Source organism: Vipera berus, assembly GCF_964194415.1.
Source record: "Vipera berus genome assembly, chromosome: Z".
In the NCBI taxonomy this organism is placed as follows: Eukaryota; Metazoa; Chordata; class Lepidosauria; order Squamata; family Viperidae; genus Vipera; species Vipera berus.
The window spans coordinates 25,755,420-25,823,017 of record NC_138205.1 but is presented as its reverse complement, the minus strand read 5'-3'; the positions used below and the strand labels follow the sequence as shown (position 1 = coordinate 25,823,017).

Sequence of the window (67,598 nt, the reverse complement as noted above, 5' to 3'; positions counted from 1 at the left end):
AATTTTCAATAGTTCAGAATCTCTGAAATCAAACACATAAGAACATTGCTGTAGCAGCATGCCTATATTATATGCATAGTGATTTCAACTATTTTTTTTTATTCATTTGTGAACAGAACTCCATCTTCATATAAAAATGTATGTTTCATATTGTATAAGTATACTTACTTAGTATACTTACATTTGACTAAATATTTAGAATGTATTTATTCTCTATTTATCTCCTATCTACCTTTGAATAAAAGTAGGTGATTGCAGCCTTTTGTAGTATTATAGTATATAAAAATGTAGAATTGAAATATAGAAATAACTTTTATTAAAGGTCCTTGGTGTTCTCTGAGTTTGGTTGTTTTCTTGCAGATGTTTCATTATCCAAATTATGTACACTGGTAGTGCTAACGCTACTGATCATCTTATCTAGTTTGGTAATGAAACATCTGCAAGAAAACAACCAAGCTCAGAGAGCACCAAGAATCCCTCATTTCAATCCTGAGCTACAAATATTTCCCCTTATTGATAACTTTTATTTCTCTGTATATTCTGTAGGTGCTCTTCTCATAGGCCTAGTCAAGTCATGGCACAAACAAATATAATTAATAATAATAATAATAATAATAATAATAATAATAATAATAATAATAATAATAATAATAATAATAATAATAATAAACCTTTATTGTCAAAGTACAACATGTGTACATTGAGATTAGCTGAGTCTCCCCCCATGCTCTCTCCCCCCAACACACAGTGACAACAAACCCTCCATCCCACCACACTATGTGAACCAACTACACCACACACCGGCCTCCCAAGTCAATTCTGCATAAGATTATGTCCCATTTAAAAGCCTAACAGCCCACGGATAAAAGCTATTTTTCAGCCTGTTGGTACGGCTAGCTATATTCCTATATCTCCTACCGGATGGTAGGAGAGTAAAGAGATACCGTCCAGGGTGTGAGTCATATGTGTGAGGAAAAGCAAAAAAGTTTGAATAGGCTAGCTGTGCAAAAGTTTTTATGAACTAAAGTGTCATTATTTAAGATGAGCCATCAAGTTACACAATAAATAAACACATTGCTGTAAATGTTGGGAAAACCAGTGTACATTGAAACACATATATACAACAGAATCTGCATATTTTACCATTAATTTCAATTGGAAAGACAATCTTGAAAATAATTAGGTTTTAAGAAAAAATGTTTTATCATTTTTTAATTGCATTTCTCCAGGCATTCATTACATCTTTATTGCGCAAGGTATATATGATGGGATTTAAAAGTGGGGTTAAAATACTATATATTACTGGAATAAGTTTAGCTTGATTTGAAGAATGATTGTTATTTGACCTTGAGTAAGTGAAAAGGGCACTTCCATAATATAAAAGGACCACTGTGAGATGGGAGGAACAGGTGGAAAAGGCTTTTTCCCTGCCTTCTGAAGAGTGTATACTTAAGATAGTTGAAATGATATAACTATATGATAGAAGGATGCATACCAAAGGAGTCCAAGCTATGAAAAAGCCAATGGAGAGCAAAAGAACTTGGTTAAGAGAAGTGTCTCCACATGATAATCTCAGTAGTGGAGCAATATCACAATAAAAAGCATCCAGGTGGTTATTGCCACAAAATGGTAACTGGAAGGCAAAGGTGGTATGTACTATTGAGTTGAGTAAACCCCCAGCCCAGCAGGATGTAGCCAGTTGGAGACAAATTTCTTTGCTAATAATCAATGAGTAGCGTAGAGGATTGCAAATGGCAACATAGCGATCAAAAGCCATTACTGCAAGCAGCAGGCATTCAATGCCCACAAAAGAAAAAAAGAAATATGCCTGAAGTGCACAACCTATATAGGAAATGCTATTTTTCTCTGAGAGTAAATGGGCCAGCATCTGAGGGATAGTGGTGCTTGTATAGCAAATATCCAGAAAGGAGAGGTTCCCAAGGAAGAAATACATAGGAGTTTGTAGTTTCTGGTCAATTAATGTCATTAGGATAATGAAGGTATTCCACACCACCGTGAAGAGATAAATGATGAAGAACCCAGTGAAGAGCAAAAGATGGATCTTCTGCAGGTTTCTAAAGCCAAGTATGATAAACTCAGTCAGTTCAGTTTCATTTTGTACCACCATGTCTCAATGAAAATAAGACCTATTCCTATAGAGAATAAGAACATCCATTTTTGGTAAGGCTAAATATTATATACATGAAATTAAAAGCAGTATAAATGATGAAATATGACATAGATGTGCTTTCAGTGTAATCTTTTCAAGAGAAATGAGCATTATTTTGCATAAAACACACAAATAATTTGAGTTATGTATTTTTAATTTGTATTCCTTAAGTCATTAATTCAATCAAGTAAGTTTCTAAAACTGGATTATCCCCTGCATAAAATTTGAAGCAGTTTTCATTTCTTATATTGATTATCTACCTCTCTATCCTAAGTCTGTGAGGCATTTTCAACAATATGGTAATAAGAAATAGAGTACAGGATCTTTAAAACACTAAAAATAAAACAAATAAAATATTCAACTGTTCCAAATCCTCTAAAATCAACTACAAAAGTCCATAGATGTTGTATTGCATTCTCCAGTATAAGCATGGTGTTTTCCATAATTGTTTTGTTCCTTTGTGAACAGAAATAAATCTTTATACAGGAAAAAGTATGTTTCATATTGGAAAAGAAGCTAGTGTACTTACATTTGTTTTAAATATTTCAAAAGTACCTGTTACCTAACTATTTATCATCTACTTATCACCACCTATCTCTAAATAAAAGCAGACAATTGTAGCCTTTTGTAGTATTATATATGGAAACAACTTTTATTAAAATGCAATCTCTTTTAATAAGGATAAACACTTATTTTCTCTAAAGTGTTGAAACAAACTAAATCCCTTGAGGTTTTTCCAATATATTAGCTTTTCTCATTCCTTAGAGATACCTACCATTAAAGAACAATTAAGAGGAACTACTAGGTTAAACAAATTATGCCAAACAGAATTTCTGTTAATTCTTGGGTCTTATAGCAATGATATCAATGAAGGAGACACATTCAGTAGAGAACATTTGGGTCAGGTTTCAAATGTCAAGAAAGAATGCAACATTACTTCAAAGTAGTTTCCTTTATTGCTCTTCACCTATAGAGAGCAATCTTGCCAAATTAAAGCAACTATTTGTACCTCTAAAGATACACTCTGAGAACCCTTTGACCATTTTCCTCTCAAAGAAATTATTTCATATTCACCTTCTCTTCCACCTCTGTAATTCTGCCTCTCCCTGCTGGGAATCCAGACTACTTTCCATTACAATCTGACAGTTTTAAAAACTACTTAGAGATCAGAGCATTTTTTCCCCCTGAGATTTGTTTTTATTCACAAAAAAATAGCAGCAAAGAGATAGATAGGACACATGATGTTTGGGAGGAATCACAATTAGATTCAAACAATATAACTTTGGAAATTAAGACTTTGAAAGGATGCTTATCATGATGCTCTACTGTATATACTACTCTCACAATCAAACTCTACATACAGTATTTCTTAGAACCAGTCACTGAAGAAGTCAGAATTCTCCTGCACTCTTTATGTACTTCCACAGACATTTGAAAGACAGAACTATCAATTAGTTAAAATTAGTCTTATTTTGCAAGACTGCTCTTTTATTCTCAAGATATAGCCAAATCATGGCATAAACAATCTATTTAAATACATATTAGAAACTTTTTGAATAAACTAGCTGTGGAGGAATTGGCTGTATGCATTTTTATCACATGAAGTTTCATTCTTTGCAATGAAGAACCAGCAAGTTACAAATTGGGATAATTATAAAAATGATTTTTTACACTGCAGTAAATACTGCAAAGACTAGTGTCCTGCAATTTATATTACATTAGAATCTGTATATTCACCATAGTTTTAATTACTAGAATATTAATTCCAATTATGAAAATAATCTAGAAAACAATTAGCATTAAGAAATAAATGTTTCACCTTTTTAAATTGTGCTTCTCCAGGCATCCATTATATCTTCATTGTGTAAGGTATATGTGGTAGGATTTAAAAGTGGGATGAAAATACTATACAGTATATTACTACAATAAGCTTAGCTTGATTTGAGGAATGCCTGTTATTTGAACTCAAATAAGGTGAAAATACCACTTCCATAATATAAAAGGACCACAGTGAGATGGGAGGAAAAGGTTGAAAGAGTATGAAACAGACCTCTTAAGTCCCTTCCAACTCTATTATTCTATTTTTCCATGATACTAAGTCAATGTGGGAAGCCGAATTCATTTATGGATTACATGATTTACTTAACTAAAGTGATTTGCTTAACAAATATGGCAAAAAAGGTCATAAAATTGTGGGCTACTCATTTAATAGTCTCCAGACATTCTGGTCACAACTGTAATCATAAATTGATGACTACCTGTACAAATCTCCCACCATCACTTTTTATAGCCCAATAACTTAGGTAGATCCTTTCTGAGCCTCTTTTCTACCTACTACACAGATATGGGGTATGTTTGTCTTATCAGTCATTCCCTACTCAGCATCTCTTTGGTCTGTCATCCAAGGTCATTCTCACATACCATTATAGTAAGGGAATTAATATAGATATTAAAATGTAACTGTATCCTTTTTATACTATTTTCATCGATATTATTGGATTGATTATCTGCCTATGGTTACTATAATATACTCTAAATCTCAACAAATCTTATTAAATTCTTTGACAAGGTGACAAATTAGTGGACCAGAGGAATGCTGTGGATATAATTTACTTGGACTTTAGTAAGGCATTTGGTAAAGTAGACAACAACTTACTACTTGATAAGATAAAAAAAATGTGGGTTAGACAGCATCACCACCAGATGGATTCTTAGCTGGCTGACCGGTGGTACTCAGCATGTGATGCTTGATGGAACTGCATCTACATGGAGGGAAATGTATAGTAGAGTACCCTAAGGTTGTGTTTTAGGCCCAGTACTCTTCAACATCTTCATCAATGGTTTGAAAGAGGGGATAGATGGGGAACTCATCAGATTTGCAGATGACACCAAGCTGGCAGGAATAGCGAAGACTCCAAAAGATAGGCTTAAGTTAAAGAACGATCTTGACAGACTTGAACATTGGGCACTATCTAACAAAATGAAAGACAATGGTGAAAAAAGTAAGGTTTTATTTATTTTATTTTTATTTTTATTAGATTTATATACCGCCCCTCTCCAAGGACTCGGGGTGGTGAAACAAGAAAAAAGAAACAAACAAGAAAAAAAATGAACAGATACAGTATAGATGGTACCTTGCTCAATAGTAGTAAATGAGAGAGGTGCTGCAAGTGCCAAAAAAAAAAAAAGCCAACACAGTGCTAGGCTGCATTAATGGAGGGACAGAATCAAGATCATTTGATGTGTTAATACCACTTTATAATGCCTTGATAGGGCCATGCTTGGAATACTACATCCAGTTTTGGTCACTATGATGTAAAAAAAAAGTATGTTGAGACTCTAGAAAGAGTGCAGAGAAGATCAAGAATAATGATCATGAGACTGGAGGTTAAAACATACAAAGAATGGTTGCTGAAATTGGATATGTCTAGTTTAATGAAAAGAAGGATGAGGGGTTACATGATAATAGTGTTTCAATATCTCAGGGATTGCCACAAAGATGAGAGAGTCAAATTGTTCTTCAAAGCACCTGAGAGCAGGACAAAAAGCAATGGATGGAAACTAATCAAGGAGAGAAGCAATCTAGAACTAAGAAGAAATTTCCTGACAGTTACAACAATTAATCAGTGGAATAACCTGCCTCCAGAAGTTGTGAATGCTCCAACACTGGACATTTTTAAGAAGAGACTGGACAATGATTTGTCTGAAATCGTATAGGGTTTCCCGGCTAAGCAGGGGATTGGACTAGAAAACTCCAAGCCCCTTCTAACTCTGTTCTCTCTCTTCTCTTCTCTTCTCTTCTCTTCTCTTCTCTTCTCTTCTCTTCTCTTCTCTTCTCTTCTCTTCTCTTCTCTTCTCTTCTCTTCTCTTCTCTTCTCTTCTCCTCTCCTCTCCTCTTCTCTCCTCTCCTCTCCTCTCCTATCCCATCCCATCCCACCCAAGAATTCTGAGAGTTGAAGTCTATGAGTCATAAAAGAGCCAAGGTTGCCTACCCGTGCTGTAGTTAAAAGTAAGGTAAAAACAAGAATTCCCTTGAATCAAACTTAGTTTCAAGGAAGTGGTGGATTGTTGATTCATTTCTAGCCTAAAACTTTCAAAAGTTTTGATGATGTCCCAGCATAATACTAACTGAATCTGGAGCTGTTCTGTTTTTTTGAGGTCAATCAATATCATCTAGTGATAGGTTTTTACTATAGAAGCAAAACTATTCACTATACTAGCAGATGATGAAATATACTGTAGAATGACCGATGAAGCTTAGAAGAATAAATCCATTTCTAATGCCCAATTCTGAATCTACTGCAAGAGTTCACTTGCAGTGACAAGCACAAAAGAAAATTAATCCACTCTTTATAGTGTTCCTTAAAAACTGGCAATATTTTTAAAAATATTCTTATTTTTAAAATAATGTTAAATTGATATCAAAAATACTAAAAAGTAAAAATTTCTTCAATATTTACATTGTTTTAATACATAGAAGTACTATAGTAATTTAGAAGTCAGCCACTTGTGTACCAAATAAGTCAGTTACTTAGTCATATAGAGCTTTAAAAAGTGAACAATATATGCCTCAACAGATTTTGTACATTACTTACATAATTCTAGAACAATGTATAGAACAACCTTTTTAAATGAATACTTGCACAATTTATTAGCAAGAGCACAGAGTCAGAAAATGATAAGTTTCACAAATATATAATTAAGTGCATTTATACACCAAGCATGCATTTTCATATTCCCAAAGAGAAGGTTTAATTCACTTTCCCCATTACTTTAGCTAAGGCCTCTTTAACATCTTTGTTCCTCAGGCTGTAGATGACAGGGTTCAACATAGGAGAGACCACAGAATAGAAGACTGCAGCTTTCTTCTCTTGATCTGCAGAGAGCTCAGACTGAGGCTGCAAGTATGTGAAGCTGATAGTGCTGTAGAACAACACAACAATGATGAGATGTGTGGCACAAGTAGAGAAAGCCCGTTGTTGCCCTTCAGGTGAATGCATATTGAAGATCACCCTCGCAATGTGGAGGTAGGAGACCACTATAAAGCCAAGAGGCAGTATGAGGACAATTACACTCAGAGCAAAGATGAACACCTTCATCAAATAGGTGTCCATGCATGCTAGTTGAAGCACAGCTGGTGCTTCACAAAAGAAATGGTTGATTTTATTAGGTCCACAGAAGGGAAAATTTACTGTGCACACTGTTAGTGCTGCAGCATTAAAGAAACCTCCAAACCAGAAAATCCCAGCCATCTGTATGCACACTGGCATTCTCATGATGATGGGATATTGCAGTGGCCAGCATATGGCTACATAACGATCATATGCCATAAGAGCTAAGATAAAACATTCTGTTATCCCACAGGAGAGGGTTAAGTTCATTTGGGCCATGCATCTGTTGTAAGAGATCACCTTAGTTTCAGAAGCCATGTGGACTAGCATTTGAGGGGTAGTGATGAGTGTGAAGAATATATCCAACAAAGATAGGTTACCAATGAAAAAATACATTGCTGTATGGAGACGGGAGTTGATCCAGACCAAAAAGATGATCAGGCTGTTTCCAAGAACAGTAATAAGAGACATAGTGAAAAATATCACTAAAAGGAATGGCCGCAATATGGGATAATTGGTAAAGCCTAGAAGAATGAATCCATTCACTGCAGTCTCATTCTGAGTCCACATTTCACTCACCAAACTTCACCTATATGATAATCATAAGAAAAATGAGGTTTGTTCAATACTTGAGCTGATAAAGAAATATTATTTTTCATTCTTATTTTTGATTGTTCTGTGGATTCTGTAGTTTTGTTCTGTTGTTCTGGTATGTAAACAAAGACCTAAAACTAATTAGCAGCTTTAATACAAGAACCGAGTTCAATATTTATGAATCTTATTGCAGAATAAATCATCTCATATAGATTTTGTACATTTTAATGAAAATTTCACTATGTCAACAAGAATACTATTTACCTATCATGCTTGACAGAATCTAAACCTCATTCTTCACAGATTTGACTTCTCAATAAACAAAAGGGTTTCTTTTTTTCATTTTTGTAACAAGACAAATATATTTATGGCTTATTTTCTGTATAAATGCATGCATTTTTCCATGATTTTATATCATTAAAGGAATGTTTAATATGCATGCTTCCTTCTCATTCAATTTATGGTTAGTGACGGTTAATATATAATACATGTAAAGAAGTTCCACATATTCAATTTGGATTCTTAGCTGAATTACGGTAATTTAAAACTTTGCAATAAGACCTTTTCTTGATGATGATATATGATGCTTTAGATTATTAATTTAATTTCTCAAGATAAGGAAAAGCTAGTTGCAGTGTGGGTCATAGGGTTATTGCTGTTTCTAGTCATTACATTAGTTACAATTTCAAGAGAAATATGGCAATAAACATGCCTTCTACTAACTTATTCTGTTAACTTCATTTCTTTTCTCCATAATCTTGAAAGTATGAATGTTTACTAATATTTTTCCCCTTAGACTTCCAAAGAAAAAATAATAAAAATATTTAAACTAATTGTATTAGTTCAGCATTCTTTTAGAAAATTCCTTAGGCATTACTTCTCTGAGGCAAATAAATATGTTTGATGAGAAACAGATATGTATATACTTTTCAAAGACTATTTTTAGTGCTTATAAATGAAAATAAAATGATTAATTTTAAAAAAATCCTTCTGATCTTTAAGCTGAATCATCATAAAGCTGAAGAAAACTCTTGGAAGTATCAGCGGATTTTAGACTTGTAGCCTATTGTTCCATACACTTAACTCTACTCAAAACTCAGCCACTCTTGCAACATGATGCTTCATGGAAAAAACAAAACTCTGTACATTTTTAATGGAATTCTTTAATGCAATATTTGTGAACTGTCTTTAAAAAATAAAACTTTTTTGGCTACCATGTTAATATGGCACAATGCTTTACAATGACTTAATATCCATTTCGGCTTAGTAATGTAAACTATAAGATTTCTTTGAAAATGTTTTCCCATATTTAAATTTGGTAAAAATTCATCATTCAAAGCTCTCAACGTTCTTTAGGAAAGTAAAATTGCATGGCATAAATCAATCAACATTTATGATTTATCGATTTTTGTTGTTCTTACTTATTACATTAGTTTATTTATGTTTCTTTGTTAATTTGTGGCTATGATTGCCCCTTCATTCAACCACATGTAGTTCCAAGTCCCACTTACCTTTTGTTCTAATCATTTATAGTGATAACTGCAGCTGTACATCTTTTCTATCTATCTATCTATCTATCTATCTATCTATCTATCTATCTATCTATCTATCATCTATCTTTCTATCTATCTATCTATCTATATCTATCTATCTATCTATCTATCTATCTATCTATCTATCTATCTATCTATCTATCTATCTATCTATCTATCTATCTATCCATCTATCTAATCTATCTATCTATTAACAACAGCACTGAAATAATTTGACAACTCTGCATCTTAATCAGCTTCTGGAAATGAAATATGTTTCAGAGAAATAACTAGATTAAAATGAAAAAAACTAATAAGGAGAAACTCTTACTTTCTCTGAAGTATTCAAACAATTTCCCTTGAGATTTTCCAAGCCTATTAACTTTTTCATTACTGAGGGTTACCTAAAGAACAATTAATTTGAATCTCTAGGTTAAACAAACTACAAGATTTTGTGTAACTATGCAAAAAAAGGAATTTATTTCTAAACCTTTGAGTTGTGACAATAGTAGTGGTCAGTGAGAAAGCTACTTATAGTGAGGAACATCTGCTTTAGACATCACAGCAGTTTCTCCTGAGACTTGCTGTAGTCCAAATAAGTATTTGCTTCAGATTGTTTTATGGGAGAAAATTATGGATTCAGAATTTTACCATATGTCTTAAAGGTGGGGTTTGTTTTATCTTTTTATTTTGTTTTTTGTAAAGTACTGTATCCAGTGGTGGGATTCAGCCAATTCACACAATTTCAGCAGAACCAGTAGCTAATTTTTTATTGTCCAAGACCAGAATGGACTTCTGGAAGCAGCATCCACACAGAGAACTGGTTGTTCACATATTTGAATCCCACCACTGACTGTATCTATAAAAAATTCATTCATTGAAACTATTTTCAGTATCTCCTTTACTGCATTTTAAATATACTGTAAACCATACACTGTAAATTGATCACAATGTGCCATCAATTATTAATAAATTTGAAATAAATAATCTATTAATCCTAGCATAGAATAGACCTCTCCATCAGCATAAATTGAGGACTTCCTTGCAAAATTAATAATGAAGCAAGACACATTTTCAAAGATTGACATTTGAAAGTTTTATTTCTTGGTTATATGATCACATATCATTCCTTGTGATCTTGTTGAATTAATCATTATCAGCATATACAGTATAGTGGAATTTATATTTGAAAAAAGTAGCCTATAAAATACAAAGCAGTTTAAGACTATATTTAGTTGATTCTTAAAGTCATTTAAGAAATTCGTGGAAGATATGAAGGCAACTCATGATAACCAAAGAGTACCTCCAGCTTTAGATGTGGTTTGTGTATTTTTAATTTGGTGAGGGAAGGCTGAATGTGAATTCTTGACTACAAACACTGGGTATCACCTGATGATGCTTTGATAACCATTTAAACCTGAAGGTGTTCAAGGAAAGTCCATATTTCCATTTTTCCCAGAGTTCATTCTGAGATTCAACACAAGATTTCTAGTTACTTAAAGAATAGGGAGCCATGGAGATGACCTTGAAGAAAGAAGACAGAAGCTGTTGAAGAAGAAGCATGAATTAACTTCAGCTGGACAGAAGAGTATATAAAACAGAGTCGAACTATCTCTCTCCCTTATTCCTCCTGATATGAGATGGAGGGAATGGACAGCAGGCAATCTTGCAAGATACCATTTCTATTCTATCTTCATTATAAGAAGCAGTATATCAGCCCAGAAGGCTGTAGCCAGTTGGAGACAAATTTCTTTGCTAATAATCAATGCTGTGATGTCTAAATGGTTGCTAAAGCAGATATTCCTCACTATAAGTAGCTTTCTCACTGACCACTACTATTGTCAACACTCAAAGGTTTAGAAATAAATTCCTTTTTTGGCGTAGTTGCACAAAATCTTCTAGTTTGTTTAACCTAGAGATTCAAATTAATTGTTCTTTAGGTAACCCTCAGGAATGAAAAAGTTAATAGGCTTGGAAAATCTCAAGGGAAATTGTTTAAATACTTCAGAGAAAGTAAGAGTTTCTCCTTATTAGTTTTTTCATTTTAATCTAATAATTTCTCTGAAACATATTTCACTTCCAGAAGCTGATTAAGATGCAGAGTTGTCAAATTATTTCAGTTCTGTTGTTCATAGATAGATAGATAGATAGATAGATAGATAGATAGATAGATAGATAGATAGATGATAGATAGATAGATAGATAGATAGATAGATAGAAAAGATGCGCAGCTGCAGTTATCATTATAAATGATTAGAACAAAAGATAAGTGGGACTTGGAACTACATGTGTTTGAATGAAGGGGTAATCATAGCCACAAACTAACAAAATTCTTCAACAAGTTCATTCAGCATAATGTTCCAGAGCAGAAGAAGCATTAATAATAAAGATTTCAGACATAGAATAATTGGAGCTGATGGTTTCCCCCTTTTTTCCTGAAAACATGAGGCATAATGACATGCACTGCACATAAAATAACCCTCTTTACATTTTCAACAGTACATAATTCATTAATTCACTTAATAATAAGATCATTAAAACCAAAACTTTCTATAGCAAATATAATAATTAGTATCATCTAAGTAAGTTATGTCTATTACAAAGTATAAAATCTCACACTGACTGTGTTCTTTTGGGGTATGGTTTACAAAGTAATATATATTATTTATACAGACATTCATATTAACAAGATCTCTAGGGATTTTCTACCTATAATACACCTTGTTTCCCAAAGACCAACATATACTATACTTCATTGATTGGTGAAAAATAAAGTATATTTTTAAATGGTTATTTCATTTTTTTTTCATTATGTCTCACCACAAGTCCAGTAGGATGCAACAAAGGAAGCTGGCTTCAGAGTTTTATAATAAACACCTGAATCCTAACTACCAGCATAAAAGAAATATAAAGTTGACTCTTAGTGGTTGCCTGGAAAAGTCCATACAGTTTTCTTGGCAAGATTTCAGAAGTTGTTTGTCCTTTGTTCCTTCTAAGGGCTGAAAGAGAATGATTGACCAGAAGTCACTAAGCTGACTTTGTACTTAAGGTGGAACTAGAACTCATGGCCCTCCTGGTTTCTATCTTCATATTACATTAAACTGATTCTCTCACAGAAATATACCATAGTCCTATCTGTTTCATTGTACTATTTTAAAGCTTTTATAAGGACTGCAGTTATCAAATGCAATTTGTGTTTACAGCAGACTTTCAGCTTTAATTGCAAAGATCAGATGTGGAATTAGGAAGATGTGCAGTGATGGGAAGAAAGCATTTTTCCTCTCTTGCCCCGTCATTACAAATTTACTCTATGGGGAAGATCTGCAGAGCATTTATGAAATCTTTATCTCAGTAATATACTAAATCCTGTGTTACCTTATTCCTCTTTCTTTTCCTGAAAATATTTCTAGAATTTTTCATTTCTCTAGAAAAAGAAGACTACTATGAAGAAATTTCTTATGAAACATGTCCACCATAATTACCAGAGCACATTATAATAGTCTAAGTAGGAGGAGAACAGGGTGTGAGAAGGGCACGTTGGCCTAGGAATGCATGTAACTATCAATCAATCAATCAATCAATCAATCTTTATTATGGTCACAGACCAGAAAACTGGTGTACAATATCAATATCATACAATATCAAGTTGTGCAACTGCTACTTGTTTCTCAAGCCCAGGAGAACCCCATGTTATGCCACTGTAAAGTCTGGGGCAGTGCAACTCCATCCATGATCAAAGATGGTAATTTTCCAAGAACCAAAGACCAGAGCCTCTCTGTCTTGGCAAGGTTCAGTTTTAGCCTATTCATCCCCATCCAAACCTCAAAAGCCTTCAGACACCAAGAGAGGGTGGTCACAACATCATTTAGCTCACCATGGACTGATATATATAGCTGAGTATCATCAGCATATTGATGATACCTTACTCCATCATGATGGATGATCTCTCCAGTGGTTTCATGTATTCATTAAACGGATGGAAGAAATAGTTCGAATTGGTGGAAACTCTGCCTTATCAGATTAAAATAGATTAATATTTATCAGGTAAAATTTCAAAACAACACAACAGCAACTAGGCCAATGTATTCAAAGATCTATGATTTATCTATTTATTTTTAGAGTACTAATATCAGAGTACTCTGTACCATTAATTCATTAAAAATATGTACATACGTAAGAAATTCCATGCAATTTGAATCATATGATATCTCTAAAGCCCTTCCCAGTTTACAACACATTATCTAAAAAAAGGAGTGAACTCTTTATTCCTATATGCTTATATCTGAATGTTACAATATTTAAATCTTTCCCATTATACTTCTCCAAGCATTCCTTACGTCTTTGTTACGCAAAGTATATATAACAGGATTTAGTAATGGAGTCAAGATGCTGTACATTAGTGGGGTTAGCTTGGTATTAACAGAAGACTGGGAAGGGACAGGTCTCAAGTAGGTGAAAATACAACTGCCATAATAAAGTAGAACCACTGTAAGATGAGAGGAGCAGGTGGAAAAAGCTTTTTGTCTTCTTTCTGCAGACTGCATCTTAAGGACTGTGAAAATGATTGATGCATATGAGAGAAGGATGCAAACAAGAGGTGTCCATGCTATGAGTAATCCAATAGATAGCAAGAGCTTTTGGTTGAGGGAGACATCTCCACATGACAACTTTAGCAGTGGAGGAATATCACAGTAGAATGCATCTAAGCGATTGTCTCCACAAAAAGGTAACCGAAGGGCAAAATAAGTATGAATTGCAGAGTTAAGAAAACCTCCAACCCAGCAAGTTATAGCTAGTTGGAGGCAAACCCATCTTCTCATGAATAATGAGTAGTGCAAAGGATTGCAAATAGCGATATAGCGATCCAAAGCCATTACTGCCAGAAGAAGGCATTCTGTCCCTACAAAGGAGAAAAAAAAGTACAGTTGAAGAACACAGGCCGTGTAAGAAATGCTGCTTCTGTCTTTGAGAATAAGATCCAGCATCTGTGGAATTGTGGTGCTAGTGTAGCAGATGTCAAGGAAAGACAGGTTTCCCAAAAAAAAATACATGGGGGTTCTGAGCTTCTGATCAAAAATTGCTATAGTGATAATAGAGGTATTCCACAGCATTGTGAATAAATAGATAGTCAGGAATACACTGAAGAGCAAGTACTGTAGTTCCTGCAGGTTTTGAAAGCCAAGGATGATGAACTCTGAAAGCGTAGTTTGGTTTTGTATTTTCATGCCTCCTTCCAAATAAGGTACTCCTTGTTTTTGTGGTTGTGGGATAGCTTAAAGGGGAAAAAAATCAAAGTAAATTCTATGCAAATTGCAAACATTTGAACATAAGGTAAAAAATCCATCCTGTATCAGATCCAGCTATTAATGTCCGAATATATTCATGTAGATTTCAAACAAAACAAAAACATATTTTAAAAATTTATGTAACTTCTCAGACTAGTATATTAATTTGGATGGTTTGGAATTTTGTTGTTATGGAATTCATGTCTACTGTTGTTTAAAGAGAGTGACATATTACCTATGTTTTACATGCTGAATCCTGAATCTATGCATTTAATTTCAAGATGAGCTTGAACTTTTTAACTTCTCAATCATAGCCATGAAATTTCCTTGAAAGTGATATGGAGTGTTTTCCTTCCTTCCTTCCTTCCTTCCTTCCTTCCTTCCTTCCTTCCTTCCTTCCTTCCTTCCTTCCTTCCTTCCTTCCTTCCTTCCTTCCTTCCTTCTTTTTTCCCCTAACAAAAGCACTATATGGTGGCTCAAGCCGTTTATCATATGGAGAGTGGATCACCTCTAAGCCTCCTTTTGAAACATTAACTAGGCTTCATTTTGGGGAATTAAATATAACAACATTGGTAAATAATTCACATTTCTTTTAAACCTATGACTTGGATTCTTTCATAATGAAATAATGACATGCATATGGAATATATTTCAGGACAAAAAATAATTTGTGTCATAGTGCAAATGATATTTGTCATACAGATGAATAAAATGAAGTGAATGATGAAGTGTCATTTGTCATACAGATGAATAAAATGAAGTGAATGATGAAGTGAAAAAATAGGTTTTTTTAGAGGGGGTCCTTTGCACTTCCTTATGAATTTGGATTTTTTTAGGATTCTCTTAGATTAATGCTAATCTAATGTTAACACTAACATTATCAGAAACAACATATTACTAGATATTAATCTTTTAACCACTTGATTATAATACAAATATGTTTTATAAACAATTAAATATTAATGATATAAAAATGCATTGTTATTCAAAATACTTGGGACTGCAAACATAGTGTAATGGGAAATATTCCCAGATTTGTAATTATAGAATGCAGATTTTATGGAGTCTACATGGAATCACTAAAGATTGACTTAATACCTGTTAATAAGACAACCAATAATCCTGAGTTCTTGAGAAATCTCAATCACCTTATATGTACAATAAGCTCATATTATATTATGTTACAAATTCATATAAGTTTTAAATAATTCCTGGTTTACTTACATTGAATCAAAGAGAGTTTTGCCATGTGATCTAAACTATTTCTTCAATATGAGCTTCCTAAAATGATCTCTTTGTTACCTGCAAAAAAAAAAGTTTCATTCTTTTCCTCCCAACTGCTGCATGCTCTTCTGCATTTAGTTTTTCAAACCTGACAGAATGTACTTCTGAATTTCTATTCTAAGAGTTCCTAAACAGGAAGAATGGAGTTACTCCCAGATGTATTGTAAAGTTTTTAGCTAATCAAAACCATCATAATAATTGCATAGAAAGTTTCTATATGTTTAGTAAATTAAGACATGAATAATCTCACTTAGTAACTATATTTTTAGAAATATGCATTATTTGATGACATCTACCTATCATCCATCCATCTATCTATCTATCTATCTATCTATCTATCTATCTATCTATCTATCTATCTATCTATCTATCTATCTATCTATCTATCTATCTATCTATCTATCTATCTATCTATCTATCTATCTATCTAACAAATTTAAATAAATAAATTTTAAATTTTAAATAAATAAAAATAAATAAAATAAAAAACCATTAAATTAAATTAAATTAAGCTTTGCAGGAATTTACAATTTTAATGGAAGTCCATCATCAGGGAATTCATTCAAAGAGAAATGTCCAATATTATGTTACTTATTAATATGACTTGCTGTACTGTTTCCTGATCATGACAAAAAAAGAAATTCCCACCATTTTCTTGGCAACAGCTTTAGAAGCTTCTTGACAATACCTTCCTTCAAGGGTTTAAAGAGAGTGACTGATTCAAAAATCACCCAACTTGGCTTTCAAATCTAACACAGAACTAGAATTCAAAGTCTCCTGGTTTATATTCTAGGATCTTTAACTGCCAGACCAATAAGGATCTTTATCCATGCTATTTAGTGGCTTATCCTATCAAATTTCTTTGGGGGGGTGAAAATGGAAGATTAAGTGTGAACATATATTTTATTTATTCATTTTACTTATTCAATTTGAATAATCACCCATCTCAAATCAGTGACTCTTAGCAGCAAACAATTATATTACATGTTTTCCTTGCATAGTTTAATAATGAATGGGATGGTTGGATTTTCCATAGCAACAAAGAGAACTGAAAAGACATTATAATTCTATTCCCTAGTTCCTACAGAAAGGAAGATAAACACAGTATCCTCCCTTTTTTTTCTTATTGCTTGGAAAGATTAAGAATTTCGCTACACTGTTTAAGTCAGGAAATATTGACCTGGGTGGTTACTCTAGAGTTATTCTTCAATTCTAAAGAGTGGGAAGCTGTATTATCATTATCATTGTTATTGTTATTTTTTTGTTGTTATTGTCGTCATCGTCATCATCACCCTTATTGGCCAAAGGAGATTTAGGAGCTATTAAAAGGAGTGGAGAATGGAAAGTATCCATGAAGAAGATGATGCGATGGACCACAGTAATGCACAGGATTCTCAGGAAGGATGAATCACATTCCAAGGAAGGCGAGAAGATAAGAGAGAGTGCAGTCTAAAACTTGATCATGGGAAAAGAAAGATATTTAGGATAGTCACTCCCTAAAGTTGCCCAAGGTATATCCATTAGATTAGGGTAGTATGCACTTAGCCTGCCAAGATTCTGTCTGTCTGGTGTATGCAAATAAAGAACTGAACTTAGGCTGGATTGTGCTACATCATTCTTAGGTTTGGCCTGACAATACCATTTCAGGGACAACAAATTTGAGAAATGGAAATCATTTTAAATTTATTGTGTAGTATATTTAAGTGATGCAAAAACTTTTAAAGACCGAGTGCCCAAACTGCAACCCAAAACCCATTTATTTTTCGCCAGGTGCTGAGTGGGCATGGACAACTGCTTGGGCATGGTTGTGGTGGTCATGGCCGACTGGGTGTGTGTAGCTGAAGTGGGTGTGGCTACCTCTATGATGCTCATGGGGAGGGATGCCTGTGGGAGCTGGGCAGGGTTGGGGGAGATCCAGGGGGTTTCTGGGAGTTGAGGGAATGGGCTGAGGGCTCATCCTGTGGGGTGAGGTGAGGTGAGGCATGGTGGGTGTGCCAATTGCCAGGGGGCAAGGCAAGGCAAGGCAGGGGCCAGAGCAGCTGCTGCCTGACACCTTCAGCCCCCACACACAGAGGCCAGTGAGCCCATGGGGGCCGTTGGCATCTCTCAGCAGCCATAGCCTGCTGGCTGTCTTGCATCATGGCAGCCCCATTGGTGTGAGTGGAGACGGCCCTGGGACAGTGGGAAAGGAGCCCTCACCTGGTGCATGCCATGTGTACATGGTGGCTGCTGCTCCTCCTGCTGCTCTGAGCCCCTTGACCAGCCATACAGGGAAGCAGGAGGTGGCAGTGGTGATCCCTGCATTGCCAAGCCTGGCCAGCAGCAGATCTAGAAGTGAAGCACCACACATCCTTATGCTGGTGAAGGTAGTGGGGGGTGAAGGTGAGCTGTGGTGCATGCCCACCCCTCCCCACAACATCCCACACACATGTCCCAGAGGTGCATGCAGGATGATGTGAAGTAGCAGTGGCAAAGGGTGGGCACATGCCAGATTCTGCCTTCCCCCACCACTGCCACCTCCCCCCCAGCATGAGGATGGATGACACTTTGCTTCTAGATCTGCTGCCAGCCAGGCTTGGTGATGCAGGGATCACTGCCACCACCTCCCTTTTCCCTGTGTGGTGGGCCGGTCAAGGGGCTCAGAGCAGCAGTTGCTGCACCCATCAGAGCCACCATGTAGACAGGGCCTGCACCAGGTGTGGGCTCCTTTCTGGCCATCCCGGGGCCATCTCCGCCCACACCAATGGGACTGCACTGTGGAAGGGAGACGGCAGCTCTGATTCTGCCCTGCTGGCTGCCCCCCCAGCCCTCTGCCTGGTGATCCTTCTATGTAATCCTACATGACCACAGTGTGAATGAGAGGCTCGGGCCAATGGGGGGGTGGCTTTCCTCCACGGAGGCATCCCGGCCCTCCCGCCCACCTAGCCAGACCCCATTGCCTTTTCCCAGCTTGGACCTGATGACCCCCACCCTCCTGCACCCACCCTAGCCAACCCCCTGAACAGCCCAGTCTGACTAAGAGGAGGGAAGGCGAGGCAGAGAACTGGTTGTTAAATGATTTGAAACCCACCACTGGTTGCTTCCAAAGGCATCTCACTCACTCTCCTGACAATACCTGCTCCTTTTATAGGTTCCTCCTCTCCCCTCCAGCTCTTGCAGCTGTTCCCAGACTCTGCATGTATGGAGAGGAGGAGGGGAGGAGCCAGGCCCTGCATCCCTCTGTCTATGGCAATGGTGCACATGCCCACAGAGATAGCTCTGTGTGCTGCCTGTGACACACATGACATAGGTTTGCCATCATGGGCATATTTGATGGCAACACATTTAATCTGCTTTTTGAAAAGTCTATTTTCTATTTTCTTAAATGTAAACTAATAAGGAGTACAGTAACCTGAAACAGTGTGCTTGTAATTTATTCAAAAATTCAGAAGTAAACCCAAAGCTTTGGCTTTCACTGTTAATTTCTGTACTCAGCTATCTCATAAACTTTGCATAATACAATAAAATGCTGATGAAAGACCACTAGAATACAAATAATTTTTGTTTATATATAAATCTGATTAATCTTTTGGGTCATCTGTTTAAACTGTATATCTACATAATAATCATCTGATAGTTCACATGACAATCCTACTTTGTTTTTGAAAACATATTGTCAGGCTCCTCAAATTATTTTTGGGATGCTGCCATTCTGTTAGGAGGGGGGAGGCTTTTCTTCTGTTGGGAGGGGGGAGGGTTAGGGATGTGGGATGTGTTTCTTTTCCTTTGTTCTTTCAACCTTTGATGTATCTCTTTGGGTGTGAAATTGAGGAGGAATGTGCCTGGTGCCACCTGCCTTATCTCTGATCCACTGAGAAGAGGATGCAGTGCCTGGGAACAAAGTTTTATCACTCCTTTAACTGCCAGTTTCCATAACAACTTCACACCTGGAACAGTACCTATGATGCTTCATCAACTATCAACAAGACAATTGTACTGACCTTCTGCTGTTTGCCTAAGTGGCTTATAATAATGCTGTGCACTCTAGCACCGGGTTCGCCCCTTTTCAAGTGGCCACTAGAAAGAATAGAACCTTAACCATTCCACGTTGGGGACAGAATATACCTGTCTAGCAGTTTCCTGCAATCCCTTTAACCCTCCAAAAAGTTAGGCCCAAAATTTATGGGACCCTTCCCAATCAAATGAATTATAAACCAGTCACAATGGAGTTGGAGCTCTCCAAGGCATTAAGGCAAATCCACCCAATATTTCATTACACTCTGCTAAAACCTGAGATAATACATTCTGTTGGGAGGGGGGAGGATTTTCTTCTATTGGGAGGGGGGAGGTGGGCTCTGGGGTGTGTTTCTTTTGCTTTGTTCTTTCAACCTTTGATGTATCTCTTTGATGTGAAAGTGGGGAATAAAGAGGATGCAACACTTGGGAACAGAGTTTTATCACTCCTTCAACTGCCAGTTCCCATAACAACTTCACTGAAATGGATTTTGTATTGGCTGAAATGGATTTTGACTGGGCAGTTGGGTACCTGAGAGGGTTTTTGAAGAAAGGGGTTTAATGTAATGTTTCATGTGGGAATTATTTATATCTTGCCTAACCTTTCTACTTTCACTGTCTCTCAATAAAAGTTTCCATTGAAACAATGCCAGTTTCAAGAGTTCTGCTTTCTTGGGAGTATTAGTTGAGGCAGGACCTATACATTTGAAACAAAAGTTTAATATTATTTAACTCCATTTTTAATATACTTAGCCAAGTTGGTTTCCATGAGAACAACAGTGTTTGGAACACAACTTGGAATACTTAAAGATTTTTAAAATTTCACTTACAATTACATTTGCAATTGAGTTGCTATTAGAATTCAAATTGGAGTTCTAAATAAAATTTCAAATGCAACTGTTTGCATTAAAAATTGGATTTCTGTGGTGACAAACATTCTTCCTTTAAATAAAAATATTAAAGTAAGGCTGCATAGTTTTGCTTTTGATTTCAGAACCATCACATTGTAATGGTATTGCCAGAACAGAGCATGCATAAGTAAAATGCCCAGATAACTAAAACTCTTCATCTTGAATTTTCCAACTATATTTTTAAAACACTTTTCTCAAAAACATGAAATTTAGTTTATTTCTAATTGAGTTTCAAACCCAGTCTAAATAAGTGAGAGCACAAATTTTCCTTTAGATTAACAAAGAACAGAAATCATCAACCTGAAACAATATAATTTCCAAACCATTGTTGCAGATCTATTCCACTGCAATTTTAAAGTTATACAGGTCTAAAAGATATGTGAATCTATCAAGATCCCATTTCAATTTGATTTTTAAAAATGGCTAGAAATGAATTGAATCATAATCATTTGAAATTTAAAAGTGTTATTTCATTTAATATTTGATTTGATGAAATAAGAGGTAAAGGTTCCCCCGCACATGCGTGCTAGTTGTTCCGACTCTAGGGGCCGGTGCTCATCTCTGTTTCAAAGCTGAAGAGCCAGCGCTTGTCCGAGGACGTCTCCATGGTCATGTGGCCGGCATGACTAGATGGCAAAGGCACACGGAATGCTGTTACCTTCCCACTGTAGTGGTCCCTATTTTTCTACTTGCATTTTTACGTGCTTTCAAACTGCTAGGTTGGCAGAAGCTGGGACGAGTAACAGGCGCTCACTCTGTTATGCGGCACTCAGGATTCGACCCGCCAAACTGCCGACCTTCTGATTGACAAGCTCAGCATCATAAATTATAAAAGAGAAATATCAAAAGACTTGTAGCTTTATTTTCCCCCTTCCCAACCTTTGACAGAAGGGGATAAAAATGTGAACATAACAGACCCGTTAGAGGGTATTTTTCTGAAAGGAATCATAGCAACAATTTTTCAAGTTATTAAATATTTGAACTATTTCAACTATTCCCCAAAGCCACTTATAAAGCAAATCAAGAAGATGTGAAGAAAGAATAGCACAGAAACATTCACATTGTCTAGAAAAGATATCCTAGAGACTATGATAAATTAATGCTGAATGCATATTAATATTAGATGCATGTTAATCTTAGAAGTAAAAAAAACCCCTAAAAGTTTAAAAAATAGAAGTAAGCTTACTAAAAATTGAGAATTTTACCATTCTCTGATTACTTCCATTTTGGGGGTAGCAGGCTTGTTGGCATGGCTGATTTCTTCTTTAAGGCATGACACTTTATGTGATGCTTGAGGTTCTTGATTTCTCTTTATTTTTGTTTTAATTTACAAATTAAAAATATACTTTGCATTGTCCCAAATGTAGGAGGAGTACCAAAACATTTTGAACCTCTTAGAAGTGATTCAAAGGCATTTGATTTTATTTAATAGTTCCCCTGAATTTGAATCAACCCTTTGAAGCTTTGTAAAGTTATATTACATTGAACAAAATTATGCCATCACAAAATGCCTTTTCACACATGAGTTGAGATATATTTAGGGTTATATTTCTTTTAGTTAGTTGTCTCCCAAATTACACATTTCAGATTTATTAAAAAATGATCATTCTCAGATTTTATTGAAGAATAGAATTTGTTGAAATTTTAACTGCAATGAGGATTTAGTCTAGACAGTAAATTTTCCAAACATATAAAATTGATTGTAGAAATTTATTTATTTTGTGGTTGTCTTTGCATTTTATTTTATCCTAATAGACCCTAGATATGTTAAATATAGAAATAAAAAGCAAGAAACTCCCTCACTATTCCTTTTGGTGTCTCTACTCTGGTTTCTCCAGATTTGAAGATTGATACGCTTAAGCTCTTTTTTTTCAGATTGCATTCTACAGAAAGAATAAAATACAGTCATTCCTTCCCCTACCATTAGGACAGAAAAATTTGCCTTGAAAAAAGCATTTTTTAAAAAATGTACTTTTAGATCTTAAGCATCTCTTCCTAGACATCTCTAATGGGCTGGAGTGGTCTGAGACATTATGAAAGCTGGGTCCCCTTACAAACTTGATAGATGAAATGAGGGAAAATAGAATACAAAATCAAATAATGATTGCATTACAGACACATATCACAGGCTGAACAAAACTACCATTTTACTGAGTTGAAATCCTTTGTCCCAAAGGTGCTTTTCAAAAGGCAAATGGCTTGTCTTTCTTCAAGAAAGTCCAGTTTCCTTTGGAAAGGCATCTTTGGGACAACCATGACCTGGATGATTGAGAACTTCCATAGACAATCAAGTCCTCTTTTTGTATTCTGTGAGTGCATAGGATCTTCAGTTCTCTTAGTATCTCCCAAAACATTAGGTCTTGCAGGAGAATAATTTCTTCCTCATAAAATTTTGCAGAGCTTCTTTTACATCCTTGTTCCTGAGAGTATAGATCAGAGGATTTAATATAGGGGAAATCATATTGTTAACAAGGGCAACAATGCTATCCCTGTTTAATGAATAGCTGGATGTAGGTCTAATATATGAAAAAAGGCAGCTGCCACAGTAGAGCAAAACAACAATGAAATGTGATGCACAGGTAGAGATGGCTTTCCTCATAGCAGCTGAAGAATTCATTTTCAAAATCCTTGAGATAATGCAAATATAGGAAATTATGATGCACATTGCTGGTGCCAAGCCCATTATGGGGCTGGTGGCCAGTATTGCATTAGTGCTTCTGGAAATGTTCCCACATGAGATAGCTAAGATAGGAGAGATATCACAATAAAAGTAATTGATTTTATTGCCCCTGCAAAGGGGCAGACTGAATGTGAAAACTGTGTGTATAGCGGAATTGAGTGAGCTTATTAACCAAATAGCAGATAATAGCTGGCTACATAATTTTTGACTCATGACCATAATATAGTGTAGAGGATTGCAGATGGCAACATAGCGATCATAAGCCATCACTCCCAACAAGAGAAATTCACTCCCGACAAATAAAACATAGAAAAAGAGTTGTATTTTGCACCTTTCATAAGCAATAACACTTCTTCCTGAGATCAAGTTCACTATCAACTGAGGAATGGTGGTTGTGTTCAGGCAAATGTCCAGGACAGAAAGATTGCTGAGGAAGACATACATAGGGGTTTGGAGAATTGGTTCAGAAAAGACAAGAAAGACGATCAGAGCATTTCCCATCACTGTGAAGAAGTAAGTGAAGATCATGAATCCAGAGAGGAAGAAATGCCATTCAGAAAGATCTGAAAATGCCAGGAGAATAAATTCTGATGGAGCAGTTTTGTTAGTGATATTCATTGTGTTACTTTTATTGATTGTTTTCTTCTCTCTAGATAGAAACCAAAATATATAATTAGGTGAAAACATTCCTGGAAAATAAAGGATCAGAAAAGAGTTAAATAAAAAAAAATCTAAAAACAAAAATATCCCCAACACATTTGACCATGTTAGAATCTTGAAGTTGTTTTTATATTTCTGCAACAGTCCACCTGTTAAAAGTTTCCCAATCCATAGAACACTTTGATTATTTCTCCAAATAGATCCCTTTAAAAGATTTGTTTAGGAGAATTTTTTAAAAAAGATTCTTAATAAGATATCTAGTTGCCTGCCTCCCTACCTTCCTTATTTTCTTCTTCTGTGAAATCTAGATTATATTTTCTTTCTATTATGCTCAGAACTGAAACATTGAATCAAACAACACTGGACAAATTGAACTGAATAAATTCAAATGAATTTGCATTAACATATTAGCTATTAGGGCAATATACTGTACATGCAGAATTTGTGAGCAGAAGGAAAAAGACATTTTTTATGAAATCTGAAAATTATCTGTACCTCCTACTTCAAAAAATCTCTATGTCCTTTTTTCCCCATATCTTTTTTTTTGATAGGGGAATTATTGTGTCTTATTAAAATCCTTATGAATGAATTTATAATATCAAAACAAAAAGGCAAGAGTTCTTATCAGAAACACTCAGCACATGGCAATTGATAGCCAATTTCTGATTCTTATTTCAAGCAAATGGTTTGTGTGTGTGTGTGTGTGTGTGTGCGTGTACTTGTGCATGCACCAAGTGCTCTCACAAGCACATGTGTGATTAGACAGACAGACTATGACAACTGGGATTTCTCAGAATAACACCGTGCAGGTGTGTAAAGAACTAAGAAAAGAAAGAAAGAGAAATTGTGAAGTAGATTCCTATGGCAGCCAAGCTTGAAATATGTCAGCTCATCTAAGCAATGAGGTGTGATATGATAATAATATGGACCAAAAAGAATTGTAGTTAATTTAAAATAATATACACCATAAGTCTTTAGGATAAAAACTCAAAGAGCAGATTGTGCATTTTTCAAAACATTCTTATTTTCTGAGCTGCTAAGCAGTTGCAACAAAATACACCTCTGTCATTTGGGAGAAAATCATATTGATTGATTTTCAGACTTGTAGGCCTTACAGAAGCTCCCAGAAACCATTGTTGCATTTAACAAACATTATTCAAGATATTCATGAAGATGTCTTACTGTAGATTCATTTCCTGAATAGATTATTAGCTGAATGGCTGGGTCAATATAAAACCCACTGAGAAGTTGTGATAGCCTACAAGCTGATATACAGGTGAAACTCGAAAAATTAGAATATCGTGCAAAAGTTCATTTATTTCAGTAATGCAACTTAAAAGGGGAAACTAATATATGAGATAGACTCATTACCTGCAAAGCAAGATAGTTCAAGCCCTGATTTGTCATAATTGTGATGATTATGGTTTACAGCTCATGAAAACCCCAAATCCACAATCTCAGATAATTAGAATATTGTGAAAAGGTGCAATATTCTAGGCTCAAAGTGTCCCACTCTAATCAGCTAATTAAGCCATAACACCTGCAAAGGGTTCCTGAGCCTTTAAATGATCTCTCAGTCTGGTTCAGTAGGAATCACAATCATGGGGAAGACTGCTGACCTGACAGTTGTGCAGAAAACCATCATTGACACCCTCCATAAGGAGGGAAAGCCTCAAAAGGTAATTGCAAAAGAAGTTGGATGTTCCCAAAGTGCTGTATCAAAGCACATTAATAGAAAGTTATGTGGAAGGGAAAAGTGTGGAAGAAAAAGGTGCACAAGCAGCAGGGATGACCACAGCCTGGAGAGGATTGTCAGGAAAAGGCCATTCAAAAGTGTTGGGGACTTTCACAAGGAGTGGACTGAGGCTGAAGTCAGTGCATCAAGAGCCACCACACAGAGACGGATCCTGGACATGGGCTTCAAATGTTGTATTCCTCTTGTCAAGCCGCTCCTGAACAACAAACAACGTCAGAAGCATCTTACCTGGGCTAAAGAAAAACAGACCTGGTCTGTTGCTCAGTGGTACAAAGTCCTCTTTTCTGATGAGAGAAACTTTTGCATCTCATTTGGAAACGAAGGACCCAGAGTCTGGAGGAAGAATGGAGAGGCACACACTGCAAGATGCTTGAAGTCTAGTGTGAAGTTTCCACAGTCTGTGTTGATTTGGGGAGCCATGTCATCTGCTGGTGTTGGTCCACTGTGCTTCATTAAGTCCAGGGTCAATGCAGCCATCTACCAGGAGATTTTGGAGCACTTGTTGCTTCCTTCTGCAGACGAGCTTTATGGGGATACTGACTTCATTTTCCAGCAGGACTTGGCACCTGCCCACACTGCCAAAAGCACCAAAACCTGGTTCAATTACCATGGGATTACTGTGCTTGATTGGCCAGCAAACTTGCCTGACCTGAACCCCATAGAGAATCTATGGGTCATAGCCAAGAGAAAGATGAGAGACATGAGACCGAACAATGCAGAAGAGCTGAAGGCCGCTATTGAAGCATCCTGGTCTTCCATAACACCTCAGCAGTGCCACAGGCTCATAGCTTCCATGCCACGCCACATTGAGGCAGTAATTGCTGCAAAAGGGGCCCAAACCAAGTACTGAGTACATATGCATGCTTATACTTTTCAGAGGTCCGATATTGTTCTATGTACACTCCTTGTTTTATTGATTGCATGTAATATTCTAATTTTCTGAGATTGTGGATTTGGGGTTTTCATGAGCTGTACGCCATAATCATCACAATTATGACAAATCACGGCTTGAACTATCTTGCTTTGCATGTAATGAGTCTATCTCATATATTAGTTTCCCCTTTTAAGTTGCATTCCTGAAATAAATGAACTTTTGCGTGATATTCTAATTTTTCGAGTTTCACCTGTATCCAAGACCATTTTTTTCATTGTTTGCTGCCGTCTTCTGGATATTCTGTTTCTATTATAATTTTTTTAACATTATTAAAAAATGAAATGAATTAATAAATACACAGTAGTTCATGTCCATTAGTTTCATTACTGGCATCTATTTTAAGAAGGGGGCAGAAATATGTGAAAAATGTTGGGGATATAAATGATGACAACTGAAAATTAACAATAGGTACTCACAATCTTGATATGGATGTTTCAGCATATATTTTTTTTAATATACAATATTGGCCAACTAGAAACCTTGATCTTATTGGATCTACTATTACATTTTCCCTCTATTTATATACTAAAATTCATCATTCAGAGGCTTCCATACAGAAGTTGTTTTATTTATCTTAAAATTCTTAGATGCAAAGCCACTTCTAACCATTACAATCTTTCTTTCTTTCCAGGGGTGTCCACAGAATATGGTTTTAAAAAAAGAAGATGATAGCAAGTGCAACTAAACTTCTACTCAGTTTTATGTGCATTGAAATCAGCTAAAAAAGAACATGTGGAACTTAGTTCACCCTTCATGGCTGCCATTTTGTCTTATTTGACTATATTCTGCAAACATAACAACTCCTATTATCAATATAATGCAGATTTGGTAGTAATAACATTAGGTAGCATTCATGGATTTAGACACATTATTTTATTCACCCCTTCTATTTAATTCAAATGTGTACCATGGCTGGGTAGTACTTTGTGTTCAAAGGTAAAATATTACTTTGCATCAACTGGGAATGATGACGGACCATTTGCTTTCAACTCTTTGGTTGAGACTTTTCTTAGCTTGTGTATTGTAGATGCTCCATAATCCTGTTTTGCCAAGTGTCAGGCAGTGGACAGGTGCTAGACAATTGATTCTTTGAGGATCTAAAGACAATGAACACACCAATAGGTAAACTTTACTAATAATTTTAGTTGACATATATAACAGAAATATAGTGGGAAGGGTTCCCTACAGTACTTGTGGGTGGACCATCACTGGATGATTTTAACAAGAAATCGGACAACATTTGCCTGAAATGGTGTAGGCTCTCTTGCTTGACCAGAAGGCTGAGTACAAGATCTTCAAGGTCCCTCCCAACTCTGTTATTCTATTATACCAAGCAAGATGCTCTCCCTTTAGCTGTTGGGAGCTGACCATTTTGCAGAGCACTGTGCTCAAGCTTGTGCTGAAGCTCCAAGCTCTATATTAGGGGTTCTTATTAAAATCTGCCCCAAATCTGCTTACATCAGGGGTGTCAAACTCCATGCCCACCCCAATGCTGGCAATGGGAAAAAGTCATGATACATCATGACCTGTCATGCGAGCTTGATACCTGTGGCTTACATGATAGTGAGACTTCAGGACTTGATCTTGACTGTATGTGCATAACTCTAAGATGGAAAGGGGGTTCTGAAAACTTTATTGATAAGCCAGTGTTAACCTAAATAATCTTGAGGGATTTTTTACAACTGTGTAAAGATTTCCCTCCTGCCCACTTTCCTTATTTATCAAAAGTAAGAATAAAAACATGTGAGTTAAATATATCTAAGAAGGAGCTCTAAGCTTCCAGAATTGTTAGATGTAACATGTAAATAAGTTCCAGTAAATGGTTAATATATCCTTGAAAGAAAAGTATTCCTAATGCCATTCAAGGAGAACTGGTGCAGTCTCACTTCAAGAGGCTGGCACTGGATCCCACTATTATGGATATTGTTTGTCCATTCTGCTACCTCCCTTTTTTGGGGGGAAAGTGGCTGAGAAGGTGGTCAAGGTGCATCTCCAGAGGATCCTATAGGATATGGATTGTCTGCACCCCTTTCAAAGGACCTCTCCTTGCTCACCAACATTGACTGTAACTGGCTACAGAGGAAGGAGAAGAACCACCACAAAATAGTGTCTCACTCCTAATCTCTGAAGTTGAATGCTGTGGTCAATGATACTGAAAGTGCAGAGAGAATCAGTACAGTTGCACCACCCTTGTCCTGGGACTTCTGAAAGTAATCAGCTAATGCAATCAATCCTGTATCAGTGCTATACCCCAGCCAGAATTAACCTGCTTAATCCAAGGTCCCTAAAGCTGTGTGCCAATCACCCTCTCAACAAACTCCCCCCAAAAGGAAAGGCTGGAGACTGGATGAAATTTGTCTAACAAGGATGTCTTTTTGAAAAGAGAGTACACTCCCACCTATTTTAAGGCAGGCAATACCAATACAATTCCAGATTGCCCAAAATACGTTTCTACCCATGTCCTTAATTTGTAAAACTATCACTATAATTAATTTGGAAAACTATAATTAATTTGAAAGTATCATCAGAGTCTCTGCCAAATATCCCTCCCCCTCCCTCTCTCCCTCCCTCTCTCCCTCTCTCTGTGTGTCTCTCTCTGTGTGTGTGCTTCAAGGTATATAGAGACATACCAATTGCCCTTAATTTTCTTTCCTGAAGCAAATGGTGATGAAATTACTTTGAGCCTAATATTCTCTATTCCCCTCCCTGCCCAAAAAAACAGCTCTACTTTCTACTATATCTAGTGTCAATACTTTTCTTCAAAGCTTTTCCTTTCTTGCATGCTTTGGGATACAGGATCTTCTTTATTAACACCCAACAGATGAGTCGTATTTTTTTTTTCTCTGGGCCCTTAAAGAATTCCCTCTCGGGGATGATGTCCAAGGCTTGATAATCATAGTCCTTGTGTTTCTTTAATCAGAAACATAGGATCCTGAGGAAGCCCCACTTCATTTTCTGTATAGCTCTGAATGTTTAAATGAAAGGTACTGTTTTCAAATGAGTTGCAATTTATTATTGGCCTTTGAAATGAAATAAAACAAGGGTGATTATAGGTTTATTGTTTTCTCTGTCCTTTTAAATGAACACTACTTATTTAATTTATCAGTTCTTAAATAATATTTGAATTTATGGACTAAAGTGTCAGTTTAGTTTGTTGTTGATTAACTGTTACTGCTTATTTTTCTTTGGATATTTATAGATAAGCTTATGATCCTGATCACAGCACATACTGAAGGGAAGTTTATTCTGAGATTTCCCAGGTATAATCACGATCCATTCATATAAAACTAATAAAAGAATTATTTTAATTCTGTATTGAGCTCCATGAAAATTTTTAATAACCACAACATAGATGGAATAAAACAACTTCTCATCAAAATAACTACCCCAATTGCAATTTATCAAAAATATAATTTCATACAATGTATTCAACATAATGTGCAAGCTGCTCATAGATAATTCTGTGAATAACTAATATCATTTCTAATTCTTGTATTTTATTTAAATATAAAATTTATATTTATTTGTATTGAATATCAACCTGATTTCCATCAATGCTTAGATTGTCTAGCTTTTTATTATTTTACTTTAATTTAGTCAGATTATTATCCCACTTATGGATTGAATAAGCATTGATGTCCTCATCCAAGTTATCAGTTAGGACATTGAACTCCACAGTACATAGCCCAGAAATAATATCCAATAATATATCTCAGAATATGCAATGGTTGTTAAATTAGGTCATTTCAAGGAAGGTTTAAATGAATTGATTGACTACGTATGAGAGCTAAATGGACTATCCAAATCCAAAGATACTCCATATCTGAAAAGCAGGTATTGGAGAAAAGAAAAATCAGAGTTATATATCCTATTTGTAAACTCCCTAGATATATTATAGTTGGCCACTGTTGGAAACAGTATTAAATCTTCTAAAACCTAGAGAACAATAACAATTCATTTAATAATTTCATTTCAAAAAATAAACAAACATAACCAAAGAATGGTATTTGCTCTGGTACAAGTATAATAACTTGATTCATCATTGTTATTTTTAAAACCTATAATTTTATGTACAGCTGCTATCATATTTTTTTCTGCCTGTCTGTCTCTTTCATATATTCTCTGTCTCTTTCAGTATATTCACACTAGAATTTTGCACTAGACCTTTGAAAACAGCTCGGAATTTTTGGGTTCAAACACTGTCAGCACATTTTGATCACAATTAAGATCCAGCTGTACTGTAACTAAATCAACAGAGAAGCTTTAGTTTAATTTGTGATGCTCCATTCTCCTATTTAAGCAAGCAATTGCCTCTTGTTCCTGAGTTTCAAGCATTTTAAAGGAAACATTTGAAATTCCCCCTTAGCCTAGACAAAGAAATAAGGTTGAAATTGACAAGACCATTGTGGATTTCCCCATCATTTCTCTTGGAGACAAGCAAGGAATATTTGCTTCTTGTTTTTAATATTTCAGGTCATGATAAGCATTGATCATCTCATGGTGTTTCTTAAATTTGAGAAATAAAGAATGGTAACCTGGAGATGCTATTAGACATAGGTCTCCTCACTCTTCATTGAAGTAATCTATTACAATTGAGTTACACCTGCAAGAGAACCTAAGAACATTGCAGCAAATGAAGAATCACAGCAACATATCTGAATTCCAGCTTCTAGGGTTTCAGATCTTTTCAAAGTGGGAGATCACCCTTTTTGCTCTATTCTTACTTATATATATATTAACTGTCACAGGGAATGTGATTATCATTGCAGTGGTCAAGTTGGAGCCATGTCTTCACTCTCCTATGTATGCTTTTCTCCAAAATCTTTCTTTCCTAGAGATTTGGTATACCAGCACAATTGTGCCTAAAATGCTCAGCAGTCTTCTCTGGGAGACCAACACCATCTCTTACAATGGATGCATAACCCAGCTCTATTTTTTTGTCTTCCTGGGGGCAACAGAATGCTTTCTTTTATCTGTGATGGCATATGACAGATTCCTGGCCATCTGTGATCCATTGCATTACACAGTAACCATGAACAGTCAGTCCTGCAGTCGACTGGCAATTGGGTCTTGGGTGATTGGTCTCATCACTGGACTTTTGCCATCTTTGTTGATCTCCAAATTATCTTTCTGCAGATCCAATCAAATCAATCATTTCTTTTGTGATATCCCACCTTTGCTGAAGCTCTCTTGTTCTGATAATTCAGTCACGGAGATTACTATATTTGTGCTCTCTTTGTTGGTCCTTTTTACATGTTTCTTGCTTACCTTGGTGTCTTATGCCTTCATCATTTTTACTATTCTAAAAATCCCCTCTGCTTCTGGAAGGAAAAAGGCCTATTCCACCTGTGGTTCCCACTTGGCTGTGGTGATAATATATTTTGGCACTATGATCTCAATGTACGTTCGCCCCAATATTAACTTTTCCTCAGAGCTGAATAAGGTGATATCTATTTTCTACACTGTCATAACACCCCTTCTGAATCCTGTAATTTACAGTCTGAAGAATAATGATTTCAGAGGAGCCTTTCAGAAACTAATTCAGAAGATGCATGCCCAATGTTGCTTGTAAAGCAATGAAATATGGTTGCACATTTTAATTTACTCTTATTTTTACATTGCACTTGTTTCAAAAATCAGTAAACTGAAATTTCATAAGCTTACTATATGTATAATTTCTAATGTACTGGCGTATGTAGTTGCTATAGCAACATTTTCAAACCTCAATTCCAAAATCAAATCAGATATGTTCAAATATACAATTGTAACATGAGTTTGATGGAATGATCTCAATTATGTTCCTAACTATAGTTAAAATATGATTGTCTTATCTGCTCCTTCTCATGTAAATAATGGAGGATTGTCTTTGATGTAATGTGCACAGGTAGTCTTCAATTTACAACAGTTCATTTAGTGACCACTCAAAATTATAAAGGCATTGTAAAAAATATGATCCTTTTTCACACTTATGTGAGGTCATGTGATCAAAATTCAGAGACTTGGCAACTGCTTTATATTTGTGACGGTTGCAGTGTCCAAGAGACATGTGATCACCATTTGTGACTTCCTTATAAGCAAAGTCAAAAGGGAAGCCAGATTCCCTTAACAACCATGTTTCTAACTTATCAACTGCACTGATTCACTTAACAACTATGGCAAGAAAGGTCATAAAATGTGACAAAATTCACGTAACAACTGTTTCACTTAGCAATAGAAATTTGGGGCTGAATTGTGGTAATAAATTGAGGCCTACCTATAATCTGCCTGCCTGTAACCATGAATTCCATATTATAAGCTTCAATGAACTTTTCTTATTATGAAGTATAGAATAATCTTCAGAATTATATTTGCATGGAATAAGTACCGTATATACTTGAGTATAAGCTGACTCGAGTATAAGCCGAGACCCCCAATTTCACCCCCAAAAACTGAAAAAAGTTATTGACTCGAGTATAAGCCGATCCGCCGTTCTGCAAGCCTCTGCCGCCAGCAGAGGCTCGATCCGCCATTTTGCAAGCGTGAATACACAGGAATACCCTGTGTGGCCGCGGCTCTCGGGGAAGCCCTGGCTGTCTGCTTCCTCGCTCCACGCTGCCATTCGGGGCCCGCGCGTTCCCCGGGCAAATCGCAGCGCCCAGCAGGCGAGGAAACACGCCCGCTCCAGTCGCCCCCCCTTCCCTCAGGAGACGCGAAGCAAGTGACCGCCCGGAGCTTACCGAGGACTTGCGCGCGGCCGAGGCTTCGGTGCTTCCAGGATCGCGAACACCTCTCCCAAGCCGCCGCCGTCCGGAGACCTGCCGAAGTTTGGGGAGGTTTGGGGAGGTGCGCGCGCACCTCCCCAAACCTCCCCAAACGTCGGCAGGTCTCCGGACCTCCGCGCCCTGCCTGCCTGCTTCTTTCCGCTGCGGAAAGAAGCAGGTAGGCAGGGCGCAGAGGAACGGAGACCTGCCGACATTTGGGGAGGTTTGGGTGCCTCCCCAAACCTCCCCAAACGTCGGCAGGTCTCCGTTCCTCCGCACAGACCTGCCGACGTTTGGGGAGGTTTGGGCGCCTCCCCAAACCTCCCCAAACGTCGGCAGGTCTCCGTTCCTCCTGCCGACGTTTGGGGAGGTTTGGGCGCCTCCCCAAACCTCCCCAAACGTCGGCAGGTCTCCGTTCCTCCGCGCAGACCTGCCGACGTTTGGGGAGGTTTGGGCGCCTCCCCAAACCTCCCAAAACGTCGGCAGGTCTCTGTTCCTCCTGCCGACGTTTGGGGAGGTTTGGGCGCCTCCCCAAACCTCCCCAAACGTCGGCAGGTCTCCGTTCCTCCGCGCAGACCTGCCGACGTTTGGGGAGGTTTGGGCGCCTCCCCAAACCTCCCCAAACGTCGGCAGGTCTCCGTTCCTCCTGCCGACGTTTGGGGAGGTTTGGGCGCCTCCCCAAACCTCCCCAAACGTCGGCAGGTCTCCGTTCCTCCGCGCAGACCTGCCGACGTTTGGGGAGGTTTGGGCGCCTCCCCAAACCTCCCCAAACGTCGGCAGGTCTCCGTTCCTCCTGCCGACAATTGGGGAGGTTAGGGCGCCTCCCCAAACCTCCCCAAACATTGGCAGGTCTCCGTTCCTCCGCGCAGACCTGCCGACGTTTGGGGAGGTTTGGGCGCCTCCCCAAACCTCCCCAAACGTTGGCAGGTCTCCGTTCCTCCTGCCGACGTTTGGGGAGGTTTGGGCGCCTCCCCAAACCTCCCCAAATGTCGGCAGGTCTCCGTTCCTCCTGCCGATGTTTGGGGAGGTTTGGGCGCCTCCCCAAACCTCCCCAAACGTCGGCAGGTCTCCGTTCCTCCGCGCAGACCTGCCGACGTTTGGGGAGGTTTGGGCGCCTCCCCAAACCTCCCCAAACGTCGGCAGATCTCCGTTCCTCCTGCCGAAGTTTGGGGAGGTTTGGGCGCCTCCCCAAACCTCCCCAAACGTCGGCAGGTCTCCGTTCCTCCTGCCGACGTTTGGGGAGGTTTGGGGAGGCGCCCAAACCTCCCCAAACGTCGGCAGGTCTGCGCGGAGGAACGGAGACCTGCCGACGTTTGGGGAGGCGCCCAAACCTCCCCAAACGTCGGCAGGAGGAACGGAGACCTGCCGACGTTTGGGGTGGTTTGGGGAGGCGCCCAAACCTCCCCAAACGTCGACAGGTCTGCGCGGAGGAACGGAGACCTGCCGACGTTTGGGGAGGTTTGGGGAGGCGCCCAAACCTCCCCAAACGTCGGCAGGAGGAACGGAGACCTGCCGACGTTTGGGGAGGTTTGGGGAGGCGCCCAAACCTCCCCAAACGTCGGCAGGTCTGCGCGGAGGAACGGAGACCTGCCGACGTTTGGGGAGGTTTGGGGAGGCGCCCAAACCTCCCCAAACGTCAGCAGGAGGAACGGAGACCTGCCGACGTTTGGGGAGGTTTGGGGAGGTGCGCACGCACCTCCCCAAACCTCCCCAAACTTCGGCAGGTCTCTGGATGGCGATGGCTTGGGAGAGGTGCGCGCGATCCCGGAAGCACCAAAGCCTCGGCCGCGCACAAGTCCTCGGTAAGTTTTTTTGTTGACTGGAGTATAAGCCGAAGTGGAATTTTTCAGCCCAAAAAGTGGGCTGAAAAATTCGGCTTATACTCAAGTATATACGGTATATTGTATGACTTTCCATTGTCTTTATTTTTTTAAAACTTCTTAGGAAGCTCCAGTCACAAGCTCTCAAAATGAGACTAAAATGGACCTTTGGTTATATGATTATGTAATTTTATTTCTATGGAGATATTTATTTATTTATTTATTTTGATTCCATTTATATCCCGCCCTTCTCCGAAGACTCAGGGCGGCTTACAAGCTTAGCAGTAGCCTTCATTCTATGTATATGCCTGCTTATTAGGGCTTTCACACACACCCCAAGCGGCATTATTACAAAGTCAGCTTAATTGCCCCCAACAATCTGGGTCCTCATTTTACCTACCTCGGAAGGATGGAAGGCTGAGTCAACCTTGAGCCTGGTGGGATGCGAACCTGCACTAATTGCAGGCAGCTGGTGTTACTTAAGGAGGCATTAGCCCACTGCTCCACCAATATGCTGGAAACTAGGCATTTTCTGGGTTCAAAGATTGACTATGGCAACAACCTACAATAACTTAGCATCAGGGTAAATTGATAAAACAAAATGGAAAAGAAATCCCATAATTGAACTCTGAAGGATATAATAAAGTTTCTACTTCATATCAGCAAAGTGGGGTTAAAGCCACACAAAAATTGTTTATCAGGGTAATTTATATTGTCACTGAAATCCAACTAATATGTAGATAGCTACAGATACAGATATAGTTTTACATAGCATTTGGTACTAATCAAATTCCATGTATGTCACTTATTGATTTTTTTTAAAGTAACACTGAACCACTCAACAAGAAGCTACATGATCCTAGTTATGAGGGCAGATTACCAAGCTGCATTGTTAAAGTAAGCGAAATATCAAAATCAGTACATGATCTTCCAGTCAAAGGTTCCTAAGAAGAAACTTTGGTTTCCACCTGAGGTATTAAACTATTAATTGAAAGTTAATTAATTTAACTTGTTTGTTTTATAGCCAGTGCTTCTTTTGTAAAAGAAAAAGGTGCCAGAACTCACACATGTCATACAACCCACCTTGCCTACCCTACAAGGTTCCATCCAGAAAAGGTGCCGGAACTCCGTTCTGAGCGTTCTGTGAGAAAAAAGCCCTTTTTATAGCTATTATATAACAAGGCATTATAACTGAATGAATCTAGGAAAGGGTGCCACTTTTATTCTTATATACAGAACAAGGTGCAAGAATTCAGCTAGTGTTAGAATAAATTGGGTAAAATTTCAGTGTTTATATGTAAATAAATCAGAATATGTTGCTAAACAAAATTAGGCATATAGCTATACATGCATACTTTTATTATATCTTTGAATGTTTAATGGATTTTGTTGCTTATAAAGTAGCTATAGCAAATATATTGAACTATATAATGGATATAATAGGAGAATTGAGGAAACAGATTTAAATTAAAAAGTAAAAGTTCCACCCCTTCATGGATTACTGCCTTGTCGTGGCGAAGGGGCTTGCGTAATTCAATGAAGCTATGAGCTATGCCGTGCAGGGCCACCCAAGACGGAAAGGTCATAGCAGAGAGTTCTGACAAAACGTGATCCACTGGAGAAGGAAATGGCAACCCACTCCAGTATCTTTGCCATGAAAACCCTATGGACAGTACCAAAAGGCAAAACAATATGACGCTGGAAGATGAGCCCCTCAGGTCGGAAGGCGTCCAATATGCTACTGGGGAAGAGCAGAGGGCTAGTACTAGTAGCGCCAGAAAGAATGAAGCGACTGGGCCAAAGCCGAAAGGACGCTCAGCTGTGGATGTGTCTGGTGGTGAAAGGAAAGTCCGATGCTGTAAAGATTTTTTCTCCATAGGAACCTGGAATGTAAGATCCATGAATCAAGGAAAGCTGGACGTGGTCAAACAAGAGATGACAAGACTAAACATCGACATCTTAGGCATCAGTGAACTAAAATGGACAGGAATGGGTGAATTTAATTCAGATGACCATCAGGTATACTACTGCGGGCAAGAATCCCTCAGAAGAAATGGAGTAGCCTTCATAGTCAACAAAAGAGTAGGAAAAGCAATACTGGGATACAATCCTCAAAATGACAGAATGATCTCAGTTCGAATCCAAGGCAAACCATTCAATATCACAGTAGTCCAAGTCTATGCCCCAACCACCAGTGCTGAAGAGGATGAAATTGACCGGTTCTATGAAGCCCTACAGCACCTTATAGAACTAACACCAAAAAACGATGTCCTTATCATCATGGGGGATTGGAATGCTAAAGTAGGAAGCCAAAAGATAACTGGAATAACAGGCAAGTTTGGCCTTGGAGTACAAAATGAAGCAGGGCACAGGCTGATAGAATTTTGTCAAGAGAATACGATGGTCATAGCAAACACTCTTTTCCAACAACCCAAGAGACGGCTCTACACATGGACATCACCAGACGGTCAACACAGAAATCAGATTGACTATATGCTCTGCAGCCAAAGATGGAGAAGCTCTATACAGTCAGTAAAAACAAGACCAGGAGCTGACTGTGGCTCAGACCATGAGCTTCTCCTTGCAAAGTTTAGGCTTAAACTGAAGAAAGTAGGGAAAAGCACTAGGCCACTCAGGTATGAATTAAATCATATCCCTGTCGAATATACAGTAGAGGTGACAAATAGATTTAAGGAATTAGATCTGATAGACAGAGTGCCTGAAGAACTATGGACAGAGGTTCGCGACATTGTACAACAGGTAGCAACCAAAACCATCCCAAAGAAAAAGAAATGCAAGAAAGCAAAATGGCTGTCTGAGGAAGGTTTGCAAATAGCTGAGGAAAGGAGGGAAGCGAAAGGCAAGGGAGAAAAAGAAAGATACGCCCAATTGAATGCAGAATTCCAGAGAATAGCTAGAAGAGATAAGAATGCCTTCTTAAATGAACAGTGCAAAGAAATAGAAGAAAACAATAGAATAGGGAGGACCAGAGATCTTTTCAAGAAAATTGGAGAGATGAAGGGAACGTTTAATGCAAAAATGGGCATGATAAAGGACCAAAATGGCAGGGACCTAACAGAGGCAGAAGAGATTAAGAAGAGGTGGCAAAATTACACAGAAGAACTATACAAGAATGAGCTTAACGTCCCTGATAATCACAATGAGGTGGTCACTGACCTCGAGCCAGACATCCTAGAATGTGAAGTGAAGTGGGCCTTAGAAAAGCTGAGCAACAACAAAGCTAGTGGAGGTGACAGTATTCCAGCTGAGCTATTCAAAATCTTAAAAGACAATGCAGTAAAAGTGCTACACTCAATTTGCCAGCAAATTTGGAAAACTCAACAGTGGCCACAGGATTGGAAAAGATCAGTTTACATTCCAATTCCAAAAAAAGGCAATGCCAAAGAATGTTCAAACTATCGCACCATTGCACTCATTTCTCATGCTAGCAAAGTCATGCTTAAAATCCTACAAGCTAGACTTCAGCAGTATGTGGATCTAGAACTACCAGAAGTACAGGCAGGATTTCGAAGAGGCAGAGGAACTAGAGATCAAATTGCCAACATACGCTGGATCATGGAGAAAGCTAGAGAGTTCCAGAAAAACATCTACTTCTGCTTCATTGACTATGCTAAAGCCTTTGATTGTGTGGATCATAACAAACTGTGGCAAGTTCTTAAAGAGATGGGAGTACCAGACCATCTTATTTGTCTCTTGAGAAACCTATATGCGGGTCAAGAAGCAACAGTGAGAACTGGACACGGAACCACTGATTGGTTCAAAATTGGGAAAGGAGTCCGGCAAGGCTGTATACTGTCGCCCTGCCTATTTAACTTATATGCAGAGCACATCATGAGAAAGGCAGGGCTAGATGAATCAAAAGTTGGAATTAAGATTGCCGGAAGAAATATCAACAACCTAAGATACGCAGATGATACCACTCTAATGGCAGAAAGTGAAGAAGAACTAAAGAGCCTCTTGTTGCAGGTGAAGAAGGAGAGTGCAAAACTTGGGTTGAAACTTAACATTAAGAAAACCAAGATCATGGCATCTGGCCCTCTCAATTCCTGGCAAATAGATGGGGAAGAAATGGAGGTAGTGACAGATTTTATTTTCCTGGGCTCCAAGATCACTGCAGATGGGGACTGTAGCCAAGAAATTAAAAGACGCTTGCTCCTTGGGAGGAAAGCCATGGCAAATCTAGACAGCACACTAAAAAGCAAAGACATCACCCTGTCAACAAAAGTGCGTATAGTCAAGGCTATGGTCTTCCCAGTTGCAATGTATGGCTGTGAAAGTTGGACCATAAGAAAGGCTGAGCGCCAAAGAATTGAGGCCTTTGAACTATGGTGCTGGAGAAGACTCCTGCGAGTCCCTTGGACTGCAAGGCGATCAAACCGGTCAGTCCTAGAGGAGATCAATCCTGACTGCTCTTTAGAAGGCCAGATCCTGAAGCTAAAACTCAAATACTTTGGCCACCTAATGAGAAGGAAGGACTCACTGGAGAAGAGCCTAATGCTGGGAAAGATCGAGGGCAATAGAAGAAGGGGACGACAGAGAATGAGGTGGCTGGATGGAGTCACTGAAGCAGTAGGCGTGAGCTTAAATGGACTCCAGAAGATGGTAGAGGACAGGAAGGCCTGGAGGAATGTTGTCCATAGGGTCGCGATGGGTCGGACACGACTTCGCAGCTAACAACAACAAAAAGTTCCACTGTGTTTTCATTCCAATTCTACTAATGCCTTTTTGGTTTAAATAAGTTTTTCATCATTTAAATTAATACATAGTTTTATGGTTAAAGTTATCCATAGGACATGCATTTTATTTCTGTACTTATGTCTTATGTTTTTTTTTTTTTAAATCTTCTGGAGAACAGAAGGAAATACTGACATACACCCAGGGGGAGGGCCTTCTCTGTGGGTGCACCTGCCCTCTGGAACCAGCTGCCCGTGGAACTTAGGACTGCCCCCAACCTTCGTTCATTTCGCCAGGACCTGAAGACCTGGCTCTTCCAGCTCCCCGGCCCAGGCTGAGAGTTTTTAGTTTTAATTGGGGTTTTATTCCCAGGGATTAAATTTAATTGTTTTTAATTTTTGTATCACTGTTTTAAGTACCCTGTAAACCGCCCTGAGTCCTTCGGGAAAGGGCGGTATATAAATCCAATAAAATAAATAAATAAATAAATAAATAAATAAATAAACAACCACATTTGAATTGGATATCCTCTTTTTCATGTCTTCATGTATAATATCCTAGATCATAGTTTTGTCTTTGTCATTCACACGTTGGCAATGGATGAGTATAAAGAATATAGGTTTTCATAATTGTGCTCTGAGCTATCTCTTCATTTTCATTAATGTTTTTTTTTCCTATTCTTCAACAAGTTAAATATGGAATAAACATTCATTGGCAACAATTTCCCTTACTATATCCCCATGAAAGAAAGCAAGGGTTTCAGAACATGAATAGAGATAGTTGGTGGAGAAAGAAGATCAAGAAATTTCATTTTGTTTTCTGCTATCTAAGGATGAGCAAATATTTTAGGAATAAAATTCAGTGGGGAGGGAAAGCCTGAAGTTAGCAATTTTATTATGTTTTCTAAAGCAGCAACAGCAAAATCTTTTCAGAATGTTTTCATTACTTTAATAATTGTCCAAGCATTTTCATAACATTTGATCATCCAAAAATGAAATTAAATAAAATAAGAACATGAAGTCAATTTTCAAGAGATACATTTGCTTTGCTTTTCAGAGACAATGTCATTTTTTCGGTCTATTAAATGTATAGTAGAGACACTTAGTTCACTTTCTCACATTAGAAATGTATTTGTAGACTGAAATGCACTGGCACACAATTGTAAAAAAAGAAGACACAATATTTTTTTAAAAAAAATAGTGCAAACTAAATATTTCTGCATAGCTACCTTATCTTAATATTAAATACCAATATTTATTAACAATTGATTATTTTAAATACAAAATTATAGGAATCCACCAATTTTCCTTATCTAGTAGAAAAAATATTCGGTTATCAATCCCTTTTAATTATATTGCAGAAAAAAGAATCCTGCCAGCATTTTTTCCTCTTGATATTCATCCATAGTTTTCTTCCTAAGGTGCAATTCTGAGGTGCAGATTATACTATAGGTAGGAAGATCAACTCTTTCATCAACTGCTAATATGACATGAAGAAAGGAGGGGTTGTTTATTTTTTTCATGTCTACACAAATATTTAACTTGAACTTGATCATGTTAACTTGATCACAAAGCAAAAAAAAAGATTTCTTACAACTTCCAGAAGTTCTCCATTGAGAGAATGTGAATTAACTTGAGTAGACTGCGTGCTTTATGAAAACTGTTTTTACAGCCTCTTTCATTTGCTTATTTCTCAAACTGAATATGAATGGGCTCAACAGAGGAGTCAATACTGTATTGATTAGAGAAACAATTTTATTTGTTGATGGATTGCTGCCTGAAGGCCTTACATACATGAAAATGCAACTGCTATACCCAAAACTAACCACAGTTAAGTGGGATGAACAAGTAGAGAATGCCTTTTGCCTTCCAGAAGAAGATGGAATCTGGACAATAACTATGATTATATAAACATATGATATAATGGTGCTAATGAAAGAGCCTACCACAATCACTGAGGATGAGAAAAAACTTATTAACTCCAAAAGTTTAGTGTCAGTACAGGCCAGTTTCATCAAGGCCAAGCTATCACAGAAAAAGTGATCAATCTGATTTCTGTCACAGAAAGACAGATTTGTAACTAGTATGGTGGGGAGAATAGTTCCCAAAAAAGCTGTTGCATAACAGCCAATAACTAGCCATAGACAGAACTCAAATCTCATGATCACTGGATATTGCAAAGGATTGCAAATGGCCACAAACCGATCATATGACATGACTGCTAAAAGGACAAAATCACTGCTTCCCAGGAAGAAGAAAAAATAGCACTGCAAAAGACACCCTGGGTATGAAATAGTTTTGTTGTCCAGCAAAAGACTCACCAGTACTTTGGGAATAATGGATGTTGTGATTAGAATTTCTAAGCAAGAAAGATTACCTAAGAAAAAGTACATGGGGATGTGTAGTTGGGGATCGTGAATAACCAGGATGATAATCATGATATTTCCAGCTAAAGTAATCATATATGATACAAGAAGAATGAATCCAATAAGATGTTCAAATTGATGTAGTTCAGGAAAATCTAGTAGCTGAAAACTGACAATGAGTGTATGATTCCCCATCATGTTTTGGAAATTCCTGGCAAAAATAATAGAAATATGCATTAAATTAGTAATACATTAGAAATTAAAGAAGACAGAGAAAAACCAATCAAGATGATAGCCACAGATTCTCATTTTGTTGTCAGATTAAAAAAAAAATTATGGAAAATAATGCCATTATATTTTTGCTATTTATTTTTCATAAAGAACAATATTAAACTTTTGTAAAGAGAAGATAATTATGTAAATACATAGAAAGTATGTTAAGTTAAAAGAAGAGGAGGGATGCTTGAAAAAAGGCTTATAATTTATAAGCCACTGAGTTAAGTAAATCACAGTTAAATCCTATACAAATCTATGATCTTAAATTGTTTGCTAGTGTTGACTCTGGAAAATTAACTTACAGACATAAGAATTAGTAAGACAACATCAAGGTATGGCTTAGTTAGAAACCAAACCAGTATATTAAAAGTTTTGATTCTTCCATCCTCAAACAAACAAAAAAATGGAGTTAAAAATGTCTACTTTATTCTAACTGAGGTTTGTGGAGAACAAAGAGAAGAGAGGTTATAAGAGTCAAGACACATTGCTCTCTGAAGTGCCATCCAAACCTTCATCTTTTAATAAGATGAAAATGCACAGCTTGGAATCAGAGGAACAAACATCCTTCTTGAATATTTGGGTTCAACTTCCAAAATGCTACCAATATTTCTACTGGGTTTCTGTGCATTGTTCAGAGTGACAGAAAACAGGGGAAATACTTCATACTGAATATTTAATAATTTCATTAATCATAATTAATTGCTTTTTTTCCCTTGGCACTACCTACTTCTTCTTCTTGGCCCATCTATATTTGAAAGTATAACTTCTGGAATAACGGTCAAAGATGCAGTGTGTCTAAAAATTATTGCACATTCTTTTCAAATAATTTCAGGTCTTTAAATATTCCTGCTGCACCACAAAGAAATCAAATCCAACTGTTCAGTCTAGTCATCTTTTCCTAATAATGTTTATAGAATCTCCCCAATCAAGTGAATGTTCTCTTCAGTGCACTTTGTTGAAAAACAGAGGGATATACTGCTTATTGTTGGAAAATAATCTTTATTGGATCAGAGTTTTTTCTTCTTCTTCTACAAGTCAATGTAACATTAATATTTTAAACTCTCAAATGACAATGTATCAGAGCCTTTTTGAATTCCTTAAAAGGAAATATATTACTCACATGTATCAGTCTTTCAGTTTCTTAGCCTTTTACTATGAAAGCAAATTTTCAAGTGATGATCATATGTATAACATTGAAGAATACTATGAAATTTGCATTTCTTCACAAAATGGACAAATTTCTTCATTCAGTTATATGAAATGCTCCATTCAGCTAACTTATTTCTATTAGATCAGGAGTGAACATCCAGGATCACTGGAGCCTAGGCCTCCCCTTAATGTCCACTAGAACAAAATAACAGAATTGGAAGGGACCTTGGAGGTCTTCCTGAATGCTTCAGGGTAACCCTAACAAAATGATTGAACAATGCATTCAGAGTCGACTTTATTTATGGTCTGCAACTAATGTTGCTGTCTTGTTATTTCCAGTTCCATGAGAAGTGAAACATTCTTCCATTTACATTACCCTGATGATCATTTAGTAAAATGGTTCTCTTAGGACAATTCTTTTGAGGATACAATATAATGTGTTTCTTCACTGCTGTTAAAATCTAAAAGTCAATGAGTGTGATATTCTATAGGATTCTAGATTTAATCCTTTCTGTTCTGTTAATGTTAATTTACCTAAAATATTTATTATTATTTTTTCATAACAACGTATTACACCTTCCCACTAATCATAATCAAGGCATCTAACAAGGAGTATATGCAATATGTAAATTCTAGGAGAATGTAGATAATTTTGACTGATCCTGAAAAACAGATCAGACCTGATTAATATTAGATGGATCTATAGTTACATCACCTAGGTCTAGCATCAGCAGATCTGTATCATCTCTAACTCTATCATACATGAAAAGGACAACAAATCAATTCTCTTTCATTGCCTACTGTACATGAGGATATCATTGTAATTATCAGGAAGTAAGCTCAGCTCAAAAAAGTAATTTTTTTCTTGGAAGAGAAGATCCTAATTCTAATACTGCACTGCCATACTGAATTAACATTAAATAGCTAAAGTTGAAATCAGAATTGTAAATAGCTTTAAAAAGTGAACAAAAAAGTAGCTGGCAGGCTTCCTGGAAATAGGAAGATCAACCATAAGGAAAATAAATGCATCGATAAATAAATATATATATTAGAATTTTCTATTTTTTAAAATTATATTTGAGTACATCCATCAGAGCTTGACATACATTCCAATTTTGAACATCCGATTATATCTAGTTTCCTAATGTTTCTATATAAGAAAACATGCATTCAAACCAATATTGTTCTAATTAATATTTCCATAAATACCAGTTTTTAAACCAATTCTTATAAATCCTATCATTCTTAGGAGATTCAGAAAGTATCTCCTTCAGCAATGTTTTACTTTTGTTTTTGTTTTTTTTTACTTATCTTTATGTTCTGTGTAATAATAGGAATATTCAGTTATCTAAAATGTTATATTTTAGATTAAATAGGTGACAAGCTTGATTAATTCATAGATTTTGTTTCATGTACCATTTAAATCTTTACATGTGTATGCTTCTTATAATCACAAAACCAAGTAATTTACTTGCTCATGCATTTATATATGTTTACAAATTTGTATACAGATAGGTCACAATCAGCGCAAGTTCAAATAATGCATTATTTAAATAAGTGCAAATTATAAGCTGATACCAGGTCATGTTTAATGTGACCCAATATTTAATTAATGTGAAGCCAGCACACAAGCAATTGAAGCTTTAGATCAGGGGTGTCAAACTGCCAGCCCGCGGGCAGATGTGTCATCCAGAAGCTATGCCCACCCCATTGCCGACAATGGCAAAATAGTCCCAATACATGTCTCAGGACATCATGTGACATCACAAGTGTGACATGTCTGCTTTAGATGTTGCTAATTTGTGTGCTTGAAAAATGGGAAAAAGATTACAGGAAAACAGTACGTATTTTTTATTTGTTTTTACTTTGCTTTGTATAATAATACAAGTTTTACTGTATATTTAAATTAGTCATCTTTCTATCCTTTACTATAATATTTCATTAATATAAAACAAAAATTATGTTCAAAATATTTTCTACCCTGTTTCCATTGAAGTACAGCCAATTACCTATTTTCCATAGAAATATAGCTATGAATAGTGTACATTTAAATAATGTAAATATGTAGTTGGATACATTGGCTACACTACTCCAGACCTACTGGTATTTTAGTTTTTTCAGAACTTTCCAAAGAAAAACTGAAGCTTTCTGACTAGCACACGGGTAAATTAAAAATGTAAAATATGAAGCCATGATATAATAAAAAGCATAATCAACACAATAATTAATAATTAATTATAATTAATAAGAGTTCAGAAATATATTTAAAATGGCCATTTTTGAGTTATTCCAAACATGGGTTAAAGAATGGAATCTCTAGTATAATAATAATAATAATAAGTTGGAAGGGACCTTGGAGGTCATCTAGTCCAACCCCCTGCTAAGGCAGGAAACTCTATACCATTTAAGACAAATGGCTGTCCAGTCTCTTCTTAAAAACGTCCAGTGTTGGAGCATTCACCACTTCTGGAGGCAGGTTGTTCCACTGGTTAGTTGTTCTAACTGTCAGAAAGTTTCTCCTTAGTTCTAGGTTGCTTGAGTAGACTGTGTGCTTTATGAAAAGTAAAGCCACATTAATTGATTCATATCCATAAATATGTTAAAATAATATCAACAGATCTAAGATTAAAATTAGTTCATCCGATATTTGCATTTAGAACTGTACAGGTGAGAAGCGAAGAGATGTACTTTCCAATTTGCAAGATTGATGCCAGCCTTGCAAGATAGCCTAGTCCAGAAGTATTAACAATCTTGCAAGTTCCAAAGTATGAGGAACTAGGGAAGATTGTTTGCCATGTCCATATTACTTTTGCCACTTGTTTGACCATTATCTAGTGTGGAGCTATTCCACTGTCTTCCAAGGCTATTCATACATACCATTACAATACCACAACTTTGAAATTTGAATATTTATCAGGAATTATGATTGTAATGAACATGGTGGGGTGTCTAAAAGATTGATACCAAGAAACTGAAAATATAACATTATTCCAGATATCAAAGAATGGCTGTAAGAAATCTGTGATCTAACTGTTTTGGAAAAGGTAATGTTTTCTGCCAACCAAAGGATGAAGCAAATCATATCAGCATGATAGAGATTTTGTGATATTTTACAATAATATTCCACACTGTTCATGTTACTTTACAGATATATCCTTACACATTACAGTGGCATAATTACATACTAGTTTTATAATATAGTAGGTAAGGAAGAAAGACGATTGTTGTTTTAACAAACTAGCAAAAAGTCTTCCCTGAGAGGGAGTTAGTAATGTTCTATTTATCACAAAACAAGAAAAATGGTGGAAAATACATTTGATCAAAATCTACAGTCATTGGCTTTTGAATTTATTTACAGCACTAATAAATATTTTTTCTTGGTGTACATCATAATATCATGATGAATGAAATGAACTCCAAGCATCATTTGTAAACACTTTCTTCTACTGAAATGAATATCAATTTAACTATTTTAGTCTGATTAATGTGTTTTATTTTTCATTGTTATATATTCAGTCTTTATGCCAAGGTTTAAAACCTAATAAGTATTACTAAAATTAAAAGTTTATATTTTTACATGAATTTTAAGCTGGGCTACCCACATAATTTAACTTGAATAAATACTATCTCTGCTTATTTATTTTTTAATTTGTTATGAAAATATTTTGGAGGAAGATATCTATCTACATGTATCTATCTATCTATCTATCTATCTATCTATCTATCTATCTATCTATCTATCTATCTATCTATCTATCTATTATCTATCTATCTGTCATCTATCATCTATCCATCCATCTATCCAAGACAGTAAAACATAAAACAATTTATTTGTAAAGTACAAAAAAGGGTAAAGAGCAATATTATATTTATTTTTATTATATGATTTTTTATGATTACTTTACCTCTGTAAGTATTCGTTTGCCTCTAGTTATGAATAAAAATATAATTATATATTCTGCATTAACTACATTTCCTCAGAGGTTATATTTAACAAATGATGGAAAGCTTCATTGTTGGTAAGCTCTCTAGATGTAGATTTTGTGCACAAACTTATAAAGAAAAGAAAAGAAAAAGTCAGCAAATGAATAAAATTTTGAATGTTTGGATTCAGTACCATCATTAAAGAATGTGTTGATACAATATGACACACAAAGCAGTAATAGCCTTTCTCAAGTTGCAGAGCTCATTTGATGGTTTGGTCTCAACACCATTTCTCACAAAGCTGTAAGTCTGTTATACATATAAAAGAGAAGAGTAAGTTTTCACAATTTATAGCTAATAGGGAAAGCATAAAGATTTTTCACTCTAAATGTTTTGTCATACGTCTGAGCCTTTTAATAAAGTCCCTAAAAACCTCTTGGACTTTCTGATTTCTAAAAGTGAATATGATGGGGTTTAGCAGAGGTGATATAGCAGTAGTGATCAAAGAGGCAATTTTGTTGAGATTCATAGAGCTAGTTTGAGAAGGTCTGACATAAATGAAGATTGAGGTGCCATAGCCAATTGAAACAACTGTAAAATGAGAAGCACAAGTTGAAAAGGCCTTTTGCCTTCCTGTGGCAGAAGGAATTTGGAGGATAGTACTTATAATGTAAATGTAAGAGATCAGTGTTAGTAAAAGAGAACCCAGAATAATAGGAAGCGAGACAAGGAAATCAATAAACTCCAGCAGGTGGATGTCAGCACAAGCTAAGTGAAGCAAAGGGGCACTGTCACAAAAAAAGTGATTGATCACATTGGGCCCACAATAGGGCAAACCCAGTTTCATCACAGTGGGAGTAAGAATGGAAAAGAAGCCACTCATCCAGGAAGCCAATACCAGAGAAATACAGACCTTCCCATTCATCATGGTAGTATAATGAAGGGGGTAACATATGGCTACATACCGATCATAAGACATCATTGCCAATAGGACATATTCAGAGGTACCAAACAGAAAATAGAAGTATGACTGAATGAAACACCCAGAGAAGGAAATATTCTTCCGCTCCTGTAAGAAATTTTGCAGCATCTTTGGAACCACCGTTAGTGTTATCAGGATTTCAATTATGGACAAGTTATACAGGAAGAAATACATTGGTGACTGGAGGCGGTAATCTGATGATATCAGAATTATAATTAGGGTATTCCCAATCATTGTTGCCACCAAAATGAGGAAAAACAACAGGAAAAGGAGGATCTCTATCTCCCAAGAATTGGGGAATCCAATTAAGATGAATTCTGTTATACTTGTTGCATTTCCTTTTTCTATGTGTCTTTTCTCTAAATCTTTCCACATGGCCACCTAAAACAATAGGAAACATAATTGAACTTGACGCTGGAAAAGGTTTTCTTGAAATTGTTACTTACAGTTTATTTCTCTATTATCTGTTTATCTTAATATTTTATAATATTATAAAAACAATTATACACTCTGAGAAGAAATTCATTTAGTTTTTAAATATGTTTAGCTACATATATGAATCCATAGAGACCAATTGATCAAGATAATTTAGATTCAATACCAATTTCAGCAATTATGATTAATTTAAGATCCCAAGTATTAAGTAACTTACCTGGGTTAGAATCAAATACCTTCTGATATCTACCTATTATAAAAGCAGCATAGTAACATTATCATAGGCTTGAATAATTATAATCTATTGAAAATCATCATTAGCAAATAAAGATTACTCTAAAAACACATGACCTGACTTCCTGAAAATCTGAATATTTTTAACATGATTTTTCCCTTCTCATTTTCAATACTTTGAGGTTTCTTTTGTCAGAAATTATACATCCTTTTTCTTTAGTAAACACAATACTTTCTTCAAAATAATCAAGAAAGATTCTGAAAATGGAACTGCAAGCATTTTATTAAAAGTTAGTCCCGTTTTCACAGCAAGTTTGTAGGAATATTCTAAGAAAAGAGTCAAAGTGAGTTTCAGAGATTCCTTAAATAGTCTTTATATTTTAGAGCTCTGCTGAGAAGATTCTCTTTGTTATACATTATGGTATACCAAAAAAGTAAGCAAGCTGCAGATTAATTCCTCATGGATTTTTTTTCATTATTAGAGCAATACATACTGTATAACAGGTGATGAAAAATATTTACTTTTATTGTGTATTCCCATATGGTCCATTATAGTTAGAGATGTTTTCTACTTTCTACTTATTTTTTCTTTCTTTTTTAAGATTTTTTTATCTTGCCTTTATTATTTTTATAAATAATTCAAAGGAAAAAATATACCTTGTTAAGTCGTGGGCTCTTGGGTGCAGGAATGACGACATGAGGCTGAGTACAGGATAACTCATACTTTATTCTTGCTGGAACTGTACTGAAACTTGGGCTTAAACCAGCTACAATATATAGTGTAGCCCCTAGGCGGCAGCCAATCTGTTTGAACCCAGTCTTGCCTCCTGGGGCTAGCCAATTGCGGGACCGGAGACAGCCAGTCTGGGTTGCTGGAGAGCCGTTGGCTGCTCCAGCAACGCACGTGGTATATCACCACAAGCCCAGTACATAACACTCCTCCCCTCTTAGATCGAACTATGACAACCGTGATTAGTCTTGGCAGTTATCAAGACTTATTAATCAACTCACATACAACTGTAGTGATAATAATAATAATAATAATAATAATAATAATAATAATAATAATAATAATAATAATAATAATAATAATAATAATAATAATAAAATCAATGTGGCTGCAATGAGATTAAACAATGTCTAATGAACAGGTTTCCATTGCAGAAAAGAGCAGTTTCACAATGCACTAATTTCTGTAGTTAGTGGTAACAAGTTTTACAACAATATGCATCACTTTATTTTACAATGTAATCTGTGAGGTACGCAGGAGGCTTGTGTGGCCTAGAGGAAAGTCTTGGAGTTCCCATCACTTTGTGGTCTACCAGCTTACCCAGTGGGCTGGGTAGACCCATGTCCCTTTGTGCTCCAGTGTCAAGGGGATTCAAAAAGCTCTGGCTGGCCTCACCAGGTTGGTCCACCCCAGAGTCAGTCTGTTCAGCAGAGTAGGCACAGTGGTTGCTGAAATTCAGCACAGTGGTTGCTGAAATTCAGTTGGCTCACTTCGCCAGGGGGTCCATGTTGCACTCCCATGCTACCCGTTTATTCATCAGAATCCATCTCCTATGACAAAGAAAAGCCCTGGTTGTCCAAGTGAGGGCTGGCTTGGCCACAAGTTTGAGGATCTTGGGAGGGATTTATGATGCAGTCCTCACTTAGTGGCCATTCTGGAAACCTTTTCCTGAGTTGATCAATGGGTCTTCTGACAACTCGCCCTCCCTCAAACCCCACTTCATAAAATAGGGGTCCGGATGCCTTGGTAATTTGACCAGGAACCCACAGATTCCCGTGACCATAGTTCCTGGCCCAAACCCAATCTCGCATGTGCAGCCCCCTCAGGGGTTTTGGTCGAGAGGCTTCTGCTGCCACTCTATCTGGATGCAACCTGTCCAGTTTAGTAATCAAACACCTCCCCCAATGTAGTTCTGCAGGAGTTTTGCCTCTAGCAGTGCAGGGCATAGAATGCTGGCAGAGTAAAAAATCTGCCAATCTGTGATGCCAGTCACCTGTGACAATGCGCTTGAGTGCCTCCTTTGTTCTCCTCACCATGCATTTGGCTTGTCCATTAGAAGATGGATGAAACGGTGAAGACATTGCATGTCTGATGAGATTAGCTCTAAGAAAAGCCTGAAATTCAGCAGCAGTGAATTGGGCCCCATTATCAGAAACTAAGACATCAGGCAACCCATGTGTTGCAAAGAAGTTTTCTCAGCACCTGGATGGTCCTAGCAGTAGTCATGTTAGGAACTGGAATTACTTCCAGCCATTTTGAGTGGCTATCCACTACTATCAGGAAAGGCCCAGTGTAGTCTATGTGAATCCTAGACCAGGGAGTGTGTGTTTCCTCCCACCTGTGAACTGGGGCCTGAGGCATTTCAGGCCTAGATTGCTGGCATGTATAACAACCATGGAGTTGACCCTCGATGGCCTTATCAAGGCCAGGCCACTAAAGGTAGCTTCTAGCTAAGGCTTTCATTCTGACAATGCTTGGATGTCCTTCATGTAAGGAGTGTAAGACCCTGTCTTTAAGGGAAGTGGGAATTATGACTCTGTTTCCCCCATAAAATGCACCCTTTATGTGCAGACAACTCATGCCTCCTGACAAAATAACTTTGAAATTCACAGCCTGGGCTTTTTTCCAACCAACCTGTGTATACCCATGACAACATTCTACTCAGTATTTTATCTGTGGCAGTTTCAGCAGCAATATCCCGTGTGTGGAGGGTTAACTCAGGTATGTCCTGTATGGACAGTATTCTAGCAGCAGGAGCTGGATCTGGATCCATTAGTGGCAATGGTAGTCTGTTAAGGCCATCAGCATGATGGCCTCAGCATGATGAAAGGAAATGTCCATTCCTGGTTTATGAATTAATTTGAAATTGTATGCAGACAAAAATAGACCATCTCAACATTATTGGAGATAGTATGTGGGGGGTTTGTTTGTCTGTTGTGAACAGTCCCAACAGAGGTTTGTGGTCAGTGTAGACAGTGAAATCCCTGCCATATCAATAATCATGATTTTTTTTTAACTTCAGCAACTATGGCCAGTGCCTCTTTGTCAAACTGGGCATAGTTGCGCTCAGCAGAGGACAAGGTCCTTGAGTAAAATGCCATAGGATCCTGTTTCCCATTTTTCTCTATGTGGCTTAAGACTGCCCTCACCCTATAGGGAGATGCATCACATGCAAGACATACAGGTTTAGACTATATGCAATGAGTTACAATGGACTTTTCTGATAGAAGTGCTTTCATATCCTGGAAACTTTTTTTTGTGTAGGTTAGTCCATTTCCAAGGGGCTTTTTTGTCAAGCAGCCTGTGGAGGGGTTCTGCTACTGCTGCCTTATGAGGTAGGAATGTGTGATAAAAGTTTAGGAGACACAAAAATACTTGCAGCTCTCTTTTTGATTTGGGCCTAGGAGCCATTTTAATGGCCTTCACTTTAGAAACAGTGGGGTGAATACCATTAGCATCAATGTGAAAACCCAAGAATTCTGTTGATGAGACCCCAATACTACACTTGCTCTTCTTTAATTTGAGGTCTGCTTCGTGAAGCCTCGGCAAAACAGCCCTGAGCCTTCTAGCCAATACTTCTGGGGATTCCCCAGCAATAAGAACATCATCAAAATAAGGGCAGACACCCTGGATACCCTTAACTGTACGTTCCATAATCCCTTGGGAAATACCCGGTGCAACACTGACTCCAAACTGTAAGCGTTTGACTTTGAATGCCCCTCTGTGAGTCATGATCATTTGAGCCACGGCTGTGGCCTTGTCAACCGGCAATTGCTGATAAGCCTGTGCTAAATCAAGTTTAGCAAAAATGGTTCCCCCTTACAAAGAGGCTAAAATATGGTTGACCACTGGAACCGGATAAGCATGCTGCTTGAGGGCCTTATTCAATGTGCATTTATAATCAGCACAAATGTGAATTTCCCCGTTGGCCTTAAGTGGAGCGACAATAGGAGTTTCTGACTCCCCACCATCAACAGGCTGTAACACGCCATGTTCTACAAGCTTATCAATTTCACAATCAATTTTATGTTTTAAGGCAAAGGAGACCCTGTGAGATTTAACCCTGATTGGGACAATGATGGGATCTAACTTGAAAGAAATTGGCGGGCCTGTGTATGTCCCTAGGGTTGAATCAAAAACATCCGCGTATTCCTCGCACACTGACATGAGGTCTGCCGTTTGTGTCTGGTTTATGCCAGTAATCTGAATACCTAAGGCATCAAACCAATCAAGTCCAATGAGACTTGTTCTCTGGCCCTCTACTACTATTACATCCAGGTGCCCCCAAAACCCTTTAAATTTTACTGATATGGTGGCTTCACCCTTAACTTTAACATGAGCATTTTGAAAATCCATTAAAATGATATGTTTGGCCCAATTGTTACTGCGCCTACACACAAAGTTGTATGTGTCTTGCGAAATGATTGAGACGGCACAGCCGGAGCCCAACTCCATCTTATATGGAACTCCTTGTAGCTCTACTAAGAGCTTAAGTTTAGGCTTGAGGGGGTGTCAAGCCCCGGTGTGGCAAATGCTTCTCCAGCTTCTGAAGAATCCCACACTAACTGGACCCTGGGCCCCAGTACCTCTCCTAGTCGGTTCCTCTGACTGGTGTTTGGGTGGCCGATCTCTCTGGTGGGCTCTGCAAACCACCATGATGTGGCCAGTTCCTCCACAAGCTCTACACATGGCTGAATGAAATCTGCACTCAGTGTGAATATGGTTGCCTCCGCCTTACATATCGGTAAGAGAATTGCCTTGTAACTGTCCTCTCGCTGGTGGCTGTTGTGGTGTCGCGGGTTGGGTTGCCTTTGGAGTTTGTTGATTTCAGCTTCTTCTGATGATGATGATTCTCCAGCAAATTTGGTGACCTCAAGATGGACCGATTCTTCAACTTTTGAAGGTTTGGTGGGCTGAACTGTCTGCACTGCACCCCCGGTGGCTTTGTCAGCCATCACCTCATCCTTTGCCTTGGAAAACGTTACATTGGGTCTAGCAAACAGTCTCTGCTGAAGGGTTCTGTCCTGAAGGCCACAGACGAGCCAGTCTCTTAGTCATTCTTCTAAGTTTGAGAACTTGCAAAGGCGTGTGGCCTGTCTAAGGCCCACAATGAACTTCTAAGCTGTCTCCCTGGGTAGCTGCACTCTTTGGTCAAATTGGAATCTCCACACCATCTCCGACATTTTGGGCTGGAAGTGCCCGGTTAGCTTCTTCTTAAGGTCTGCGTATGAGACTGCTTCGATGGGTGTCGACACAAAGATTCTCTGCCAAATCGAAGGTTGCTGGGCCGCACACGCAAAGCAACGTTGCAGCCTTCAGACCTTCCTCCACAATCTGATTTGCTCTCAGATAGTTCTCTACTTGTGAAAGGTAAGATGGCCATTCTTCTGGATGCTTCATGTCAAATTCTCTTAGTTTGCTGATCTTCGGCATTCTTCCTTCAAATTCCTGTGATCTTTGGATCCTGCTGCTAGGCTCAGGGAATGCATCCGCTGACCGCAAGGCCACTAGTGTGGCTTGCTAGCCGGCCTAGAGAAGGGGGGAAAATGCCTCTTCCCTCTGGCGTGTGATGATGACCCCTCATTGACTTCAGTTCTTAATCGGCAAAGCAGGATCCCATACTCATCGCCACTGTTATGTTGTGGGCTCTTGGGTGCAGGAATGACAACACGAGGCTGAGTACAGGATAACTCATACTTTATTCTTGCTGGAACTATACTGAAACTTGGGCTGAAATCAGCCACAATATATAGTCTAACCCCTAGGTGGCAGCAAATGGGTTTGAACCCATTCTTGCCGCCTGGGGCTAGCCAATTGCAGGACCGGAGACAGCCAGTCTGGGTTGCTGGAGAGCCGTTGGCTGCTCCAGCAACGCACGTGGTGTATCACCACAAGCCCAGTACATAACATACCTAATATTCCTTCCTCCTATTTTCCCCACAACAACAACTCTGTGTGGTGGCTTGGGCTGAGAAAGAGTGACTGGCCCAAATTCTTTCAGCTGGTTTTCATGCCTAATATAAGACTAGAACTCACAGTTTTGTGGTTTCTTGGGTTTTTGATTCCAAGGGTTTTTTTTAAGCTAGCTTCTAAAAGCTACCATGTATTTGTAGCATACTTAAGCTGATTTTGATATTTCCCGAAGATTAAGAGTAGGAAACTAGAAGTAGCCACATTTTCTTTTCCCTAACAACTCTCATTTCAGGCAATCATGATTACAACTGATACATCATGCTGAACCTGCATAGTGCATCATTTTGGAATTTCTCCTCCCCTTAATCTTGTATCTGATGGTTCCCTTTTTTATTAACACCTCAAACTTAATCATTAAGTCCTCTGGACCAGTACTCTTCTCATATTTGATTGACTTGGCTGCTTTATGCTTGGACCAACATGGTGCTGATTTCAGTGGGGTGATGCTTGTTTAGAATGGTTGACACTTATTTAGTTCAACTTGTTCTGGCTTGGATGGAGTATCTTTAAACACTTGGTTGACTGTCTTTTCTGGTTTGAATTATCCTGGCCCTGGCTAGAATAAATTGGTTTATTGCTTCACCTTTGCCCTTCCCTCTCAAAATCTTGCAATGTTCCTTTCTGGGATTCTGCTGGCTGCTTAGCTTTTATTACAACACACTTCCTGAACATATTGAGGGGGTTTGCCATGTCTTTGCCATGTTTCTGCTGGTCACCTTGTCAGCCAAATTCTTTGCCCCTTCTGGAATCTTATTAATAGACAATCTGCTGGTTAAGCTATTGGACTACTGCTTGTGGTCCTGAGTTTCTTGGAGCTGGCTGATCTACCAGTCAATTCTTCTTCATATCACCATATCACATATCACTTCATATGCCAGATCATATAATTCTGGGAGGTATATAAGTGCATACTAGTAGATATATGATATAAAGGCTTTTTTCCTTATCATAAATTTAGACTTAAATAATTTGCAGAAGATTAATTTCATTGAAATATTTGTTTCAATGTATGAAAAGAAGCCTTCACAGACATCTGAAAAGCATAAAAGTTCACTAACAGCAAAACTTTTCAAAACCTCCTGTGTTCTAATCAACTGAAATATTATAGATTTTTTAATTATATTATTAGACATTTCAAAACTTATTCCCCAAACCTATTTGAATCTAGTTTTCTAATTAATGAAAAACAAAAAAGCAGTGGTCCTTGCAATATCCCCAGTTGTGTCAAACAAACTTAAAAATAAAATCTGGCAATCTTGATTCCAGATAAAAGAAATGTACCACATATTCCCTGACTCACTGATCCCAATGGAAATATATTAATTTATTTCTTAACAGTAAAGTTTTGCTAAAGTACTTGTAGCTTAATATACACTGTTAAGAAAAAAAGTTTCCCTATGGGACAATTCTGAGAATTTGGAAGCATAGCAGTTTTCAAATGAAGGTTGTTTGGTGTTCTATTATTGAAGACCTAAATAATCATTCTGGGAAAGCAGTTTTAATAGAATCTTAATCTGTGTCCATGTGAATAATAATAATAATAATAATAATAATAATAATAATAATAATAATAATAATAATAATAATAACAACAACAACAACAACAACAACAACAACAACAACAAAAACAACAACAAAGTTGGAAGGAACCTTGGAGGTCATCTAGTCCAACCCCCTGCTAAGGCAGGAAACCCTATACCATTTCAGACAAATGGCTGTCCAGTCTCTTCTTAAAAACTTCCAATGTTGCAGCATTCACCACTTCTGGAGGCAGGTTGTTCCACTGGTTAGTTGTTCTAACTGTCAGGAAGTTTCTCCTTAGTTCTAGGTTGCTTCTCTCCTTGACTAGTTTCCATCCATTGCTTCTTGTCCTGCTTTCAGGTACTTTGGAGAATAGCTTGGCTCCCTCTTCTTTGTGGCAGCCCCTGAGATATTGGAACACTGCTATCATGTCACCCCTCACCCTTCTCTTCATTAAACTACACATACCCAATTCCAGCAACCGTTCCCTATATGTTTTAGCCTCCAGTCCCCCAATCATCTTGCTCTTCTCTGTACTCTTTCTAGAGTCTCAACATCTTTTTTACATCGTGGTGACCAAAACCAGATGCAGTATTCCAGGTGTGGCCTTATCAAGGCCTTGTAAAGTGGTATTAACACTTCACGTGATCTTGATTCTATCCCTCTGTTAATGCAGCCTAGCACTGTGTTGGCTTTTTTGGCCACTGCAGCACACTGCTGGCTCATATTGAAGTGATTGTCCACTAGGACTCCGAGATCCCTCTCACAGTTACTACTATCGAGCAAGGTACAACCTATACTATACCTGTGCATTTGATTTTTCCTGCCTAAATGCAGAAGCTTACTTTTTTCACCATTGAATTTCATTTTGTTAGATAGTGCCCAGTGTTCGAGTCTGTCCAGATCCTCCTGTATCTTAAGCCTATCTTCTGGAGTATTGGCTATTCCTGCCAGCTTGGTGTCATCTGCAAATTTGATGAGTTCCCCATCTATCCCCTCATCCAAATCGTTGATGAAGATGTTGAAGAGCACTGGACCCAGAACAGAGCCCTGGGACACCACACTACACACTTCCTTCCATGTAGATGCAGTTCCATTGAGGACCACACGCTGAGTACGGCCTGTCAGCCAGCTACGAATCCATCTGGTGGTGGTGCTATCTAACCCACATTTTTCTATCTTATCAAGTAGTAGCTTGTGATCTACTTTATCAAATGCCTTACTGAAATCCAAGTAAATTATATCTACAGCATTACTCTGGTCCACTAGTTTTGTCACTTGGTCAAAGAATGTAATAAGGTTTGTCTGGCACGATCTGTTTTTGACAAACCCATGTTGGCTTTTAGTGATAACTTTGTTTGCATCAAGGTGTTCGCTGATTTGTTGTTTGATTATCTTTTCCAGAATCTTCCCAGGTATTGGGGTCAGGCTGATAGGTCTGTAATTTCCTGGATGTATTTTTTCCCTTTTTTGAAGATGGGAACTACATCAGCTCTCTTCCAGTCCTCTGGTAGTTCCCCAGTGCTCCAGGATCTTTGAAAAATATAGTTCAGTGGTTCTGAGATCATGTCTGCCAGTTCCTTGAGAAGCTTGGGGTGTAATCCATCTGGTCCTGGTGATTTGAACTCGTCTAGGCTGGACAGGTGCTCACTTACCATTTTCTTGCCTATCTTAACTTGCGTTTCTATTCTGTTTTTTATGGCACTGGTTTGGGTAGGTTGGACTGTTTTTTCCCTTTGTGTAAAGACAGATGTAAAAAATGAGTTAAATAGGTCTGCTTTCTCCCTGTTGCTTGTCACCTTCTTGGCACTTTCCCCCACTAATGGACCAATCATTTCCTTAACTTTTTTCTTGTTTCTTATATGTTGAAAGAAGCTTTTTTTGTTATTTTTGACTTTGGTCGCAAGCCTTAGTTCATTTTGAGCCTTAGCTTCCTTCACTTCATCTTTGCAGGCACAGGCTGTTTGCTGATATTCTGCCTTAGTTATGTGCCCCTCTTTCCACTTTTTATACTTGTCCTTTTTATCTTTCAGTTTATCAGAGAGTTCTTTATGCAGCCATGCTGGTTTCCTTTGAAAGCTGTTATTTTTCTTCTTTGTTGATATTGTGCTAGACTGGGCCTTTATTATCTCACTTTTCAAAATTTCCCAAGCTTCTTGAGTTGTTTTCCCCTTTAGGATTCTCATCCATTGAATTCTTCCCAAGGTCTCTCTAAGTTTATTGAAATTAGCTCTTTTAAAGTCCAAGACTCTAGTTTGGCTGTATTCTATTGCTTGTGCTTCCATAATGTTGAATTCCAATATTGCATGATCACTTCCCCCCAAGGTTCCTGTGGCTTTGACACTTTCTATCATTTCATCTCTGTTAGTGAGAATTAAATCCAATACGGCTAATCCCCTAGTTCCCTTCTCTACTTTTTGGGAGAGAAAGTTGTCTGCTAGGTTTGTCAGGAATCTGTTAGATCTTCCACTTGGTGCAGAAATTCTCTCCCAGTTGATATCAGGGTAATTAAAGTCCCCCATTACTATTGTGATGCGCTTCCTACATGCCTTAGTTAACTGACTAGCAAAAAGTTCATCTATTTCCTCTGCTTGGTTGGGCGGCCTATAGTATACACCCTATGTCAATGTCATTTTTCCCCTTTTATATTGACCCAAATACATTCAAGTTTACAGTTTTCATCATTGTTGTGCTCTATTTCTGTAGAGATAAAGTTATTTCACTTGGAGGTTTCAGCTGGTGCAGAATGCGGCCGCGCGAGTTCTGATGGGGGTTTCCCGATACTCCCATGTAACACCTCTACTCCGCAAGCTGCATTGGCTCCCAGTTGCCCTCCGGGTGAGATTCAAAGTGCTGGTGATGACCTATAAAGCCCTAAATGGCTTGGGTCCGGGATATCTGAGGGAACACCTGCTGCCGGCATCAAGGTCCCTTCGTCCAGTGCGCTACCACAGGGAGGGTCTTCTCAGGGTACCACCGGTAAGAGATTGCCGGCGGACAACACCCAGGGATAGGGCCTTCTCAGTGGGTGCACCTTCCCTTTGGAACCAGCTGCCAGTGGAGCTTAGGACTGCCCCCCACCAGGACCTGAAGACCTGGCTCTTCGAGCTCTCTGGCCCAGGCTGAGAATTTTAATTTTAATTTTAACTGGGGTTTTATTTGTTCAGGGACGGATATAATTTTTTTAACTGTTTTTAACTTTTGTATTTTTTGTTTTAATCACCCTGTAAACCGCCCTGAGTCCTTCGGGAAAGGGCGGTATATAAATATAATAAAATAAATAAAATAAATAAATTTCTTATATAGAGAGCAACTCCACCTCCTCTTTTGTTTAGTCTGTTTCTTTTAAATAATTTAAATCCCTCTAGCTGTGTGTTCCATTTGTGAGTTTCATCCCACCATGTTTCTGTAATGGCAACAATATCATATCCGCCCTCATTTACCTGAATTTCTAGTTCACCCTGCTTACTGTTCATACTCTGCGCATTGGTGTACAGACATTTGAGTCCTTTATGACTGACCCTGTGTTTACTTGCTACATAACTTGTGTGGTGCCTAAGTTCCCCTATTTTCTTAGATTGCCAGGGACAGTGATATCAATTAACTCACTGTCCCCGTCGTTTAGTTTAAATATTCCTTCAGAAAAGCTGTGAATTTATTGCCAAGTAACTCAGTCCCTTCCTTGGATGGATGCAGACCATCTCTTTTGTACATTTTTTCATTGGACCAGCTACAGACATCATGACTAATATAACCAAAGCCTTCTGCTTTACACCACTCCTTTAGCCACATATTAAATTCTGCTATACGCTGGCCTTTTCCATTTTGCTCCTTATACACTGGTAAGACCTCTGAAAAAGTGAGCCTACAGCCTATTCTGCTGAGTTCCTGCCCAAAGCTCTGGAAATCATTCTTCACAAAGAGTACATCATTGTGGGACAGATCGTTAGTGCCAAGATGTACAATGGCATCCACATCACAGTTTTTGCTGGCATTGTTGACTATTTTGAAAATACACTTCTTGTCCTTACTGGCAGCAGCACCTGGAAGACACCTGACCTCTTTTGAAACCTCTGTATCCTTTCCTAAATTAACATCCCTTATAATTGAGTCACCAACCAAAAGGTGGCTTCTCTTTTTGGGTACCTTTCTTTTCTTTCATGACTGATGTGTAATACCTGATTCGCACTTCTCCCTGTCAGAAACAAGTTCATCTCGGACCATGGTCCCCTGCTTATTTGAGTTATCACAATTACCTTGACTTGTTTCCTTAATGTCCCTGTTAAGGTCAGCAAGGGCACAGTATCTGTTATGCAGGGACACAGCTAACGCTTTGGGTTTATGGTTCACAGCTCTCACCCTGCCAGATCCCACAGTTGTCCACACTGCCCTTCTCCTGCAGTATCTTTGCGGTAGAGGGGGCTGATAGTGTGGAGGCTCAGTAGAGTAGGAGGGCTGAACTAAACACCTAATTTCTGCCTGAAGAGTGCAGATTACAGACCCTAGATGAATAATCTGTCCTTGTAGACTAGTAATTTGTGTACATATAGGACAGTTTCCCAGTTTATGCATGCATTCCCCTTTTTAGGTCCCTTTACATTAAATCTCCATGTTTTGTATGACCATTTCCCTAATATGTGCTTTTTAAAAAACACAACTACCCCATACAAGTTTTTTTTCTATATCTCTTTCTATGGTGTGTCATCTTTTTCTTTTCAGAGTATTCCAAAATAGATTATTTTGTTGTATGTATTTTATCTGAAAATGAATGATCACCTGGAACTGGACAATACACAATTTATGAAAAACAAATGCTAAAATAAAGATACAAAATACAATACTTAAGAAGTAGCATCACTTATATAGAGTAGTTTTTTGCAAATGGGGTGGCCTTGTACATTCAAACAAATGAACAAAGATCAATCCTCAGAGGATATGGAAGAGCCATGTGTTTCATTAGCTTCCAGAAGGCCATGAAAGTGAGCCTAAATGTACTTCAGGCAAACTGTTCTAGAGAAGGGGCCTCATATAGAGAATTAAACTAGATGGGGACCCTCACTCAACCACTCTTCCCTAATTTTTTTTATTAAAGAGTTTTACAAAAACAAGATTTTACAATACATCCCAAAATCCCACCCACCCCAAACCACCCCACTTCCCCCCCCCACTTCCCAGAGCTAAATACAGGGTATAGTTATAATAATCATATTCTAGCTAAAGATTGTCCATAATATAAAATTAACCAAATTCATAATGTGCTTTAACTCCCCTTTAACATAAATACATACAAAATACTAACACTAAAATTAATAACAATATCCCTCTAAAATCTACTCATAAGCTAAATGGAACTTTTTAGTCCCATATTTATTCTGAATATAATCTATCCATCTCCTCCAAACTGAAATATATCTTTCTTGTGAATGATCCTTCAAATAAGCAGAAATCTTAGACATTTCTGCAAGATTCGAAACTTTAAACACCCATTCTTCTATTGTAGGCAAACTATCTTTCTTCCAGTATTGTCCCACCAGTAACCATGCTGCTGTTATCAAATTCAACATCAAATTGGTTTCTTTAACATCACAATGTACAACAATACCCAATAGAAACAATTGCGGAGAGAACTTTATCTTTCTCTTAAAAATCTTTTGAATGTTCCACCAAATTTTAACCCAAAAAACTTTTATATTTCTGCAAGTCCACCACATATGAAAATAGGTGGCTTCTAAACTACCACATCTCCAGCATTTAGAGTGTAAGTTAGGATACATGTTAGACAACTTTTTAGGATCCAGATGCCATCTATAAAACATTTTATTAAAAATTTCTCTTAAATTTTGAGCCTGAGTAAATTTAACATTTCTAACCCAAATTACCTCCCAAGTATCCAGCGAAATTTGTTCCTGAATATTTTGTGCCCACTTTATCATACAATCTTTAATTAATTCCGTTTCCGAGTCCAGTTCGATTAAAACATTATATATCCTCTTTATATGTGCACGATTTAAATCTCTAATTTGTTTTACTAAATTTTCATCTGTAATTGTGATGCCAGCCTTCTCATCCAACTTCCACCTAGCTTTCAATTGAGTATATTGAAACCAAGAGTAACTTATGTTTTCTTGTCTTAACTCCTCTAATGATTTAAGTTGCCAATCATTCCCTATAGGAAAACATATTCAAACTCACTCCCATAGATACACCTTCTATCGCATGTCCAGGAATTCCCCAAATCGGTATTTTATAATTTAACTTATAATAATACTTTTTCCAGAGTCCCTCTCTTTCCCTAGCATCTTGTAAAATCTTAAATTTAACTCTTGGTTTTTTCCCCACCCAAATAAATTTATTAATACCCTTCTGCCATTCATCAAGGTTGGCATCCTTTTTCAATACAGGTATCATTTGAAACAAAAAGAGAAACTTTGGCAGAACATTCATTTTAACAACTGTGATTCTTCCCAATAAAGATAATTGTAATTTTTTCCAATTATTTAAATCCCTTTGTACCTTCAACCATAATGTTTCATAATTATTCTTATATAGTTTTACATTTGAAGCTGCAATATACACTCCTAAATACTTAACCTTTTTTACTATTTCAAAACCTGTTAGTTTAATTAACATTTCCCTTTCACTCATAGATATATTCTTAGATAATATCTTAGTCTTATTACTATTCACCTTAAACCCAGAAACCTTACCATACTGAGTTATAATTTCCATCAAATCTATAACCGACTGTATCAGTTGAGATACTGTCACAACCAAGTCATCAGCAAAAGCTCTCAATCTATAATCATTCTGTTTTATTTTAATTCCCTTTATCATAGAGGACTCTCGAATTTTAATTAATAAAATCTCTAAAGTTAGAACAAACAATAATGGTGATAGTGGGCATCCCTGTCTTGTACCTTTTTCAATTTTAAACGTCTCTGTTAGCCCCCCATTAATTATAATTTGTGCAGTTTGTTGTTGGTATATAGCTTTAATAGAATGTAGAAATCCTTCTCCAAAATTCATCTCCTCAACAACTCTCAATAAGAATTGCCAATTCAATTGATCAAAAGCTTTCTCTGCATCCAAAAATATCAATGCTGCAGGGACTTGGTTGTTCTTATCCAAATATTCAAGCAAATTTACAATTTGTCTTACATTATATTTCATATACCTTCCTGATATGAATCCCGATTGATCACTATGAATCAATTGTTTCAAAACTTGCATTAATCTATTAGCCAATACTTTAGCAAAAATCTTATAATCTGTATTCAAAAGTGATATAGGTCTATAATTTTTAGGTTGAGTAAGGTCTTGATCCTCCTTTGGAATCAATGATACAAAAGCTGTCCTCCAAGATGGAGGAACTGCTCCTCCAGTCTGAATCTCATTAAACAAGATCTTTAAAGGTTCAATCATTTCAACCAACAACCTTTTATAATAAATTACTGTTAATCCATCTGTTCCCAGGGCCTTGCCCAATTTCAACTGTTTAATAGCTAAAGAAATTTCCTCTGATGTTATTAGGCAATTCATCTCAAGTTGTTGTTCTTTGGAAAGTCTCGGAAAATGAGCTTCCTGTAAATACTTATCTATATCTAAAACTTGTATATTTTCTCTAGAATATAATTTCGAATAAAAATCTAAAAAACTCCTCTTAATCAGCTTTTGTTGATAGACTTCTTTTCCATTATATTCTATTCCATCTATAGTACGTTACTTCTGTTTTTTCCTTAATTGGTAAGCCAACCACCTACCAGGCTTATTAGCATTACAAAAAGTGTTATGTCTAGCATAACGCAAATTAGTTGCTACTTGGTCAGCCAATAGCATACTAAATTGTTCTTTCAATAAATGTATCGAAATCCTTAAATTATTATCCAATGGATTCAAAATAAAATCTTTCTCTTTAGATTTATTCCTCAAGATCTATACGTTTTTGCATTTGCTTACGCCTATAAGCGTTATTCATATAAATCAAGACCCCTCTCATATAAGCTTTACTGGCATCCCAAACCATTCCCATTGATGTACCTTTATGCATATTCATAACAAAAAATTCTTTCACATGTTCTCTACATTTCTGCAAGAACACCTCATTTGTAAATAAATTTTCATTCAGTCTCCAGGATCTTCTACTACCATCTTCAGCAAAAAACTCCAACCAAACAGGACTGTGATCTGACAATGTCTTAGGAAAAATCTTAACGTTCTTAACCCTAGAGAAAAGATCAGTAGTAATTAAAATAAAGTCAATCCTAGAGAAAGATTTATGTCTATCCGAAAAAAAAGTAAAATCTCTGTCTTTCATATTCCTTTCCCGCCATACGTCTCTTAATTCCAGATCCTCCTTCAAATAAAAAAAAGCTTTAGGCAATTTTGAATTAGAAAAGTTTTTGAAGGATCCCTTCTTATCTTCAGATGGGTCCAAAACTCCATTCCAATCCCCCATCATAATAATAGATTTGTAATCCAATTCAATTAGTCTCTGATATAAAAGTTTAAAGAATTTTTGCTGTTGTTGATTTGGAGCATATAATCCAACAAGAAGAGCTTTCTTTCCTTGTAGCATTAATTCAATACAAACATATCTCCCTTGTTTGTCCGATTCAATTAATCTAGCTGAAAAAAAAATTCTTAAATAAATGACCACTCCAGCCTTCTTGTCCAGAGCAAAAGATGAAAAATGTGTTCCCAATCGGGAATTAGCCAGATACTTTTGGTCTTTTAATGCAATATGTGTCTCTTGTAAGCAATCAATGTCATTTTTATGTTGTTTTAAATAATAAAATACTTTCTTTCTTTTCTGTGGTGAATTTAAGCCATTAACATTCCATGTCAGGAACTTCACCATCTTTGGTGACCAGGAGCCTTTGGAACATAGCCTGAAGATCACCTGTTGCTCTTTTCAGACATGCTCCTCCCACAGGCTCTGAAACAGCCGCATCTTGCGTAGTTGGACCAGATACAAGCTTCTGTTTTTGCTCTTTTTCCATACGCTTGTATGCAGCCCTAGTCATCCTCTGTTCTTTCGGGTCCTCCTTTAACGCCAAACTCTGCTCCATAATCTCAGCCTGCTGCATCTCCTCAAGAGGCAATGACATTGCCCCTTCACTCAATTGTTTATCTTCTTGTCTTGCTTCTGTTCTTTTAACTCGAGGAGACGGTGGTGAGCCTGCTTTAAGGACCTTAGTATAAAAATCCTTTGCTTTTAAAATTGTGTCCAACCTGTACCTCGTGCCTGCATAATTCACCACAATTCCATTGGGTATTTCCCATCTAAACTGAATTTGTAGCTTCTTAAGCTCATCGGACAGAAAAGCAAAATCTTTCCTTTTTCTAAGAATTTTTGGAGGTATCTCCTTTAAAATTATAATATCTTGGCCTGCAATTTGAAATCTTTCCCAATAGAAAGCCTGGATAATAGAATTTCTGGTTGATCTCCTGGAAAAGTAAATCACTACATCTCTAGGTAAATTTTTCTGCCTAGCAATCCAGGAATTAACCCTAAATGTCTTATCCATTTCTTTAAGTAATTCTTCAGGTTCACATTTCAAGACAGGAGCCACTGCTTGCACCACTTCCCATTCCAAATCTTCTTTAGGATTCTCCTTAAGGCCTCTGATGCGCAATGCAACTTAACCTCTACTCTGTCTATTTTCTGTTCAGTACTGATAATTTTATTTTCCAGATTCTCCACATACTCCATAACTGAATCCACACGAACATCCAGGTGTTCGATATATGCAGCCAAGCCCTGGAGTGCAAGCATTATATCCTCCCTCATTTGATTGTTTTGATTAACAAATTATTCCTTTGTTTCCTTTATTTCTTGCTGTAATACTTGTGTTATTACTTGTGTTGACTGCATCACAACTTGCTGAATGTCTGCCAGTGTAAATGCAGGAGGTGGGGGGGAAGGTGGTTGTACTGTAGGTTTCGTCAAAGTCTGCCCTGCGGCTTGTGGTAAAGGTGAAGAAATAACACTTTTAGAAATTGTAGGGCCTCCCCCACGCCTCACAGCCATCTCTTAAGTTTCGATTTCCTCTTTCACCCAGCAGAATCAAAGTTCAAAAAGAAAAAAAAAAGAAAGGAGAAGGGAGAAAAAATAAAAGTTCCTTATCCTTCAATAAAAAAAAGAACAAACTTTCAAATACACAAAGTCCGGTACTGGATGGAATCAGTTGCAAATTGTATCTCTTACTATATTGCAAAATATAACAATTTTCCAAAACAGTCAATTCACACAAGAAAGAAACATTCCAGCGCCATTTTTACTCCATTTCAGTCAGCTTAAAACTTGAAGAAGATAATGAATCTGAGTTAAAGTTAAAATCCAACTTGAAAATTCAAATCCTCATGCCTTGCTCTGCCTGCTTCTCAAAGAAAAAAAATACTCACAATCCCATCTAAGCAGCAGATGTAGTTGTCGCATCTTGTTCCACTCCTTTGTGGAGTGAAAGCATCCTGGGAGCGGAGAAAGCCTGGGCTCCGAGGGAACTCACTCCGTTAGCCCCCAGGCTCATTGGGGGAATCACAGAGGAGCTCTACCTCTACCCAA

At 37.5% G+C, this 67,598-nt stretch overlaps 5 protein-coding genes across 5 annotated transcripts; 1 reads left to right on the top strand and 4 right to left on the bottom strand.

Moving 5' to 3' along the window:
- Positions 1 to 1,204: 1,204 nt before the first annotated feature.
- Positions 1,205 to 2,128, bottom strand: LOC308678806 (olfactory receptor 5V1-like; the record flags this gene model as incomplete). The annotated part of the gene is made up of 1 exon (XM_081346039.1): positions 1,205 to 2,128. One exon carries the CDS (start codon positions 2,126 to 2,128, stop codon positions 1,205 to 1,207), a length of 924 nt encoding a protein of 307 aa, XP_081202165.1.
- A 4,793-nt stretch (positions 2,129 to 6,921) lies between these two features.
- On the bottom strand, positions 6,922 to 14,632 carry LOC308678805 (uncharacterized protein; the record flags this gene model as incomplete). The annotated part of the gene is made up of 4 exons (XM_081346038.1): positions 6,922 to 7,723; positions 7,861 to 7,987; positions 9,739 to 9,811; positions 13,712 to 14,632. 4 exons carry the CDS (start codon positions 14,630 to 14,632, stop codon positions 6,922 to 6,924), a joined length of 1,923 nt encoding a protein of 640 aa, XP_081202164.1.
- A 16,911-nt stretch (positions 14,633 to 31,543) lies between these two features.
- On the top strand, positions 31,544 to 32,482 carry OR11L1 (olfactory receptor family 11 subfamily L member 1; the record flags this gene model as incomplete). The annotated part of the gene is made up of 1 exon (XM_081346037.1): positions 31,544 to 32,482. The coding sequence occupies one exon, from the start codon at positions 31,544 to 31,546 to the stop codon at positions 32,480 to 32,482; it is 939 nt and encodes a 312-aa protein (XP_081202163.1).
- A 9,310-nt stretch (positions 32,483 to 41,792) lies between these two features.
- Positions 41,793 to 42,608, bottom strand: LOC308678803 (olfactory receptor 6M1-like; the record flags this gene model as incomplete). Its single annotated transcript, XM_081346036.1, has 1 exon — positions 41,793 to 42,608. The coding sequence occupies exon 1, from the start codon at positions 42,600 to 42,602 to the stop codon at positions 41,793 to 41,795; it is 810 nt and encodes a 269-aa protein (XP_081202162.1). The 5' UTR covers positions 42,603 to 42,608.
- A 5,650-nt stretch (positions 42,609 to 48,258) lies between these two features.
- Positions 48,259 to 49,236, bottom strand: LOC308678802 (olfactory receptor 6M1-like; the record flags this gene model as incomplete). The annotated part of the gene is made up of 1 exon (XM_081346035.1): positions 48,259 to 49,236. The coding sequence occupies one exon, from the start codon at positions 49,234 to 49,236 to the stop codon at positions 48,259 to 48,261; it is 978 nt and encodes a 325-aa protein (XP_081202161.1).
- Between the last annotated feature and the right edge of the window lie 18,362 nt (positions 49,237 to 67,598).